The following is a 72,089-nucleotide window of genomic DNA, read 5'->3' as shown; positions in this document are numbered from 1 at the left end:
TCAGGATCGTATAGCTCAATTGATAGAGCGTCAGACTTTGGAACTGAAGAGAGCATGGTCCGGGCACCGGTTCCGTTTTTTCATTCTCGTTTAATTTTAACTTTTTGTCTTTTTTTTTTTTTTTTTTTTTTAATTTTCTTTTTTTTTTAATTTTAGGTGTTTTTTTGGGTTTTTTTTTTTTTTTTTTTAGTTTTTTTTATAGTTTTTTTTAGTAATTTTGTGGTTTTATAGAAACTAGTAAAAGCATTTATTCTAAATAATAGCGAAACCCACGGTTAGACAGATGTGTTGTAACTACTTGTCTGTCCTCGTCTTTGCAATAAAAACCTATGTTGCACCTTTGTGCCATCCCAATTCTTGAGGAATGGTAGGTAGGGTGCGTTTTTGGCTTAAGCACGATTTTGTTTCTACTTATGTGTATAAGTGTGTCATCAAAAGACCGGCCACCACCGTGGCCGCGTCTCTTTTAGACTAGCTTTCTTGCGGCCAGAACGGTCGACAATGGCAACTGCGTTCTCATCGTGGGGTTGTCCCTATCCCTGCAAAGGTAGTAACCTTCCCCTACGACTAGCCCGACCGCAAGAAGCCCGCACAAGAACACTTTCATCGTGCTGGAAAATATATGAAGCAAATCTAATCTAAGCATTTTAATGTTGTATACAAGAACCTGTTCCAACTTACTGCAGGGGTGTTCAATTTAGTTAATACTCTTGGTCCTTTTTACGAACTTAAAGGCCCATTCAGTGATTTGCTCATCCGGACGATCGTAAAAATCATCAAAATTCAGATTTTGGTACCTTTGTAATTGGCATAGATGTGCTAACATAGCCTGCTAGTGGTTCGGTCGAAAGCCGTGTATTTTAAACAAAATAAAGCATTTACATGAATCTGGACTTTTGATACTGACAGTACAAAAAGTCCGACTCGAGATCGAAAGAAGCTCACTCTCCACCATACCAACACGCGTCGCGTATTGTTTCTACTACTTATTACATCAGTAGCTACTATTTTAAACAAAATACACAATTTTAACTGTTTTTCATATTTGAATTGACCGTTAGTTTGCCTCGGTGACGTTTAATTGCTTATTTTGTTTTCTACTACAAAAATTAAGCGTCTGTTACTCTGTTTTAAATCAATTTAGACTCTACTTTCCCCGTGTTAGAAACACTGGACTAGGAAGTTTTTCCAGTCGATTGGTGGCGCACTGTACGAAAATCTCGAGTCGATCTGAGTTGAAGTAGAAAACCTTTCTAAAACTTCTGTTTTTGACTAATTTGTCGATGTATTCAGGGAAAAGTGGTTTAATGAAATTCTGTAGACTTATTCTTTATTTCTAAGCAACTCTGACAAATTTCCATTTTTTTAATGTTCCTGTGAAATCACTGAAAGGGCCTTTAATATATGCATCTTCTACCCCTCGCCAGAATGAAAGACTTGTGATGAAATCAAAATAAATATTGTTCTGTTGCCACAATTGCAGTTTTTTCAATAAAAAAAAATAGATGAGGAATAATAATTATTCCATATTTGAATCTATTGTCCCATCAAGAATAGAGTGTCTTCAAAAACTTCAATCAATTCATCTGACAAAGGAAACTATTCTGGTCATTCAATTTTGTTTCGCTTGCACCTGTTATATCACAGGCGTTGGTAGAGAAGGCACACTTCTCTTGTCTTCACCGAAGTAGTGATGTAAACACTAACATGATTAATTACCATAGCAATGGACATACACTATTTTTGTTCCACTTGAACCCATACTCATAGGCTATTCGCTGTCGATGTGACGTAATTAATCGGATTAACTACCATAGCAATTGATGAATACAATTTCGAATATATAGCCCTGCACTTCATCGGTCACGTGGCACCTATGCATTGAACCATAGTTGTCAAAGAAATGCTACTCGCCATGTAAGATTAGTATTTATGAAAAGAGTGGTATTCAATCTATGTTTGGTGACATTCGCGAGTGATTAGTGCAATCTGCTTGATGGTAGTTATTGCGATTATTACGTCACTTCGACAGCGAATTGTAGTATAGACGAATCCAACAAGCCAAGTGATGGTCAGAATTTATTCGGCCATTATACGCTGGCGAAGTTACGTAATTAATCGGATTAATTACCATAGCAATAGGTGAAAACAATTTTGAACATATCGCGCTGCGCTACAAGCAGGTTACACTCATCACCTATGTATGTCTGCAATCATAGATTGAATACAATACTGGTCTTTTCAAAGATACTAATCTTACAGGTGCAGCATGATATGGTTCAATGAAGAGGTACCGCCTGAAAGTATCAGTGTAGCGCGGTATTATTCAAAAATAGTTTTCACCCATTGCTATGGTAGTTAATCCGATTATTACGTAACTTCGCCAGCGTATTGGAATAAAACAGGAGGATGTGAGTTCATAAGGGCAATGTCGGGGATTATAGGTCACAGTGAGAGAAGAGATGTCCGACCAACAGTGTTGAATGAATAATATGACCAAGTATCCCATTAATGTCCCATTCAGTGATCCTAGCGAAAGTGTTTAAAAAAATTAAATTGTTTATAAGTTGCTTAAAAGTGAAGGAGAAGTCATTCAAATTGTCATTTGGTATTTTTTAAATGAAAAAGTTGGCAAAAAACCAAGAAAAGAGCAGTATTGACGAAGTTGAAGCCCCATTCAAATACATGTAACTAATTTATATACTGTCAGTATATATATTACAGATTCACGTAAATGCATTATTTTTGTCTTAAATACACGGTTTTCTGCTGAACCACTAGCAGGCTATGTTACCACATCTATGACAATGACAAAGGTGAATTTTGATGATTTTTACGATCGTTCGGATGAGCAAATCACTGAATGGTTCTTTAGTTCCCTCCTCTCCTTATGCTGCCAATATTATATGAATCAAAGAAAAATAAAGAAAAAATAAAATTAAACAAGAAAAAAAGACAAAGAAAACAAAGAAAAGAAACAATAAAAGAAAAACAATAGAATAAATTAAACTAAATATGAAAAAAAAATGATCACGAAAGGAGTCTTTAGAAAATGCAAGAAAATATAAATGAAAAGTTTGAACAATATTTTGTTTATAAAAGTTTGTGTGACCGTGATGAGGCTCGAACTCACCATCTTCCGATCTAAAGAACCAAAGTCTTATGCCTTGCCAAGTGAGCTATTCTCGTGAGATGCGAAATAAAGATAAAATAATACATTGTATACCTGCTTGTGTCGGTAAATGATTTGCTCAAATTCCATAATGATATAATTTTGTGGAGGGCGCTAGTGTGAAATTTTCTATCATCACAGTCGCTACTATTCCTTGTAGACGGGTTTTTACGGTATTGTATGTAACATATCTACGTTATTTAATCTATTGCCATTCTATTTCCAGTAATGTTTAAGTTCTAACGAATGTTTGATGACGTAAAATCGATAATATGTCACGTATAATATCTGGATATTCAGGTTTGTGTACATCACATATAATTAGGAACATAGAGGATTAGTGAGAAAGTAGATGAGGTTTTTAAAAAATATTGTTTTCCAGAGTCAAGACGCAGGTATCATTATTAAGCTTCATATCACTTATTTATTGTCGAATAAGTGCAGAGTAGGTTAGATATGAATATTGAATGTTAGACCAAAGTAGCTCAAAGTACATGTACTATAATACACCTGATCTGTGAACTTGTCTTTTTTAAAGACAAATTCTTGTTAACATTTATTTTCCTTGGTTATGTACCAGAGGATGATTTAAGGAAGCCCCATCATGCACTGCAAAAGTGTTATCACTAGAGTTTCAACTGCCACTTTACTTTTCAAATCCCATTGAATTCTGTGCAAAAGATGTTGTTTAAGAATTGTGTGTGTGTCATTATTACTTGGTCGATTTCAGAACAAAAGTGATGTATGCATAAAGGATAATTCACACCTTCTGTAGATAACATAAAATGTGAAATCGACCAGCATTTTGAATGTGTTTTTATTGTAAACATATCAGTCCAAATTCAAATTTAACCATGCACGTCTATGCAGTGTGCGAGCAGTGTTGTCATGTTCACTCACACAGCTGTGCTAACCGCAAGTCAACACAGTGGCGTGATGGGTGATGCTTAAATCATCCTCTGGTTATGTACACTACTTGAATCTTTTTAAGATCCATTCAAAGTTTCCCTGCTGGTCAGTTGGTACTGTTTTAGTTTGCTTTTTTGCTCTACTACTTGAAAGAATGATGGATCCAATCAATAGGCCTACACATTATCATTTTGAGTACCTCTGCTCTCACCAGTGCATTGTTAGCTATTCTTAAGGGGTTTTTAAGAACAGTTTTGTATTGATTATTTGATTGAACTGCTTCAACTTCAAAACCATAATTAAGTGAGGCTCTTGAACAGATGAATATTTATATGCCTATGACAGAAGTTGTTTAAGATGGGGTAAACAATATTGTTACCTAGTTCATCGATGTTTTAGCGCATCTGAGAGACTCTCAAATCAATGATTTGGCCTATTTGTGCAGGCGCGTAGCAAGCGGGGGACAGGGTGGACGAAGTCCATGGGCCCCGAGGGCTCAGGGGCCCTTAGCACAAAAGCGAAAATTAAATAAGGGCTGATAATGGAGAGCAGGGCCGGATTTTTATACCATTGGGACAGATGGGTCCGGGTCCAAGGCAATTTTGGGGGCCCCAAAATTGCCTCATGCATGTTTCTTTTAACCCCAATAACAGCATGTTTTATGGTCAAAATAGGGCAAAATTGTACAATTTTCGGCGCTTCGCGCGCATTCAAAAAAAATTTAACAAAAATGTTAGCCCCCCCCCCTTTAGTTAAACCAAAACTTGGCCACTGACTTAAATGCACATGAGTTCGGGGCCTCAAAATGTTCTCCAAAAGTTAGGCTAAATCCCGCCCTGGTTAAAAGGGCCCGTACTGCTCCTTGTCCATGGGCCCCTGATGATCTTGCTACGCCCCTGTATTTGTGTGCTCTGCTTTTCACTCTCAGATCGTGGAATTCTACCTCGTTAGCTACCTGCTAGTTCTGTACATATCTATATCAATGTTTTATAGAAAAATATATAGATTCTTGTGATTTATTCCAACTTTTACTCATCCCATAATTGTAGGCCTATACACACATTTATAATGAGCAAGAAATCTCCCAAACCAATACCAAAGTAGGGACCCAGCAAACACAAAAATGTTTTAAAAACATTTTAAACAGGTTATATTTTGGGTTTTGGTTAAGATTAAAACGTTTTAATAACATTAAATGTCGGGTTATATAAAGGTCAAGAAAACGTTTTAAAATGTTTTAGAAATGTTATTGTAAAATATTTTTTTGCAAACATTTTTGCCAAATATTTTGTGTATAATGTTTTGTGTTTGCTGGGGACGTACTTCTTCACAGAGCTGCAAACACACCCATTTTTTTAAAAAAATCCTGGAGGTATAAATTTCCAAACATTACTGCAGAAAGGACAAACAAGCATAAAACAAACACATACACATGATATGAAAGTAAAAGTATTAGACGTACAATATTGTATGTAACATATCTACGTTATTTAATCTATTGCCATTCTATTTCCAGTAATGTTTAACTTCTAACGAATGTTTGATGACTTAAAATCGATAATATGTCACGTATAATATCTGGATATTCAGGTTTGTGTACATCACATATAATTAGGAACATAGAGGATTACTGTCTGTTCAATTAGCTTAGATTCTTGAATTTTTAAGATATTTGAAAAAATAACAAATTGTGGCCATAGTCATCAAAGAAAAGTGTTAGCACAGCCTTAGACCTAACGTGATTTATACTTTTCAAATTCCAAAGTTCAATTTAAAACCCCATTTCTTTTTAATTTTGCCTCATTTTAGGCAGTTACTTGGGTCCACCGAAAGGGTTCGTGACCTTTTTACAAATCGAGTGGGACGGTCCACTCTCAACTTAGGGCTTAGACCCTATCCAATTTAGCAAAACAATCTGTCCACCAATCTGTCCTGCCATTTCAATTGTTATACCGTTCCGGTTATTGGATAGGTTCTATAGGTGATGATGGTCCACCGGTTTTTGTTACACGAAATTATATGGCGCGATTACGTTTTATGCATAACATTATTCTCAGCATTATTTTCTTCCTAAACAATGACATTAAAATTATGGATTTCGTTTTTATTTCAACAGGTTTACAATGTAAATTGAGTTTTGTTTAATACCACCATTCCTTCCCAAGAATATCAGCATTCGCTTGACATTTTCAGATACAGTGACATTTCAAGAATTGTTTTCTGTAACCTGATTATTTTTAATATTTTCTTGTACAAAGGTTCTTTTGTTTCACAATTTTGTCAGTTTGTATTCAACAAACAAAACGAAATAACAAATTGAAAATAAATGTGTAGTTTTATAATAGGCCTATCAGACCCATTCTCAGACCCATTCGCACAATAAATAAATAAATAAATAAATAAATAAATAAATAAATAAATAAATAAAAAAAAAATATAAAAAAAAAAATAAATAAATAAATAAATAAATAAATAAATAAATAAATAAATAAATAAATAAATAAATAAATAAATAAATAAATAAATAATTAAATAAATAAATATGCAAGGAATATATTTATATAAGATGGGCCTATTTTAGAAAACCTTAGTTCATAAATAATAACGTAATGTTTCAACAGGCGGGTTTCAACACAAATTAGGCATACTGGCAAGTATTTTGCTGGACAATACTTCCTGATGCGGATGGTCGAATAAATACTATCTCTGCGCATTGTCACATTCGTCCCCATTGCTCTAAATGGATTGATTCAAAAAAGTTTATGGTACCCGACGTTCTACGGCTTTTTATAAAAATATCGCGGGAAAATACCAAAATTGAAAAGAAATGGGGTTTTAAATTGAACTTTAGAACTTGAAAAGTATAAATCACGTTAGGTCTAAGGCTGTGCTAACACTTTTCTTTGATGACTTTGACCACAATGTTTTATTTTTTCAAATATCTTAAAAATTCAAGAATCTAAGCTAATTGAACAGACAGTAGTGAGAAAGTAGATAGCAGATGCCCTATAACTATTCCAATTTTGACCCGTTTACTTCAGTATCTAAATGGGTGTTGTAGTTCAGGTTATGAAGTTTCCCTGTTTAAAGCAGTCTTCTTATCAGCGTTTTTTTGGCTTTTTGAGAGCAGGTGAATATACGGCAAAGTCAAAATTAGGGGAATGCTCTCATATTTTGGCATTAGGGGATGTAAAATTTGATAAAAATCAATCTTTTATGGTTCTTCAAATTAGATTTTCTAAAACTGATATCCAACATTCAAATTCATAGAGGGTCTAAACCAATGTCCAGTCATGGCTATGAAAGAATATCTAGCCAAGAGACCTTTAGGGGAAGGCCCTTTGTTTATTCATTTTGCAGGGGATCCTTTAACTTATTTCCAAGTTTCATCAATGCTAAAGAAGGGAATCAGAGCATTGGGCCTGTCAGAAGCAAGTTTTAGCCCACATAGCATTGGTGCTGCAACATGTGCAGCAATGCACGGTGTACCAATAGAGTCAATCATGTGTATGGGCCGTTGGCAATCATCAGCAGTAAATTCATTATAGACCTGAACGTGTGGTACACCCTGAAATGTTAGATATTTAAAACATTAAGTATTATTGCATCACACACAAATTTTGTGTTTATGTTCAATTAAGGTTAAATATCGTATGTGGTTTGCAGATATTTATTCATAGACTATGTACTTTATGTATCATGTATTTTGTATGTAGAATATTTTGTTTTGGCCATATACTGTTTTCTTTCTTTGTGTTTATATTGTAGATAACAGAAGAGTATTAATTATGGGGGACAGCATTATATCGTCATGAATTCGGCAGAGTGACGAATCGAGCATTTTGAGCAAATTGAGTTACTGTATGCTTGTGATTATGTTTCACGGCGATCTTTCATTTCCACCAAAAATTAATGATAAATCTTACTTCCCGACGTAGATATTGAAATTGTGATTTGGACGAATCGCGCCTAAGTGCGATTAATGAATTTGACCAAAAGACGAATCGTATACTTAGCTGTACAAATCAAGTTGATAAATTGTATAGTATAGCAGAAAACTCCGAATTTTCGATATTACAGGTCATATACTGTTAATTTTGATACCAATGGGTAGATATAGGTATCTTCTATCCAGTGATGCCAAAATAAGTACAAACATTCCCCACACGATATCGCTATGGCGTAATTATGTCAGGGCGCCGTCGCAAAATTGGGAAATTTATAGCTATTTATACACAAAATATAGGCCAATATTGTTATATCTCAGTACTCTAAAATCCTTGATTTCAACCGGAGTTTTCACTCAATATTACGGGGATGACTAATTATAACTTATATGCCATGTTTAGAATCTATAGCCTTAGTTAGGACAACCAGCAATTTTTACATAAAATCCCCAAATCAAAGATGGGTGCTATAGTTTACATGTAGTAGAATGCGGATTCGTCCCCATATGTAACTCTTTGCGCAGCGGTTGACACTTTTTGGATTTGCAAGTTTCTCCATTGAGAAACTTTTATGGCATTAATTCTTCTTTTGGAGATGCCTTATTATTTAATTAATTAAATTTATTGCATTTAATAAAATGTGGTTTTCCAATCCAATCTTCTCAGGTTTATCCAAATATCTGTACTATTAGGCTTAACATAAAATTATTTTGGTTAAATGTGATACAGAAGTCAACTTTTGTGTGTCCAGCCTATATGGTTGGTTGACTTGTACACATTTTTCCAATAATTCTTGTATTTCAATAATTTGTTGAAAGATAAATAATTTGGAAAATGCTTGCTGTCATTAAATATCTCAATTATGCTGATGTCTTAATTTAGGCCTATATGAAATTGTATCATTATTTATCTTAATCATATTTATGTCTATAAAAATGTTAAATGGATAATAAGCTATTATTAAATGGTCCTCATGATCGTGGGGGCAATGCTGAGTCTAAATCATTGTTTTGTGTGTTTTCCTGATGTCTCGAGACAATTCCGTTTTTAGAAGTGCAAATCTTTTAAAAACTAGATTGTCTTAGCATCAGGGGATCTTGGGCAATCATGTGCATCTGAGTGCAGAGGTTTAAGCGCGCTTCAGACTCCGTATTGTACGTACAATATTGTATGTACAATATGTAATACAGAAGTCAACTTTTGTGTGTCCAGCCTATATGGTTGGTTGACTTGTACACATTTTTCCAATAATTCTTGTATTTCAATAATTTGTTGAAAGATAAATAATTTGGAAAATGCTTGCTGTCATTAAATATCTCAATTATGCTGATGTCTTAATTTAGGCCTATATGAAATTGTATCATTATTTATCTTAATCATATTTATGTCTATAAAAATGTTAAATGGATAATAAGCTATTATTAAGGTTATTAATTATTTTAAACTGTTGTGACTTGGTAGTTCACAGCATCTTACGAATGGTAGTGAGCTTTGGCAAAAACTGCATTGCTCAATTCATAGCGAGCGTGTAGAAGAATTAAAATATCACAGATATACTTTTATAGGTGCTGCGGTTCTTGAGTTACGTTGTAAAGAGGGCTGAAACAACAACACTTTTGTAAAACGTACATAACTCATTAACAACAATAAATTAAACAAGTTTGCAAAGTATACGATTTGTAGAATGAACTTTTGCAAAACATCAAGGTGTTAATTTTCAATAATATATTGATCTAGATAATGAAAATCGATTTTAGGTTGCTTCGACCAACAATACCTCGTCTACCCTTAAATGGTCCTCATGATCGTGGGGGCAATGCTGAGTCTAAATCATTGTTTTGTGTGTTTTCCTGATGTCTCGAGACAATTCCGTTTTTAGAAGTGCAAATCTTTTAAAAACTAGATTGTCTTAGCATCAGGGGATCTTGGGCAATCATGTGCATCTGAGTGCAGAGGTTTAAGCGCGCTTCAGACTCCGTATTGTACGTACAATATTGTATGTACAATACTTTTCGTGACGTCAAAAAGTATTAAGGCTGGTTCAAAGTGAATATTCGAAGGCGAATATTCGGCTTCGAATACGTTTTGGGCGTCAAAATATATGCGGCTTCGAATATAAAACTATGAACCGGAGAAAGATATATTTCTACAGTTCATAGCGTTGCCTGACTGTTAACAAGTATTGCCCGTTGACCAAGGTAAGCAAAATTTAGAGAATTTCTTTAACGAAGTTAATAAAATCATAATAGGTAAACTCCATTGAACTATTGTCATGATTTAATGTCTGTATAAACATGATAAATGGGTTTAAATAGGAGCAGTGGCGTAACCAGTGGGGGCCGGGTGCAAGCTGCCCCCCGGACACACAAAAACCTGGAAGAAGAGTCAAAAATTGGGAAGGGGGAAAGAGAGAAAAAGAGGGAAGAAAAAAGAGGGAAGAGAAAGGGGAAAGAAGAGAAAAAAGGGGAAGGGAGAAAGAGAAAAATGGAAAAAAAGAGGGAAGAGAAAGGGAAAGAAGAAAAAAAAAAGAGGGAAGAAAAGGGGAAAGAGAGAAGAGAAAAGGGGAAGGGACTCAAGGGAGAAGAGAAAAGGGAAAGAAAGAGAGAAGAAGATCTATAGGCCTACTACTTTCATTGTGAAATTTGTACTCTGAAACACTGATATTTTCTAATATGCCAAAAACCAGGAGCTTCATGGCGCTCAGCCCCCTTGACCCCCGCCTGGGCTTTGCCCCTGGACCCCACCGACTCCACCCGTTTAACGCTTCGTGGCAAGCGAGCGTTCTCTCGAATATAAATACTAAAACTTTCAAGTGATCAGAAATTGGGAAATTTTTCAATCTTGCCCCCCGGAAGGTCAGGTCTGGTTACGCCCCTGACCTGAATAGGAGTCAAAAGATTGGCTTTTCAGGGCATTTACGACCTGCCTGTAACAGGCGCGGAGGTTGACCCATACCTTCTTGTAGGTTTCAACTGCAAAGCAAATCAAGAAATGAATGAGTAATAGATAAATAAATAAATAAAATAAATAAATAAATAAATAAAAAATAAATAAATAAGTCAATAAATAAGTCAATAAATAAATAAATAAATAAATAAATAAATAAATAAATAAATAAATAAATAAATAAATAAATAAATTAATTAATTAATTAATTAATAATTAATTAATTAATTAATTAATTAATTAATAAATAAATAAATAAATAAATAAATAAATAAATAAATAAATATAAATAAATAAATAAATAAATAAATAAATAAATAAATAAATAAATAAATAAATAAATAAATAAATAAATAAATAAATAAATAAATAAATAAATAAATAAATATATAATAAATAATTAAATTAATTAATTAATAAATTAATAAATTAATAAATTAATAAATAAATAAATAAATAAATAAATATAAATAAATAAATAAATAAATAAATAAATAAATAAATAAATATATAAATATCATAAGATATGATTGAAGCGACGACAAATATGACAGCCCTCACAAGTTTTATATATGAGACCACCCACGGTGACCCACCAAATATATATCTGTCGAGTTCAACATAATTCAACTCCAACAAATATATTTCCGGTGAATACTTTTTTCATTGGCTGATATCCACTTGAGATCGGTATCATCAAAGTAGTATTGCTCTCATTTCATGATTCATTGAGCAATCAATTTTGGCATTTGACCGAAATACGCGTCAAAAGATAAAAAGTCTCGTTCCGAACTTGTGTAGGCCTACATTGCTAGGGCCTAAGTGTATTTGAATGCCTGATTCACAAATTATAGAAATAAACAAGAATTTATTTTAAAAGAACACGCAATGATAGGGTACCAACGCGCGTGGTTTTGGTTGTTCTGCATAGTTTATGAAGAGATTCATTGCAAAGCGCTATATATCCATTCCTACATATTACTTATTTTGCCCTCTTAATTATTAATTATAATTATGAATTTGACTGATAACAACGCATTACATCTTTATTCGGTCCAAAATAACAAAAATGGTTGAACTTCCATGGCAAACGCATTTTTATATCAATAACCAATGATTTACCACCCGGACCCTCACACGTCCTCTGCCAGGGGCAGATGCATATGGGGACCTAGAACTGGGGCCAAACATTATTTATGTAAAACCGGGGTGGAGGCATAAATCTGAATTTGGAGTTAGACTTTTTTTCTGCATCAGTCGATTTAAATAGAGCTACGTTAATATGGAAACATTCACTTGTACATTTAGGTTATGTTTGTAAGCCTAAATATCATATTATTTGCATAAAACATTACTAATCATAAAAAAAAATGGGTACTCTTGTACCGCACTAATAAGGGGCACACCACTAAATCAATGCGCCATTTGTGTAACCCTAATGAGTTCCGGTAAAATACAGAAACTATTTGAGGTATTTTGGGCTGGTCTTTAGACTTATTAATCAAAAAGAGTGGCAAATTATAGCTTAAATAAAAGTGGAAAGCCTATACATAAATTTGAGTCAAAAAAAAAAGTAGCATTTTTATAATTATTGAGAAAATAGGTCCGCGAATTAAAAATGGCAGAATCGGGTTTGCAGTCTTGAGACTGAGAGCATGTCAAAAACAGTGAGGGCGCTGTTCGCGGCCTCGTAGCGGGAAAACGAGGTGGAAGGACCCCTATACATTGAAACATATGTTAAACTTTCATCGATTTACAATCGACTGGTCATCATAAAAAATTTTAACGAGCCCAAAAGGCCTCAAAATGAGCAAAGAAAACCGGTGTTTTTACACGTATTTCAATGGGAAGATTATTTAGTGGTGTGCGCCCAAAGCATTTTCTTTCAGTTCGTTATCAGCCATGTTGGAACTATCCAGGCGTATTTGACAACTGGGCAGGTTAAGGGATGGGGTATGAACGTTTGGACAGTAGGTCTATTTATTGTGGGACATTGGAGCACATCAGACATATCGAATAGGATTCAGAATACGAAGATGTCCTTCTGATATCAAATAATTTTGATTTTTTGAAATTCGCAATGAAATACACATTTTATGGCAAATGATTAAAAATTGATATTTTTGATATTTAACAGTAACTTAATAAATCTGATGATTTATACTTATAGTGTATGTATAGGTGGGATGAAAAGCCGACAATCAATTGACAATTTTGACCTTTCGTATTGAAGATATGGATTTTTTCCCCCAAACACCAAAAAAAATTATGTCTTTTGGGGAAAAAATCCATATCTTCAATATGAAAGGGCAAAATTTTCAATTGATCGCCGGCTTTTCCTCCCAGCTACATACACTTTAAGAAAATATCATTAGATTTATAATATTTACTTCGAGGACTGTTATATATCAATATGTGAAAAATATCACATTCTAATAATTTGTCATAAAATTTGTCATGTATTATATCGTGAATTTCAAAAAATAAAAATTATTTGATATCAGAAAGACATTCTTCGTATTCATAATGTAATTCGATATGTCTGATGTGCTCTCATGTCCCACAAAAATACTGTCGAAACGCTCAAAACGCTCATTCCAGATCCTTTAATTTTCATTGGGGATTTTTGAAATCATCGTTCGTCGAACGATATTCAGGTGACCTCGAGCCTTTCATATAAATCAATAGTATCTCGCTATCAGTTGCGCGATATTTAATCCGGTTCAACTCATATTTTATTCGTTGCCGTATATATTTTGACGTCACAAAAAGTATTCGAAGCCGAATATTCGTCTTCGAATATGCACTATGAACCGACCCTTACACGTGCAATAAATATACGTGCCACGACGAGTTGAATCAGATTAAATAACGCGCTATAACCCTGACGGTTCATTGTTTGTTAAATCCAAGCGAGGTCACCAGAAAATCTATGCAAGAGAAATTTCTACTGCTGCTGATGAAAAATCCTAGAGTGTGTTTGGAGGTTTTTCTGCACTTTACCAGTAGCCCTAATAAATTCATAACAAGAAATGTCTTTAAAAAAGACGGCGCAGTGAATGAAGAAAAAATGTTGGATTTCACATTCACTGAGAGGACCTTTGGCTTAAAAATGAGCTTTTAGAAACGACACTGTAAAAAGGAGAATGATGTTTGTTTCCTTTATTTTATTTTGTCTTAAAACCCACAATGAGGGCACAAATTAATTTATATGCTGAGTACTTAGTTCATTTCTTGGTATACTTAATAGCATATGATGACATTTACTTAAAATGAAGAACATAATTATTCTCAAGTTTGTACTTAACATAAATGAGTTACAAAGTTGTATGCATTTGAGCCTTTAATAAGGCCTAGGAATGATTATAAACATAATACTGTGGTATGGGGTAATAGCAATTCCTCATTGATAGCATGGATAGTGTCTAAGTCTGATGACGAGTCTTCAGGTTCATATTGTGGTTTGGATATACCATTGACTGACATCGGGTATGGCCATTGTTTTCAATTTTGCGATGAATAGTTATATCATTTTATGAACCAATTACAGGTAGGCCTATTTCTGGAAAGCATTAAGAACAGAGATTAAACTGACCAAAATTCGAAATCAATATTCAGGGTGTACTAGACGATATACAGTGTGTAAAAATGAACTTTTAAGGAATATGTGGTATATTTTTCTTTTCAGGAATATTTTCTCAATCTGAGGACCACAAAATCAAACAGAGCTTGAATTGAAAAAGCCAACCAGAAATATACTTTATTTTGGGTGCGATGTTTGCTTCTATGTATACAGGGTGATCAAAATTTACTTCATTAACAGACCTAATTATTTATTCAAAAGGTTTAATTAGTGCTGCTTTCAGTCATAAATACTCATTCCAAACCAGAGAATACAATATCTCTTTGTCACTTTTAGACTACACTTGCAATTCTGATAATTGACTGTTTTACATAGACCCCTATGAGGGGTGTAAGTAGGCCCTATTCATTTTGAAAATATCATTATCATTTCATTTGTTCAAGAAAAATGTCACGCCGTCAGTCTTTTGGGAGTCTCAACTTATAACCGCATGGTCCTTTACACTGCGCCATTAGGCCTATCAATTTAATACCCAGACCGAATAGGCTATTTAGTAATAAATAAAGCAACTTGAAACAAAATGATGGAGAAATTATCACTTTCGTAAAAACAAAATAGTATGGTCCACAACAAAGAAGTCCTAAACAAACTGTAGGCCGAAACAACGGCCGAAAATTGCATAAAATAGCTGACATGTACCGCAATATCAAAAACTGCATTTGGTACATTTTACAGGTTCACTTTACCATGCTTACAGCACGGTGTGTCAATTGCGGGAAAATCCGTCAAGGTGTCCCGAAGAATAATCATTTACAGTTGAGTCACGGTCACCGGCCATCTCGTTTGCATATCCATATTAAACTACAGCGCCTCTAATGACGTGCATGCACTAACTGTTACTGTGCGACTGAACAACCTTTGTTTATTACTTTAGACAGATCAGCACGCTGTGATTGGAATTACTATGTAAATAAGTAAGTTGTTGTTGTAATGGTAACACACCATACTTTGGTAACACGAAACTTCACCCATCCCATCCACATGTAATGACACGTGATACAGTTTTTGAAAGCTAACTCCCCAGGCTAAATCCATATTCCTCCGCCGGCAAAAATATAGCCCATGATAAAATTAATCATAGTTATAATTATTTTCTTCAAATGTGGTTGTCGGGTTCAGTATACCACAATTAATACAACAATAAAACAATTCCCACCAGATAATTACTTGATATGTAGGCCTATACTTTCTCAATCTAAATCTGAGGTATAATATGGTTTCAGATCTAAACCAAAATCAGTACCACTGACGTCATCTCTGTCTACCAACCAAGTTATCAAAATTTGTCTATGGCATATGCAAGGTATTCTACCGGGGCAATACACTAGGATAAATTATTACTTGTGCTGTGATAGTTGCCATCTGCGACGTGATTGGAAATTATGCACATTTACAAAAACATAGGCCTACGTTTAAACTGCTAAAATACATCACGCATTTTGACTATAAACTCATCTATACCATTTTACTAGAAATGTACTATCTCCAAGGACGCTACGACCAACTCAACGAACTCATGCATATGCAAACGAGCCCAATCCCTATGCTAAATCAGGGGTGTGAGAGTAGAAATTGACAGGACGCATGCTCAGCTAATGCTTGTAGCTAATATTCCTCATGCAAGGAGCCCAGGTTGAGTGTGTTGTTGAAAATCATTGCATTAAACAACACTTCTTTCAATGAAATCATATATAAAATCAATGGATACACAACCAAAATTCTACAAAAGTCAATCTTTATATTAATAAAGCTATCGATGTGTACGAAAACTTCAGTGGTACAAAATGCCTTTCACATTCGAAAATTTCAGTATAGTAACACCCAGCCAATTCAGAATTAATGCAGCACTGCTGCAAAAAAATAAAAATCAAATAAAGATTTAGGGCGAATGTTTTTACTCACTGCTCATCTGATCCACTTTCCCAGGAAACTAAATACCGATACTCCTTAGTTTTTTCTCCCTGACTTTCCAGACATAATTATGAGTAAACATCAAATTTAATGTTTATAAAACAATCAAATATATATACATTCGTTTGCATTTTGTACATAAATATTAATATTAATAATGTAGGCCTTCAAACATTAAAAAGGGGGCCTAAGAGTATGTCTATTTTTAATCATATACTAATTCCGCCATGCCCAAACATATTTTATATAATATGAAATCGTATAATGGAACCCAAATTCCAATCAAAAATAAAAACAAATTTGTTATCAAATACACTAGGCCTATACATTGTATTACAGGCATTTAATAGATGGTGCATTTTAATAAATAAATAGATTAACACGGGTAATGGACGAGGAATATTTGGCAATACCGGATTTACCAGAGAGCCAGTGGATAAAGAAATTAATTAAAATTAAAACAAATTAAATGAGAAAATGAAAACAAGGACATTTGGTGAAGTATTGTTTTAGAATTCGAAGGAGTCCTAAATGTTATCCTGGCCCAGGACACTGATTAATGTAAATTCGACCCATAGTTATTTTATCTACTTTTGCCAGCATTCAACCTGTTCAATGTGATTTATGCCCATTTTTAATACAATTCCGAAATCTGACGTATCAACGTTGTATCGTGCACAAATTATGATTCGAGACTATTTCATTTGACACGGTTGTATGGATTTCAAAAGATCGGTCCTATAATAGATATCGATTAGAAAATTACAGCAAGAGGCTTTGAGGATGCCGCAATCCTCTTGACAATCAACCAATCAGAGAGACATATTTCAGAAGTATATTCGTAGAGTTGAAACTCTTTCAACTCTGAAATATATATTTCAAGTAATCTCGTTTCACATTTAGCAGCACTTTGGCTTGCAATAACCACGAAGGGCGGTAATGCTAATATACGATTTCAGTCAAATATTGGTGCAAATATACGATTTCGGTCAACTATTTGGCTATCCTTTGTCCAAAATTATGAAATGTTTATTAGTAACAACAACTCTTAGGAGGGTTTTCGAGTAATTTTAGCGAAATAATGAGGTAAAATAAAAGAAAACCCACTTACAATTGAATACCTGAGTGGAAGAAGGGCCCAACTCCATCAAAACTGTTTTTGAGATATTAAGAAAAAACTTAATATTTGGAAAAGTTTTATAGACAGAATGTTTTCATCTTCAGGGGACCTTTAATACATGAACATACAATATTACATACATTCGAAATTATATATGATGTTTCCATGGCAACGGTACAGGTCTTAATACGAGCTGGAGTTGGGCCCTTCTTCCACTAATATACTTGCAAGTGCCAGTTCCCTAAGCAGATGTGTTATAAATAGCTACAGAAATTAGGTAATTATCCATTAATTGCACAAGTAGAAGCATGTAATATGTTAACAAGAAAGTTTATTGTAGTGAAAAGCAGATTTCATGGATGAACAAAATTCCTCTTTAATCCAATATTTGTGGAAGAAGGGCCTAACTCCACGGAGTTAGGCCTAATTTCCATGAAAACCATGATTAAGTTTACGTGGAAGACTATTTAGAGAGTGAATTTTGGCTCATCTTTCACACACAAGGAAGAACAGTCTGCTGGCAATAAAATGCTGGGTCTAACTCATTTTTGTAACAAATTGGAGTTGGGCCCTTCTTCCACTCAGGTATTCAATTTTGGACGCTTAACTGTGGTGTTCTAGGGGAATTAAAATATCACAATTAACATGTTTAATTCAAAATCGTTGTCCTACAAGCACATGTTAAATGGCTCGATTCATATTAGGTATAGGTTGGGACATTGTCAGATTGTGTGAACATTACAAATACAAACAATAAGGTTGAAAAAAAGAGCCATTTAAAAATTATTTTAAAAGATCGTCTATTTTGTAGCTTTATGACACTGAATAGGCCAAATATCTGCCTCTGACGAAAAAAAAATGTTTTCCATGCTGATTTGTTTTTGTAACAAGTACCGTATGTCATTTCAAAAAGAAAAAAAAAGGCGGATATTACTTTTTAAAAACTCAACGCATTACTATTAATACGCCTATAATTAATGAAAAAGTATAGAAGGCGTTGCATCCGGTTCTGATGAGGGGGAGGGGCACAAGCCGTTTTCGGCAGTTTTCCTATGGGATTTTCTAAAATCATCAGTAGGCCTATAACATACACCATCATAACATGCCTCAACGATATCAATATGTAAAAAGGTGTTGCAAATTCATAACACGTGTTATACATTACGTTTGGGAATTGGAAAGAACCTTCTGTTAAATCATGCATGACTCAATTACAAATCTCTACATCCCTTTCTTCTTGTCTATTGATATTTTGAATAGTGTTTATCTTTCCCTAATAGATAGCGCCCTGATCGATTCTTCCTGCATATCAATATGTTTCATTAACATTACAATACAGAGATCGGACACTAATCCCTACCATAACAAACCGTGTATAGACTACAGGATATTACAGGATTAGATTAGTAAACTATGATCTATTTGCAAGTATTATATTGATTGAGCAGGAAAGATTTGATACTATTTTTTTGTATAGTAGTCTAGTTGCCGGCGTGCGTTATTTCTTTCTGCAACCATAATGGGCCACAATGCGATAACACATAGTACATACATGTAATTAATAGGCCTATGAGGCTAGATATAACACGAGTTTATTACCATTATTATTTCCTCTTACTTAAGGGATCTAAAATGAGCGTTTATTGCGTTTCGACAGTATTTTTGTGGGACATGAGAGCACCTCAGACCTATCGAATTGCATTCTGAATACGAAGCATGTCTTTCTGATATCAAATAATTTTCATTTTTGAAAATCACAATATAATACAAATTTTATGACAAATTATAAAAATTTGATATTTTTCAAATTTTGATATATAACAGTAGCCTACTCGAAGTAAATTATATAAATCTAATGACATATTCTTAAAGTGTATGTAGCAGGGAGGAAAAGCCGAAGGTCAATTGAAAATTTTGACCTTTCATATTGAAGATATGGATTTTTTCCCAAAAAGACCTAATTTTTTTTGGTGTTTCGGGAAAAAAAATCCATATCTTCAATACGAAAGGTCAAAATTTTCAATTGATCGTCGGCTTTTCATCCCACCTACTTACACTTTAAGTATAAATCATCAGATTTATAAAGTTTACTTCAAGTACTGTTAAATATCAAAAATATCAATTTTAATGATTTGCCATAAAATGTGTATTAAATTGCGAATTTCAAAAATCTAAATTATTTGATATCAGAATGACATTCTTCGTATTCAGAATGCAATTCGATATGTCTGATGTGCTCTAATGTCCCACAATAAATACTGTCCAAACGTTCATACCCCAGCCCTTAATAAAATAAAAAGAAATCGATAACGGTTTACCTGGGGTTCGAACCCACAACCTTTGTATCCATAGTCTAATGCCTACACGACTGTGCTATGATTCGTTGTGCCAGAAAGGTGTTTGTTTATGATACTTATTGATTACGGAATAAACTGCATACACACAATATACTATTACTAGTATAATAAATACGAATATAATCCTAACCCTAACCCTAATCCCTAACCCTAACCCTAACCCTAACCCTAACCCTAACCCTAACCCTAACCCTAACCCTAACCCTAACCCTAACCCTAACCCTAACCCTAACCCTAACCCTAACCCTAACCCTAACCCCTAACCCTAACCCCTAACCCTAACCCTAACCCCTAACCCTAACCATAAGACCCTAACCCTAAGACCCTAACCCTGACAATAATGAACCTTGCCTCGGACTATGCGGTTAGTGATATATTGCGGCCCATTATGGTTGCAGAAAGAAATTATTTATGTCCTCTTTTGCACAATTACTGTATTTTTGTGGGACCTGAATTTTAAATTTTTATGATGATGACATAGACTCGCTTGCCAGTCCTATATACGCCGTACCTATGTATATTGAGGACTGGCTTACGCCATTTTGGATGTCAATGGGAAATACACACTTAACGATTTGCGCCGGTTAGAAACTTCATCAATGTATATAAATGTGGTACCAACTGTATTGTGCTTGATAATTTAAGACTCGGTTGAAACAAAATTAAGGATCGAAAGCATTTAAGTGTCCAAAAATGCAAAATTATCGTCAAAGTTCTGCCGAAATCGGCACCCTTGCGAAGGGTTCAGTTAGACAGGGTCTAATTCTGCATAAAACCGGGCAAAGTTATTTCTATAGATCTGCTGCGCATTCAAATTGCATTGTATTGCATCGTAATTTCATTTGTGTCTATGCTAATTATGTTTACACAACATGAACTCACGTGTTTTCAAGCAAATTCGCCGATAATAGGTGATCAAAAGCGATCGGAATGTTACAAAAGTACAGATCGCATTCAGCTTACTTCATATGAGATGATCTTTGGAAAAATACGGCATAATTTGTCTTGGTGTTTGCGGAATGCCATGCAGTAAAATATTAATACGTTGCGGCAATTCATGATTGACAACTAACAATCGGCGTGTCCGGGAGTATATAAAACGGGGACCCCGAAAACGGGGACCCCAAAAACGGGGACCCCGAAAACGGGGACCCCCTAAAATCACCCCATAAAGCTACTGACAAATTTCTAGGGGTCCCCGTTTTTCAACTTTGGGGTCCCCGTTTTACAGATTGACCCAGGGTAATCTGTAAAACGGGGACCCCAAAAACGGGGGACCCCTATTTTTCACTCTATTTTAGGACTGATGAGTCTCCAAATCTCGACAAAATATTCACCATAGATATACTAATATTACAAATGTAATTTATGAAAGTAGTAAGCACTTCTTATATAATTGTCCAATATACACAATTTTGGGGTCCCCGTTTTAGGGTCCCCGTTTTACAGATTGACCTAGGGTAATCTGTAAAACGGGGACCCCAAAAACGGGGACCCCTAAAATCACCCCATAAAGCTTCTGACAAATTTTAGGGGTCCCCGTTTTTGGGGTCCCCGTTTTACAGATTGACCCAGGGTAATCTGTAAAACGGGGACCCCAAAAACGGGGACCCCTATTTTTTCCCTCTATTTTAGGACTGATGAGTCTCCAAATCTCGACAAAATATTCACCATGGATATACTAATATTACAAATGTAATTTATGAAAGTAGTAAGCACTTCTTATATAATTGTCCAATATACACAATTTTGGGGTCCCCGTTTTTAGGGTCCCCGTTTTACAGATTGACCTAGGGTAATCTGTAAAACGGGGACCCCAAAAACGGGGACCCCTTAAAATCACCCCATAAAGCTTCTGACAAATTTTAGGGGTCCCCGTTTTTGGGGTCCCCGTTTTACAGATTGACCCAGGGTAATCTGAAACGGGGACCCCGGAAAACGGGGACCCCTATTTTTCTCTCTATATTTTAGGACTGATGAGTCTCCAAATGTCGCCATTATATTCACCATGGATATACTAATATTACAAACGTGAGTTGGGGATCGGAAGACCCTGGCGCCCCACACATCCACGTGGCCACACCCACAATTAATTCACACAATGCCCGTGACCTCACCACGTACATATTGCACCACTTTGAATTAGATCTACGTCATGATTAGATCAATTTTGATTTATTAAAGTAGTAAGGACTTCATATATTTTTGTCCAACATACAAAACTTTGGGGTCCCCGTTTTAGGGTCCCCGTTTTACAGATCGACCTAGGGTAATCTGTAAAACGGGGACCCCAAAAACGGGGACCCCTTAAATCACCCCATAAAGCTTTTGACAAATTTCTAGGGGTCCCCGTTTTTGGGGTCCCCGTTTTACAGATTGACCTAGGGTAATCTGTAAAACAGGGACCCCAAAACGGGGACCCCTAAAATCACCCCATAAAGCTTCTGACAAATTTTAGGGGTCCCCGACTTTTGGGGTCCCCGTTTTACAGATTGACCCAGGGTAATCTGTAAAACGGGGACCCCAAAAAACGGGGACCCCTATTTTTCACTCTATTTTAGGACTGATGAGTCTCCAAATCTCGACAAAATATTCACCATGGATATACTAATATTACAAATGTAATTTATGAAAGTAGTAAGCACTTCTTATATAATTGTCCAATATACACAATTTTGGGGTCCCCGTTTTAGGGTCCCCGTTTTACAGATTGACCTAGGGTAATCTGTAAAACGGGGACCCCAAAAACGGGGACCCCTAAAATCACCCCATAAAGCTTCTGACAAATTTTAGGGGTCCCCGTTTTTGGGGTCCCCGTTTTACAGATTGACCCAGGGTAATCTGTAAAACGGGGACCTGAAAACAAGGACCCCTATTTTTCTCTCTATTTTAGGACTGATGAGTCTCCAAATGTCGCCATTATATTCACCATGGATATACTAATATTACAAACGTGAGTTGGGGATCGGAAGACCCTGGCGCCCCACACATCCACGTGGCCACACCCACAATTAATTCACACAATGCCCGTGACCTCACCACGTACATATTGCACCACTTTGAATTAGATCTACGTCATGATTAGATCAATTTTGATTTATTAAAGTAGTAAGGACTTCATATATTTTTGTCCAACATACAAAACTTTGGGGTCCCCGTTTTAGGGTCCCCGTTTTACAGATCGACCTAGGGTAATCTGTAAAACGGGGACCCCAAAACGGGGACCCCTTAAAATCACCCCATAAGGCTTCTGACAAATTTTTAGGGGTCCCCGTTTTTGGGGTCCCCGTTTTACAGATTGACCCAGGGTAATCTGTAAACGGGGACCCCTGAAAACGGGGACCCCTATTTTTTTTCTCTCTATTTTAGGACTGATGAGTCTCCAAATGTCGCCATTATATTCACCATGGATATACTAATATTACAAACGTGAGTTGGGGATCGGAAGACCCTGGCGCCCCACACATCCACGTGGCCACACCCACAATTAATTCACACAATGCCCGTGACCTCACCACGTACATATTGCACCACTTTGAATTAGATCTACGTCATGATTAGATCAATTTTGATTTATTAAAGTAGTAAGGACTTCATATATTTTTGTCCAACATACAAAACTTTGGGGTCCCCGTTTTTAGGGTCCCCGTTTTACAGATCGACCTAGGGTAATCTGTAAAACAGGGACCCCAAAAACGGGGACCCCTTAAAATCACCCCATAAAGCTTCTGACAAATTTTGGGGGTCCCCGTTTTTAGGGTCCCCGTTTTACAGATTGACCCAGGGTAATCTGTAAAACGGGGACCCCAAAAACGGGGACCCTATTTTTTCACTCTATTTTAGGACTGATGAGTCTCCAAATCTCGACAAAATATTCACCATGGATATACTAATATTACAAATGTAATTTATGAAAGTAGTAAGCACTTCTTATATAATTGTCCAATATACACAATTTTGGGGTCCCCGTGTTTTAGGGTCCCCGTTTTACAGATTGACCTAGGGTAATCTGTAAAACGGGGACCCCAAAACAAGGACCCCTTAAAATCACCCATAAAGCTTCTGACAAATTTTTGGGGGTCCCCGTTTTTGGGGTCCCCGTTTTACAGATTGACCCAGGGTAATCTGTAAAACGGGGACCCCTGAAAACGGGGACCCCTATTTTTTCTCTCTATTTTAGGACTGATGAGTCTCCAAATGTCGCCATTATATTCACCATGGATATACTAATATTACAAACGTGAGTTGGGGATCGGAAGACCCTGGCGCCCCACACATCCACGTGGCCACACCCACAATTAATTCACACAATGCCCGTGACCTCACCACGTACATATTGCACCACTTTGAATTAGATCTACGTCATGATTAGATCAATTTTGATTTATTAAAGTAGTAAGGACTTCATATATTTTGTCCAACATACAAAACTTTGGGGTCCCCGTTTTTAGGGTCCCCGTTTTACAGATCGACCTAGGGTAATCTGTAAAACGGGGACCCCAAAACGGGGACCTTAAATCACCCCATAAAGCTTCTGACAAATTTTAGGGGTCCCCGTTTTGGGGTCCCCGTTTTACAGATTGACCCAGGGTAATCTGTAAAACGGGGACCCCAAAAACAAGGACCCCTATTTTTCACTCTATTTTAGGACTGATGAGTCTCCAAATCTCGACAAAATATTCACCATGGATATACTAATATTACAAATGTAATTTATGAAAGTAGTAAGCACTTCTTATATAATTGTCCAATATACACAATTTTGGGGTCCCCGTTTTAGGGTCCCCGTTTTACAGATTGACCTAGGGTAATCTGTAAAACGGGGACCCCAAGCTGGGGACCCCTAAAAAATCACCCATAAAGCTTCTGACAAATTTTAGGGGTCCCCGTTTTTGGGGTCCCCGTTTTACAGATTGACCCAGGGTAATCTGTAAAACGGGGACCCCTGAAAACGGGGACCCCTATTTTTCTCTCTATTTTAGGACTGATGAGTCTCCAAATGTCGCCATTATATTCACCATGGATATACTAATATTACAAACGTGAGTTGGGGATCGGAAGACCCTGGCGCCCCACACATCCACGTGGCCACACCCACAATTAATTCACACAATACCCGTGACCTCACCACGTACATATTGCACCACTTTGAATTAGATCTACGTCATGATTAGATCAATTTTGATTTATTAAAGTAGTAAGGACTTCATATATTTTTGTCCAACATACAAAACTTTGGGGTCCCCGTTTTAGGGTCCCCGTTTTACAGATCGACCTAGGGTAATCTGTAAAACAGGGACCCCAAAAACGGGGACCCCTAAAATCACCCCATAAAGCTTTTGACAAATTTCTAGGGGTCCCCGTTTTTGGGGTCCCCGTTTTACAGATTGACCTAGGGTAATCTGTAAAACGGGGACCCCAAAATGGGGACTAAATCACCCATAAAGCTTCTGACAAATTTTAGGGGTCCCCGTTTTTGGGGTCCCCGTTTTACAGATTGACCCAGGGTAATCTGTAAAACGGGGACCCAAAAACGGGGACCCCTATTTTTTTCACTCTATTTTAGGACTGATGAGTCTCCAAATCTCGACAAAATATTCACCATGGATATACTAATATTACAAATGTAATTTATGATAGTTGTAAGCACTATTTAGATACCTGCGAGATATACAAAATTTGGGGGTCCGCGTTTTTAGCGACCTCGTGTTACTGATTAGCGGAGGGCAATCTGTAAAACGGGGACCCTAAAAACGGGGACCCCTAAAATTTGTCAGAAGCTTTATGGGGTGATTTTAAGGGTCCCCGTTTTGGGGTCCCCGTTTTACAGATTACCCTAGGTCGATCTGTAAAACGGGGACCCTAAAACGGGGACCCCTAAAGTTTTGTATGTTGGACAAAAATATATGAAGTCCTTACTACTTTAATAAATCAAAATTGATCTAATCATGACGTAGATCTAATTCAAAGTGGTGCAATATGTACGTGGTGAGGTCACGGGCATTGTGTGAATTAATTGTGGGTGTGGCCACGTGGATGTGTGGGGCGCCAGGGTCTTCCGATCCCCAACTCACGTTTGTAATATTAGTATATCCATGGTGAATATAATGGCGACATTTGGAGACTCATCAGTCCTAAAATAGAGAGAAAAAAATAGGGTCCCCGTTTTCAGGGGTCCCCGTTTTACAGATTACCCTGGGTCAATCTGTAAAACGGGGACCCAAAAACGGGGACCCCTAAAATTTGTCAGAAGCTTTATGGGTGATTTTAAGGGGTCCCCGTTTTGGGGTCCCCGTTTTACAGATTACCCTAGGTCAATCTGTAAAACGGGGACCCTAAAACGGGGACCCCAAAATTGTGTATATTGGACAATTATATAAGAAGTGCTTACTACTTTCATAAATTACATTTGTAATATTAGTATATCCATGGTGAATATTTTGTCGAGATTTGGAGACTCATCAGTCCTAAAATAGAGTGAAAAAATAGGGGTCCCCGTTTTTGGGGTCCCCGTTTTACAGATTACCCTGGGTCAATCTGTAAAACGGGGACCCCAAAAACGGGGACCCCTAAAATTTGTCAGAAGCTTTATGGGTGATTTTAAGGGGTCCCCTTGTTTTGGGGTCCCCGTTTACAGATTACCCTAGGTCAATCTGTAAAACGGGGACCCCAAAAACGGGGACCTCCTAGAAATTTGTCAGAAGCTTTATGGGGTGATTTTAAGGGGTCCCCGGTTTCGGGGTCCCCGTTTTACAGATTACCCTAGGTCGATCTGTAAAACGGGGACCCTAAAAAACGGGGACCCCAAAGTTTTGTATGTTGGACAAAAATATATGAAGTCCTTACTACTTTAATAAATCAAAATTGATCTAATCATGACGTAGATCTAATTCAAAGTGGTGCAATATGTACGTGGTGAGGTCACGGGCATTGTGTGAATTAATTGTGGGTGTGGCCACGTGGATGTGGGGCGCCAGGGTCTTCCGATCCCCAACTCACGTTTGTAATATTAGTATATCCATGGTGAATATAATGGCGACATTTGGAGACTCATCAGTCCTAAAATAGAGAGAAAAAATAGGGGTCCCCGTTTTGGGGTCCCTGTTTTACAGATTACCCTGGGTCATCTGTAAAACGGGGACCCCAAAAACGGGGACCCCTAAAAATTTGTCAGAAGCTTTATGGGTGATTTTAGGTCCCCGTTTTTGGGGTCCCCGTTTTACAGATTACCCTAGGTCAATCTGTAAAACGGGGACCCCTAAAACGGGGACCCCAAAATTGTGTATATTGGACAATTATATAAGAAGTGCTTACTACTTTCATAAATTACATTTGTAATATTAGTATATCCATGGTGAATATTTTGTCGAGATTTGGAGACTCATCAGTCCTAAAATAGAGTGAAAAAATAGGGGTCCCCGTTTTGGGGTCCCCGTTTTACAGATTACCCTGGGTCAATCTGTAAAACGGGGACCCCAAAAACGGGGACCCCTAAAAATTTGTCAGAAGCTTTATGGGGTGATTTTAAGGGGTCCCCGTTTTAGGGTCCCCGTTTTACAGATTACCCTAGGTCAATCTGTAAAACGGGGACCCTAAAACGGGGACCCCAAAATTGTGTATATTGGACAATTATATAAGAAGTGCTTACTACTTTCATAAATTACATTTGTAATATTAGTATATCTATGGTGAATATTTTGTCGAGATTTGGAGACTCATCAGTCCTAAAATAGAGTGAAAATAGGGGTCCCCGTTTTTGGGGTCCCCGTTTTACAGATTACCCTGGGTCAATCTGTAAAACGGGGACCCCAAAGTTGAAAAAACGGGGACCCCCTAGAAATTTGTCAGTAGCTTTATGGGGTGATTTTAGGGGGTCCCCGTTTTCGGGGTCCCCGTTTTTGGGGTCCCCGTTTTCGGGGTCCCCGTTTTATATACTCCCCGGCGTGTCCTTCGTATCCTCCACTGTCAATTTCTTATCCACTCACTAATCCTCACAAAAGCTTTGTGTTGATTACGTAATGTGTGGAGGCAAATTGCAATAAGTACAATGAAATAATGAGTAGGGCGGGCTCCGAGGCGGGTTTCTTCTTCATCTTACGTAACAGTATTGTTCTCCAAAAAACCCGGAAGCTTGTCGTTTGGAGCTCTAGCTGAAATACAGCAAGATAATGTAAGATAGTAAATGTAAACCTGTATTTTAGCTAGAGTATCTCGAGCTAGGTTCAGTATTCGAATCGGGAACGAAAATATCCGATCTTTGCGATCAAAAACACAAAATTACAACTTTAACCATCCTATTGGCAAAAGACATTATTACCAAACAATATAGAAAAGAAAATTTGACATCATTTTCTCAAAATAATGAAAAAATTTGCTCACTAGACATCGAAAAAGTACGCAATCCAATTCCCGTTCAAACGCGTGGGAAACTGAAAGTGCATAATCGTGACTAATGACAAAGGGGTGACACTAGATTCACGGTTGTTCTATTATCAACGCAAACCTATGACATATCCCGCTGGCTTGCTACTTAGAAAATGAGGCCAGTTATCGATCGGTTATGAATAATTAATTTCGATCCCTTGATCATGTTAATTAGGGTTGGCAAATAACGACGCCGTTAGTTTTGCGAACTCTGCCTGTTGAATGCGAGTAGCAAGCTTAAAGAGCGCCAGCTAGCAGAGCTGAGAGCAATCCGGTGATGGCGTACTAGTATTTCCCATCAGGCACCAATGATTTGTTTTTACAGAAAGTCTACTAATTTGATAATGGAATAACCTTTCGCAATAGTAATGTCGAAATTAGAAATTGGTGTCAATAATACGACGGTAGTGTATCACTTGAATTTGATACGATATCCAGCCAGCGATTTAGCGATAAAAAAACCTTTGACCACTGACCTGAACTACCGTCACGTGAAGCGCCATATTCGTTTGTTTTTATTTCCTCGTGCGATAATAAATATCATTCAAACTATAGTTGTCGGCCGTAAACGCAGTTTATTACTGGCCTAAGAAGTTTATTTTTAAAAACAAGTAAATAATCATTACTCACCGTTCTATTTGATCTTGTGGATTTCTAAACAAATAATAAATTGAAACGCCGCAACCGGATTGCTCTCAGGTAGTAAAGCGGGCGCACTTTCAAGCTTTGAAGCTTGCTGTTCACTACCGGTAGTAATATTAATTAAGTGATGTCACTGATGTGCAGAGTTTCTGGAATACCACTTGTATCGTGCATGTATAATTTGAATGCAGCTTGCTGTATTTAATATGTGTAGGCCTATTAAGAGTTTAGGCCCATCGAAAAAAGCAATTGAATAATTTTAGAGATTATCAGGGGCTGTGCAATAGTTTTGAGTTCTGGGCAGGGTAAAATGGGGGGGGGTGCGATTTAAAACGCTTTATAAAAAGGCTTAGGATAACCGGGGGTACTTGGATTATTTTTCGCCGGGGATGTGCGGTCCGAGCTTCCGAACCCATAACCATTTCTAAGGGTCACGATTTTACCGAAAATAGGTACCCATATCTAAGGATTGTCAGGAAAGTAAGGACCCATATCTAAGGATTTGAGCTTGAAAATAGTAAAAGCAACATGTTTTTCCCGCATGTTTTTCCTTTTCACACATAGCACGGAAAAAGGGAGACCCATGTCTAAGCATTTTTTCTTCAGTAGACCCATGTTTTAGGATTTTTCGTGGGAAACCTTGTACGTGAGTACCCCCGGGGAGGATAACAGTAAATGTCCGGAAACGCTTATGATATGGAAATTTTATTTTGAACAAAAATTCTTTAATCACTATTGATGATTTCGCCTACCATGGTCAATAATGAGTAAAATATCGGTTTAGTTTTTTTTTAAAGTTTTCTTATTGTAGGTCTACATCTACAAATCTGATGTATTTAATCATTATTTGGAATCCCAATAATTTGAATGTCCAACAGGGGGGTGGTCACAATATTTTTGGCAGGCTGAGAGGGGAAGCTATTTATTTATTTATTTATTTATTTATTTATTTATTTATTTATTTATTTATTTATTTATTTATTTATTTATTTATTTATTTATTTATTAATTATAATTATTAAGGCTTGTTCAAGTAACTCGCCTCTACGCACTCAATTGCACGGGCTCAACAAATCAATCAATCAGTTAATCAATCAATCAATCAATCAATCAATTCACAAACAATGAATATGAATAAATTATATGATATTCAATTTCGATCAACAGACGTATTACAACCATCAAACAATGAATAAATGAACTGATCGACCAAGAGCCCTCTTTGAGTGTGAGTGAGTGATTAAACAAAATAAATACATAATTATTTACATTAAAAAAAATAAACAAATAAACAAATAAATAAATAAATAAATAAATAAATAAAAAATTTGAACAAATGGTATCGTAGCATTGCATTCACAAAAATAAACATTGCTGACAGTAGGACTCGAACCAACAATCTTGGCATCATCAGTCTGATGCTCTACCACTGACCTACGACGGCGGGTAGTGGTGAGGATCTAGTTTTTAGCCTATACAGTGTTCGTCTGTGATAATGCCGCCTCGTGAAATAAATATAAAATAGACAAGTTATTTTGATATCAATCTTTTTTTTTTTCAATAGAGCCGTAACATTTTGTTTAAAGATCTCAACTTTTACTGTCTTTAGAGCAGGGAAAAACATTTCCCCTTTTCTACAATTTGAGCCCAAAATAAGAATCTACTTCTTTTATTACTGATTTAATGTTACACGTCTCACAACAGATATTTAGCTGGCTTAGTGGTATTGCACTGTGCTTTTTAACCGGGAGGTACCGAGATCGATTCCCACCTCCGCCTACAATTTTTTTTCAAGCCTGGGAAATAATAAGTTTATTTGGCTTCACAACGCTAAATTATTCATGACTTGCCCGATCTGGTGGTGTAAAGTGCTCTCCATAACATATGAAATTAAGCAATAACACAGTGGCTAATTTAAATAAGAATGCGGCACATGCAAATGAGGGATTGCCCTCTCCAGGAATTGCTTCATGCTAATGATGACATGTATGATGCAAACTCATAGGTGTTGTGCGTTTGGCAAGTTGGGAGGGGTGGGGTTCAAAATGACCCCATAGGATTATAAAATTGCTCAAATACCTCTTTCAAATATATCAAATTATTTACATAATTAAATAAATAAATAAATAAATAAATAAATAAATAAATAAATAAATAAATAAATAAATAAACGAAAAAAATTGAACACATTTTAGCGTAGCATTAAAATCATAAATATAACCATTGCTGGCAGGAGGACTCGAACCAACGATATTGATATCAGCAGTCTGATGCTCTACCATTGAGCTAAATGACAGCATCTAGTGATGAGAGTCGAGTTTTTAGCTTATACAGTGTTTGTCTGTGATAATGTCGCCTCGTGAAAGAAAGAAATATAAAATCTCAATTTGTAATTTAAATTTATTTGATAATTTTCTAACCTATATTTTCTTTCGAGCAGTGACAAATATTTCCCCTTTTATCTAATTTGACCGCTATATAAGAATCTATTTCTTTTATTACTGATTTAATTCCGCGATTTGTTCCATTAAGCAATATCAAAGATTAATGTCACACATCTCACAACAGATATTTAGTTGGTCTAGTGGTCTTGCACAGTGCTGTTTAACCGGGAGGTACCGAGATCGATTCCCACCTCTGCCTGCAATTTTTTTAAAGACTGGGAAATAATAACCTGACATTCGCCGCTGACATTCGTACTTCAGAAGCGGAGTTATAACTTGTTAAACTTTGCTCCTTCCGTAAAAGGGTACATTATTTTGGCACTACATTATTTCTTTCTTTTTTTCACATTGCTAGTATTAAATATCAAATGGTCATAATTGGCGGTCACTTCAAATCATCCCCAACTGAACTAGGTTCAGGAATTTCCTCTCATTGTTAACTGTTGGTTAACCCACCACTTGAGAATAAAGGACTATGATAGGTGCAACAGGATTACCTACGGGATTATCTCAAGGATATAATTCTGTTCTCCATCCTTTTCTTACATCTTCTCTGATATGTGCTAGTGTCAATGGTTATTGTTAAAAGGCAATAAGGTGTGTAATTGCAATATTTCCTCTGAATAGGAAAGACTCTCTACATCGAGTTATGTATGCTGGTGGTTCGCAATACTGTTATTTAAGAGAAGGTTTCTTCCAAATCCAAATTCAAATGAATGTAACGAATGCTATTCCAAAACTTTAAAAAATAACAAAAATATCAGTATCAATAAAATCAGATCCAGAATAAATACATAGGCCTACAAATAATACTTTTAAACTTTAAAACTTTAAACTCAATATATGACTAAATATCAGTATAAATGAATCTCTAAATCAATTAATCAATCAGTAATCGATCAATCAATAAATCAATAAATAAATAAATAAAATATAAATAAATAAATAAATAAATAAATAAATAGGCCTAAATAGATAAATCTATAAATAAATAAATAAATAAATAAATAAATAAATAAGATCTGAATGTGCCATTTATATTATTATGATAATTTTAATATTATTAATATTAGTATTAATATTATTAACTTTAAAAAGGTGCCCATTGATTATATAATAATTCAAGTACATTTGAATACAAGAAGCCATTAAAAGATGTTCATCATTCTATGCACTCACTAAATTTACCACTCTTAGAAAATTGGCAACTCCGTATCAATTAAGCAACCAATGATTGTAGCAAAATATATATTTCCCTGGTACATACTATTTATTGCACGTGTAATACTTTTTGACGTCACGAAAAGTATTGTACATACAATATTGTACGTACAATACGGAGTCTGAAGCGCGTTTTATCCTCTCAATTTCCACTTGAGTCCACTCAAGCCCACTTCAGAGTTTCTGGCCTACCTTCAAGCTATCAAGCTACTAATTCAGGTCATAGTTTATAGGGTTGTTATTGTTGTCTAGCAACAAGCCCAATTTCTTGGCCATTCAGCTGTCACTTTAGTGGTGGACAGCCAATCAGGTCTTCCGGTCTTTTTTCCATTCCTTTGTTGTGGCCATAGTTTACTTGTGATCCTCTTACGATCAGAGAGGACCAAAAAATCCCACCCTCCCTCCCATTATTGGGAAGGGTAGTTCAGTTAAAGTGAAAGCCCCACTTTTGGTTCAAGTTCCTCTGGGAATTAGTCAAGGTTAAAATTTATCCATGTAAATTCTGTTCTGTCTGTCATCAAAGTAACAGGTGTATCATCAGTTCTTCTGTGGAGAACTGGGCAAGCGGGGCTTCCTGTTTAAGTTAAAAATGTCACAGATACTTCAATAAAATTGTGTCAAATTACACCTGCTCTAAGCTTTAGGTATGTTACAATGTAGATAAATGTGTTGTATAGTTTCTCTGTATGAGGGTTAATGATGAATATGTACGATATGTTGGAGGTTCTTCAAATCCTGAAGAATCTCGTCTGTAGATTGTCTCCACTTTCTACTGCGCTTTGTAAGCTTTTGTATGGAGTCTCAATACCTGATGAGATTTGTCTGTAGATTGTCTCCACTTTCTACTACGCTTTTAAAGGGAAATTAATGCTTTGTATGGAGTTTCTTCAAATCCTGAAGAATCTCGTCTGTAGATTGTCTCCACTTTCTACTACGCTTTGTATGGAGTCTCGTCAATACCTGATGAAACTTGTCTGTAGATTGTCTCCACTTTCTACTACGCTTTTTAAGGGAAATGAATGCTTTGTATGGAATTTCTTCAAATCCTGAAGAATCTCGTCAGTAGATTGTCTCCACTTTCTACTACGCTTTAAGTTGGGTAATTAATGTTTCAGAGTTTGGAGTATCTATCGTGACTTGATGTATTTGTCAGCAGATTATTTTGTCTTGTTGATAGCTTAATTATACTAAATGTTCATTAATTGGGCTGGCATTAATTGTTCTTTTGGAGATGCCATATTATTTAAGTAATTAAATTTATTGCATTTAAAATGTGGTTTTCCAATCCAATCCTCTCGGGTTTATCCAAATATCTGTATTTGGCTTAACATAAAATTATTTTGGTTAAATGTGATACAGAAGTCAACTTTTGTGTGTCCAGCATATATGGTTGGTTGACTTGTACACATTTTTCCAATAATTCTTGTATTTCAATAATTTGTTGAAAGATAAATAATTTGGAAAATGCTTGCTGTCATTAAATATCTCGATATATGTTGATGTCTTAATTTATATGAAATTGTATCATTATTTATCTTAATCATATTTATGTCTGTAATAAAAATTCCTTTAAAAAGGAATAGGGCGAGCAAATGAGGAAGTGTCAAGATAAAGGTGTAGTTATTTTATTGTTTGAACTGTTTTTATAATTCGCATCGATCATAATGAGTATGTTTTTACGTGCCTCAAATGACAAGGATTATGATCTTGCAATGAGACTGTACAGTGTATGGACAGTGTAGCCTAATTGTCCGAATCATTTTGACTATTTGATTCTGACCATGTGATTAAAACAGGCTTTCAGATTGGTGAGCTATTGTGTACCAATTGATAAGGCCGGGCACGTAGTAAAAATACACTGGGCAGCCAATTTACTGGCAAAAGGTGGAGCCAAATAAATCTTAGTTGATTCTTGAACACGATTTAAGCAGGAACCTTCAGGCAGAATTTTAATACATATTATCCTGTAACGTTCACTTAGCCTAACAGTCAATGAACGTTCATTGTTAGCATAATAAGTAGCTTTGGGTATCCTACTCAGGGCTACGACACTCAGGTCATTTGCATGGCAAAATTACCCGTCTCCTCCGCAGCCAATATGGTTTCGCTCCATCGAAATCAAGCTGGCCACGGAGGAGACTACCCTCATTTGTGTTTGTTCATTTGTGTATGGAGAGCCATTATTGGAGTCTATAATGACTTAGGCTACGCTCTCAGCTAGAGTCCGACGCTGCATTGTACTAGAAATACCTTTTCTGTGAAATCGCTATAGAGCCAACCGGGAACACGTATTCGTTTTGAAAATATAGCATTAAAATTAGTATCACCCTTGTGGCCCCCGTGCAATGGAAAACCTTAATTCTTTCATTAAAAAGAAATGAACATTAAAAACAACACGGATCTACTTGTGCACCTATCAAATGGGCACAGCAATTTGTCTCAAATATGAGTGAATTTTGAGAAACATACGGGATATGATGAACATTGACCTGACGCCATGATAACAGGATCTATTAGTCGTTTTATATACAATGTATATACCGTATTGTCATAATACCAATATTTGTCATAATATATAATGAGTAATATTTAGCAACGTAAACGTGCAGTTCATATGCACAAACGAATACTGATCTTTATGATATTCAGGTTTTTGTACATCACATATAACATGTCACATAGGAGGTCATACGTGTTGACCTTCATCTATTGTATTTGTTCATCTGTGTATGGAGAGGATTAACGCCATTGACTCCACCAGTATTAGGGCGTAGTTCAGTGAACTCACCGGATTGCTATTCCAAGCACTTTGATAATACAGATGATATGTATTAATGGGTCGAGGCGATTGCATTGAAAAACCTAATAAATTATTCATAACAGTTACGTAATCAATCGATAGTGCGGACACTTTTCATTTGCAAACCACCAAAATTCGTGATATTTTAGCGTTGGAAAAGAAACCACGTGAATAGAGTGCCCTCTCAAGAATAGGTTCTCTGTGATCCTACTATTAGGGATGACCAATGAACCATCAACTTGATTAGAACACTCCCATAGACATGCAGGGAGCTCAACCAGGGCAGCGACACTACCTAATTTGCATATCCAAATGACCCTTCTCCTCCGCAGCCAATTTGGTTCCGCTCCATCGAAATCAAGCTGGTCACGGAGGAGACTACCTCCTTTGTGTTTGTTCATTTGTGTATGGAGAGCCCTTTTGGAGTCCGGAATGACTTAGGCTACGCTCTCAGCTAGAGTCCGACGCTGCATTGCACTAGAAATACCTTTTCTGTGAAATCGCTATAGAGCCAACCGGGAGCACGTATTCGTTTTGAAAATATAGCATTAAAATTAGTATCACCCTTGTGGCCCCGTGCAGTGGAAAACCTTAATTCTTTCATTAAAAGGAAATGAAAATTAAAAAAAACACGGATCTACTTGTGCACCAATAAAATTGGCACAGCAATTTGTCTCAAATATGAATGAATTTGAAGAAACATACGGGGTATGATGAACATTGACCTGACGCCATGATAGTAGGATCTATTAGTTGTTTTATATACAATGTATATACCGTATTGTCATAATACCAATATTTGTCATTATATATATAATGAGTAATATTTAGTAACGTAAATGTGCAGTTCATATGCACAAACGAATACTGATCTTTATGATATTCAGGTTTTTGTACATCACATATAACATGTCACATAGGAGGTCATACGTGTTGACCTTCATCTATTGTATTTGTTCATCTGTGTATGGAGAGGATTAGCGCCATTAAACGCCATTAAAACTCCATCAGTATTAGGGCGTAGGTCAGTGAACTCACCGGATTGCTATTCCAAGTACTTTGATAATACAGATAATATGTATTAATGGGTCGAGGCGATTGCATTGAAAAACCTAATAAATTATTCATAACAGTTACGTAATCAATCGATAGTGCGGACACTTTTCATTTGCAAACCACCAAAATTCGTGATCTTTTAGCGTTGGAAAAGAAACCACGTGAATAGAGTGCCCTCTCAAGAATATCAACTCTCTGGCTCAACTGTGCACTGCTTGCACAGACATTTCTAAATTGATCTCATTCTTTCATTTTTTCAATATTTTTCTGTAAAAATTGGTGAAGTTAATGCCAATTATATTTTGTAACTATCTTGCAAATTACAGCAACATAACTTATTTAATTGTCCTGTAAGTGCGAGTCAAAATTGGTCAATCGCCACAGTGCGCTTAATTGCCAGTGGCTGAGTTCAGCACTGCTCTAGAATGGCACAAAATATTCATGTCAACAATTTCAGGTAAAAAAACGTGGCCTACTGAGCTGTAATATAGTAGAGTTGCCAGTAATACCTCTATCATACCCTCTGTAAAAACTTTGGAATTTCCATACTCCTTTCGAATCATGCTAAGAAGACACCTTTCTGAACATAAATGTGAAGTTTCGTGCCCATTCGATGTATTTTTCACCTGATTTCAACCCTAAACGTTTTCTTATATTTAGGCCTATACATCTACAACTTGCTGCTGGCTATACCTTGTTTAGAACTTTCAAAAGAAGTACCTGAATGTGCAACCATAACTGTTTCAAAATAGCCCGCGAAAGTCATGCAGGTAACTCCGAGGTCATGTTTCTCGCCCAAAAATGTTGAATGGATAATAAACTATTATTAAATGGTTCTCATGATCGTGTTGACCTTCATCTATTGTATTTGTTCATCTGTGTATGGAGAGGAGACAGTATTAGGGCGTAGTTCAGTGAACTCACCGGATTGCTATTCAAAGTACTTTGATAATACAGATAATATGATTGATCGTCGGCTTTTCGTCCCAGTTGCCATACACTTTAATCAAATATTTAAAGTTTAGACCTTCCAGCAAAAGAGACTTTACTCTGAGTTTCACACCTAAAGCAATGGAGTGACACTAAATTCCCGGTTGTTCTATTAGCAAACATATGACAAATCCCGTTGGTTTGCTAGCTATAAAATGAGCTTTGAAGATTCTCCCCCTCAAAGCCACGGACCTGGAATATTTTGCATTAAAGAATAATAGCTTCCTCCTATCATTATTTGATACCTCAAAGTCTAAAATATGTTCTTCAAATAATTTGGCACATGGATGAGAAGGATGTAGAAGATCATTGATAAAACCAATACCTTTATCACACCAATCCTCATAATAAAATAAAAGGATTGTGTTTTCTGCAAGTAATTTCCGGAAACTATAATTCATTTCTTTTGTGAATGTGATTCTGTTAAACCTATTTGGAAGGACCTTTTAAGAACATTCTACGGTTGTTGGATGTTGAGAGTTTTCCAACCGTTACAAATAAAAATTATAAAAAGGTAGCCGAAAGCTTGAGGAAGCCTTAATAATTTACAGCAAAAATTCAGAAAATATCATTTTTATTACCAGTGGCGTAGATTTTTTTTTTTTTTTTTGGGGGGGATGGGGTTGGACACAATTTCTTGAAGTATAGTGAATCCAGCGCCTTTTTGCGACATAATAAGTTTCTGGTATGAAAGAGTTTGCCTTATTGAAGCTATAATGACGAAAATGTCTTTTATTTTGTTTAACAATAAACAAATTAAACGTTTCATATATTCTTCTTGAATCTTGCCAATGTTTCTAATATTATTACATGAAATGCGAATAGTATAAAACATTTTCTAGGCGCTAGATTATAGGTGAAAAACTGAACATGCGACTTAATTTGTCCATGCATTATGTCCGTTTTTCCTATACAGGGTGTCCCAGAAAAAATTACCGGGCTAATAAATTTGGACGTAAGTCGAGAAATAGACATCAGAATCCAAAAATCTAAAAACCAGCGTGTAGCCCATCTTATTTTGCAACTTATACAGTAATTGTACTGGAATCGGTTGACTGATTAGGAAGAAATGAGCCATTACATAACGCATGCGTCAATTCACTTCATTCCAAGTTTGAAAGAAAGATCATTCCACACAATGCGCACTAGTGAATGGGCTTCATATTTTGTTCGGTGAAATCCTTTTCGTTCTATTTAAACAATCTGTTTCTTGCAAAACATTAAATTAGGTTTTGTTCAAATTTGAAAACCTCCACGATATTGAAAATGAAAGCTTGCATGTAAGATGATGCTCGTTACTTGTAAATATCTTTTTTACGTTAATGTTAATATAAATGTTGCATAAAAATTATTGCATAAAGAATTCCAGCTGGCTGAAATTTCTCACACACATAAATGTTTTTGGAATAGTTCCAAGAAATTGTAAAGCAAAGTTTAAATCCTTTAAAACTTCAACATTAATGTTGCATGGTATCAAAAATCACACGTTAAGCTGTAAGCACTTGATCATTGTCATTCTTGGCTCAAATGTTCCTTGGAATGTTAAAATATAACATATTTGCATAACCTAAAGAATTAAAGTTGGAAAGCTTCCAATTGCAGGAATCAAAGTTTTCTCAGACAATCTGTTATCTATCTTCAGTGAAAGCATGAGTAACACCGTCGGATTGTAAAATAGATAATGTGGACTAAATCTAATGAGATACACAAACTTAAAGAAAAATGCGCCTGATGATCAAACTTGGAATGAACTGTATTGATGCGCACATTATGTAATCGTTATTTTCTTCATAACCAGTCAACCGAATCAAACACAACTTTTGTATGTGATGCACAATGAAATAGGCTATACGCTACATTTTTAATGTTTTGATTCTGATGTCTATTTCTCGATTTACGGTCAATTTTATTCACTCGGTAATTTTTTCTGGGACACCCTGTACAGTGCACACACAGCGCTCCAATTCTTTAATTCTAGAAATAAAAACAATGTAAATCCAGCTATATGTGTTTTACATACTATCGATACGTGCAGGTCATTCACATATAACTACAATGCCATTCAGGTGGATCACAAAAACCTATAAGCCGATTACGAGGATCCGGATGTGGGATTGCATGCACGGACGGCTAACGGAATGGATTGTGGTCACAAACAAATGCAAGCTGTTAAATTGTGAAAGACCTACACGCATCAGTTGATAGGTGAATACAAGCTATGATTAGCTGATGAATGAGCTCCCTCTCTTGGTACTGATCTCCCTTGGAATTTTGTGCTCTAATATTTTCTCCACCTAATTTATATAAAAGTACGTGTACCTGCTCTGACCTGGACAGTCTCCCACAGAAACAATCTCGTCACAGAACCAGCAACAGCAGACAGAGAGAGATCGAGAGATAGAGATTGAGATATTCGCCTTTAAGTTCCAGCAAGTGTGAGTTGAAAATACCTTTAATTATTTTGTTCTTCAGTTATTTATTAAGAAAAGTAGTTCAAGTGAAACAACATTGTTTTATTAATGGTAGGCGTAAAATTAGATTGTTTGACAAATGTTATCACTATTAATGTGTTTTGATCCAAACTTCGTACTGAGTTATGTTGAAATAAAGTCTTCACAAAAAGTAACGCAGCTGTTACAAATACGTCTAAAGCTTCAGAATATTTGAAGAGCTTGATGAGCATCCCACCAAAAACTGCTTTTGTTGCAAACCCCCATATACCAGTGATTTTTTTGATGATTTTTTGATGTGTTCTCAAAATTCGGCAAGTGGATGTAAGGGGTTTTGAAACTAAGCTCTTCATTTGAACATACAAGGAATGGTGGTTTATGAACGCGTATTTTGATACCATAGGGCATATTCGTCCAATTTCGTTCAATATTAGCCACACAGCAGTAACTCCAAGTTAAAAGTTTGCAGTTAGGGACGCACCATTTGATACTCAGGGGGGGGGGTGTAGGAAGTTAGGGTCGGGGAAAGGTTGTTTTTGCCGCCGAAGCATTTATACACAGTTAGGTGGGGAAATGTTTTTTTAGTGTTGGTGGGGAATTTTGTTTTTGCTTATGTAGTGGGTGAAGGTTTTTTTTTTCAAAACGTCCTACCCCCACCCTGAGAATCATGGTGCGTCCCCTACAGCGATCAATTAGAGGTTAATAACTGCGCATCGGTTGTATGTCGGGCATTGTGAAAAATCTAAACATTTTGCCTTTGAAACCGAGGAATATCCCGAGGATATTCCGAGGTCCAAAGCAAAATGTTTAGATTTTTCACAATGCCCGACATACAGTGTGGGCCAAAAACAACTTTACCCAATTTAAAAGGTTCATATCTCAAAATTGAAAAGTCTGCTTCAAATTACTTTTACATATTCGTAACAAACATCTTCTTAAGAGTATTTGGTGAACTAACTATTTAAAAATGTATTAAAATAAAAACGTGACGCTAGTTTTAAATCAAAGGGTCAAAATTAACGTTGTCCACGCGAAGGCCTACTAGATGTCGCGTCGCATCACTTGCAATAGCGAGTTCGATAGAGAATGAGAAAGACTCAGTATATGCACAAATTTGTTCAGGAATTTTTTATAACACAATCAAATAAATCAAACATAAACAATTTAAATGTCATGCTACGATATTTCCTCATGATATGCAGCTTTCATGCTGCAAAGATATAAAAACAATGCTCTTCAAATATGCGCAAAGCAATTGTAACCTCAGACCTCATTTTTTTGTCATTATGAAATGTTCTCTACAAGAAAGTTAGAAGTTATTGCACTTATTGCGTTCGTGGTCTTTTCGACAAATTGTTGCTTCGACAACTGACTCTGGGGTTAGCTGCAAGATCCCTTTGAACCGCTGCAATATTTGCAGCTGAACGGCCAGTTCTTGGAGGTGGGTTGTACGTCCGCTCCGTGCTTTGCATCTATTCATCACACTTTCGAGGTTGTGAAAGTTGTTCGTAGTAGAGTTGTGGTAGGTTTTGGCGGGACTCTTACGTTCGGGAAACGAATCCGAAATTGACGCTGCACTTCCAAAAAGCTTTCTGTTCCTCTGTACCTCTGCCATAAAAGTCCTCTGTTGTGTTGTGAATTGCCTTGCACGAAGGCCTATTTAAAATTCAAGAATTACGCCAAATGAAACCTTTGTAATTGTGTAATTTGTATGCTAATTATTGGTCAATGACAGGCATGACAGGAGTGAAGTTCGAGTACTTGACGAGTAAATGGGGATTAAAATCGATTGTATTTCTTTCATGCATGTAAAACGATCATCACCTTTTCAAAGACAAGCCAAACGTGTTTACCAAGTACATGTATTCCTAACGCATATATATGCCTTACTTTTAGCAATCGGACACATCCCATTGAATTACGTGTGGACAAAGTCATTTTGACCCTCGGACGTAAAACTAGCACCATTTTGTTAATTTAGCTTCTTTTGCTTTCTTTTCTTCATCACATACGTTTAGAAAGATATACATTTAGACAACACAAATATGTAACAATATCATGAATAGCTCTTCTACAATTCGAGCAACCACCCTCTGAAATTGGGTAAAGTTGTTTTTGGCCCACGCTCAGTGTATTACCGATGCAAAGTTATTAACCTCATTCATAACGGTCACTTTGATCTCTTCACTTTACAAAATTTTGCTTAAAGGGGGTCTCCGGCAATCGCAACATTATGCCTGATATTTTAGAAAAATCATTATCAAGCACGAATCACATGGTTTCATTTGAAACAAACTCATATTGACCATAAAAACGAATAAAAACAGTCGGTTCTCAACTTGAACACGCGATATTCAAAATTCCCGCGCCGAAATAGTCTAAGTGCAATGACGTAATGGTTGTTTGTGCTCAATTATTGTTGTCAGCCTTCATTGTATTACTGGGACGTCATTGCACTCGACAATTTCGGCGCCCGGGAATTTTGAATATCGCGTGTTGAGAGACGGATGTTTTATTCGTTTTTATGGTCACTATAAGTTTGTTTTAAATAAAACCACGGGATACGTGCTTGATAATTATTTTTCTTACATATAAAGCATAATGTTGTGATTGCCGGAGACTCCCTTTAAAAGTTTGTAAAAATAGATGAGTTTTACATCTTCCCTTTCCAAAATTCGACCAGGCTAAAACACGACGACCAATAACAAAAGTGCGTATCACAATCTGTGCAAATATGGTAGCGCGCAATCCAAATACGCCAGCCAGCGCGCGCGCAGTTTGTTCGACGTACAATAGGTTACTAATATTTACTTTCGAACAATTACGCATTTTCCGGTCAATTGTAAGATATTAATTACCTCGATTTGCGTTTGCGTTTTCACAAATATCTAAATGTGATTGGATCGCACGCATCGCGTTTATTAATGAGGTTGTGAATTAGAGGTTAATAACTGCGCATCGGTTATTTGGAGGCATTGTGAAAAATCTAAACATTTTGCCTTTGGAACCGAGGAATATCCCGAGGGCGTAGCCCCGAGGGATATTCCGAGGTCCAAAGCAAAATGTTTAGATTTTTCACAATGCCCGACATATTACCGATGCAAAGTTATTAACCTCATTCATAACCGTCACTTTAATCTCTTCACCTTACAAAATAACACCAAATTTTGCTCAAAAGTTTATAAAAATAGATGAGTTTTACATCTTCCCTTTCCAAAAATCGATCAGGCTAAAACAGAACGACCAATAACAAAAGTGCGTATCAGAATCTGTGCAAATATGGTAGCGCGCAATCCAAATACGGCAGCCAGCGCGCGCGCAGTTTGTTGGACGCACAATACGGCGAACGCGGAAGTCAATTGTGTGCGACATTGGAACAATTACGCATTTTGCGGTCAATTGTGAGATATTAATGACCTCGATTTGCGTTCGCGTTTTTGCAAATAATAAAATATGATTGGATTGCACGCATCGCGTTTATTAATGAGGTTATGAATGGTTATTAAACTGAGGGTAGACGTATTTGTAACGGCTGGGCTGCTTTACTCTTTGTGAGGTGTTTACATGTTGTTTAAGGTTATTAATTATTTTAAACTGTTGTGATTTGGTAGTTCACAGCATCTTACGAATGGTAGTGAGCTTTGGCAAAAACTGTATTGCTCAATTCACAGCGAGTGTGTAGAAGAATGAAGATATCACAGATATACTTTTATTGGTGCTGCGGTTCTTGAGTTACGTTGTAAAGAGGGCTGAAACAACAACACTTTTGTAAAACGTACATAACTCATTAACAACAATAAATTAAGCAAATTTGCAAAGTATACGATTTGTAGAATGAACTTTTGCAAAACATCAAGGTGTTATTTTTCAATAATATATTGATCTAGATAATGAAAATCGATTTTAGGTTGCTTCGACCAACAATACCTCGTCTACCCTTAAGGATTTGTGTTGAATGTGAGATGTGCGCAGTGTGTATGATAATAGATATGATTTGAGATAATTGTAAAAGTTCCGGACAAAAGTTATATCCAAATCAGCAATGCACTACTTGTGTTTGAAGTATATCGAATAATTTGTATGTTTGAACTGTGCATATTATGCGAAATTTGTTGATTTTTGTTCGAGTTAGTTCCCCCCCCCTCCTGCCCGGACCGGCCGGCGCGAACCCGAATGTGCAAATTCAATGTTCCATGGGTCAACAATTTGTTAAGAGCATGAGTTGCCACCTTTTTGCAGCCATCGACGAAGGGTTTGTCTGCTGAGGGGGGGGGGGGGTATGCCACCAATACCAATTATCAAAATCTTATAAAAAATATGTCCCCGGTGAAATCATACGAGGGTCATTCAAAAAATTCTACCTCCATCATCGTATCTCTGTTATCTTACGAGCCAGGATATTGAAATTATCCATGGTTATACTCTTAAATCTTGGTAGACCCTCCCTCGGGTCCGTGGAGAACGACTGGTAATGTAGATTACATAGCATTAAAAATCAACCCAATACACGGACCCTCCCAGTCTGTAGGCAATTTGACTTCCAGCTCCCACAAACTGCTGGAAGTTCACTTTTACGGATTTGGAGTCACGCAATCTTTCTATATACCACGTCCATGTTTTCACTACATTAACGTTTGTGTAAGCGACTAAACAACGATATTGTATCCGACCAATCAACGCAGCTTGGCAGCGCGGGGATATTTGAAAAGGCTTCCCTAGCTAAATAATGTGCAAACATTTGCAAACCGCACGCGATAATGTACGCAATATGGACAATAGGCCTAAGTCCGAGTCGAGTGGTTGCCTTTTATTATTGCGCGTACCATGGGTCTATCAGACGCGTGCCACTTGAGCTCAATACCTCTCAGTTGTTGAGAAGTGTCCCATCCGATCTTGCGTCACATCCCGCGGCATAGCTTTGTGCTACCATATTTGAATTGAAACTGGGGCGGGGCTTTCGTAATTGACATCGGAATCACCGTGCTTCGTTGAACGAATATTTGGAAGTGAGATCTCTAACAGATTGGACCAGTCTCGGAATCAGCGCTCAATGGACTTTCGCGTTCACTTATAATACGAGTATATTTCTATATTGCTGCATGGTTGACTGTGGTGGGTGTAATTAGTGGCGTCGATTTGTGGATGAAGAGGAATGGGTTTTGGCATTGAAGAAAATAAGGGGGGGAGTTGGCATTTTTTTTTCATAGGGCATTACGTAATTATTTATTGTTACATTATCCAGAGATGGAACCGAACCGAGACTGGGGGCCAGTCTAAAATCTTGGCTGCAAAACAAAAGTTATTTTATTAAAGTACGATTTTGAATTTTTAACATGTGTTGGTTAAAGTGGATACAGATTTGGTACATCGGAAATGGTCTGAAAGGAAATGTTAATTTTGATTTAAAAGGCGACCAACATCTATGTGGAAATCATTACAGATTTATTTCTAAAAATGATTAAATTGCTTTAATGTTTGTACAAATAATTTAATCAATATCTAATGCTGCAGATAGTACCGTTTTACTGGTATCGTGTCTTTTGCACAATAAAACCGATACATACATGTTCAAAATAGCCTTCGTATTGACCCTTTTCCATAGGGTTGTTGACTTCGATCGGGTGAGCACTTGTTGGTTCAAATCATATTAATTGGTTCATATTAACAAATTGTGCATCTTATTTCCACCTCAAGATGCATCCATTGCTTAAAATAGTACGTAATTACGAACTACTCTTAAATGTGATCTAGTCGAAACCTGGCAAATGTCATTAACATTTGTGTGTCTGTTGAACCCTTCGATGTTTTCTTCTCATATCAAACATGTTTCATTTTATTTTGAAGTCCCAAAGTATGTCAGGGAGCTTCAATAGGATCAAAATATTTGTCTTGAGCAAGCAGTTTCACAACCACATCTTGAGAAAATATTTTATGGCATTATCCAAAGCTCCAATATGATGCTTACTAAACTTTGGGCTTCAGTTTTTAAGAGTTTCCTGTGTACCAAATCTGTATTCGCTTTAACCCACACATCTTAACAACCCATAATCACATTTTCATCAAATAACTTTCGTTTTGTAGCCTAGATTTAAAAGTATAATCATGGGTAATTTCAATTCTCTGGCATGTAAGCTAGATAACCGAGATATTATGATGGAGGTAGAACTTTTTGAATGACCCTCATATTAATGCTTTCTAATAATTTCATTTTCAGGATACGATATTGAATCATGAAGATCTTGTCGACCATTTTAATGGGGATTCTTGCTTTTTCAATGGTTTTCGGTTATCAAGGTAAATATTCGACCAAAGACTAGAGCGAGGACTCAGAATACGCTGTGAAAAATCAATTTGATTGCCACGGACCAAACTATACTGGAAGGCAGAGATAGAAAGACTAGTTTGCGTCTGACATCATCTGTCAATCAAACTCGAGCTCAGTTTGTTTACAATTAATGTCGTGATGATATTGCTGAACGCGGCAGTAAAACCTGCGCCTTATTGTTAATTTTGCACCTTCAAACATACAAACCGTCTCAAAAGTTAGGTCTGTATCTAGTAGGAAACTTTCTGTCGCGAAGGCACCACGTCAACAATGCCTAGAAAAGTTGCTTTTTGCCTTGAAAAAGTACGTAATTTTTCGCCATGTTCTGCAATTCCTTTTCTCCGATCGGCACCAGAAAAATCGACCTTACTTTTACGCGCTATTAACCAATCAAGGAACGTAGGGAATTTGATTGACAGTTACGTCAGACGCAAACTAGTCTTTTTATCTCTGTCTTCAATTAAAATGGTACTGTTTATTTTGTAAAATCATATCAATTTGTAAGCGCTCTTAAAGCAAAGTCATAGTTCATTACATTTACAACCGTATGACAAAACAGGCCAAAATAGTAACTTTTTACACAAGATTTGCAATTTAAAGATAATTGGCCATTGCTCATTCTAATGACGCTAGTAGGCCCCTATATGGACAATATAAGTGTGATTTTGCATTTAATGACATGAACTTTGAAAAAATATTGAAAGAACAGTGCATTTTGGTCAAAAAATATGCTAGAATAGGTAGTTTTCAACATATTTACCACGTTCGCCTTGCTATTTAATTGCGTTTCTGTTAACCTAATGACGAAAAGTGTTTTTAGAGGGAAGTGTTAGCTTTCGTTTTGATATTTAAAAAAATCTTGATTGGATGAAGGGAACACTTGAGGTTTTGGTAAAAACCAATCACAGAGGCCCATTTTTCAGCTAGAAGCTCCACAGCTCTTACGATGCTATGCACTCAACCGTGTAGTGTAATCAAAGACTGTGTGGAGACAATTCACTGCTTTGATTGGAAGCTCTTGTACGAATATGTGTGCTCAGGTGTATCGAGGTAGAAACTGTGCATAGATGGTTTATAAGAGAATCGTTTTGTATAGAAGCCTTTCCATGTGATGTAAAGGGGTCGGTCACCCACCTTTGCACAGTATTTTGTGAGACCTGAGAAAATATCAGACACACCAAATTGCATTTTGAGTACGAAGAATGTCCTTCTGATATTTTTATTTGCGATATATATATATATATAATACATATTTTATGGCAAATCATTCAAAATTGACATTTATTTCAACCACCGTCCCAGCCCAAAAAATGTCATTTGTTAAAATAAAACATTCTTAAACTTTCATTTAACTGTTTAACGATTTACTGTTTAACGATATACAAAATCACATCCTTTCATTTCTCCCTAAACTTAGACCCGCTAACCAGAGAGACAAAAGAGGACGCGCCCGACGCACAAACGATTAATAAGAGGTAAGTAGCCACATTGTCATGTCTGGAAATTATACCGTGTGGTGTCATTTCCTCCTCATAAGAAAACCAATCTTTAAATTAAACTTACACAATCATTTTCATACAAAGTTGTTACTGTTTATTGTTTTAGATTAATATAAATGTCACTTAGCAATTTATTTAGCTAGTAGCCCAAAGGCAAATAAACAGAGGGGGCACTTTCATATTGATGCTACGCTCCAGGGGAAGTCGGATTATAGGCGGAACTTACGACACGCCGTATAATTATGTTGATATTAGCTAGACCTTGATGAAAACAGATTAAACACTCAACCAAGTTATGATCTTGACGGATCAGCGTGTGGCTTGGTGACAACCAGCTCTCACGTTTGAGCCCTGGCCCTGCTCACCGTGGACCGTTCACAAACACTTGTTAGGGGGGGGCACACCGACATCGCCTGGCTAATAATTACATTGTACTGCAGAGACACTAAAATGAATACACGGGATCGATACACGTGAATGTGCTATGCACGATTTGAAATTCAAACGATAAATCTTTGGATACCGGGGTAGAAAATTATGAATATCTCCCGTATTTTATGGCAAATCATTCAAAATTGACATTTTTGGCATTTAACAGTCCTCGAAATGAATTTTATAAATCTAAAGATATGATTTCTGCCATAAAGATATCGGGGCGATGACACTGTGGGGGGCTGATGCAAAAAAAATTTCTGGCCCCCCTTTTCACACCTCAAAATTTTCAGCCCCCCTTTTTGTAAACGGTTTACAAATTTTGGGATCCCACAAATTTGGCATGTGCGAAGTGAGGGGGGGGGGCAAAGATTTTTTGGCAGACCGACAGGGAAGAAGCGGTTTTGTTTTGGGCGGGTCGGGTGGGGGGCAACCGATTTTTGGTGAGCCGTTTGGAAATTCCGCCCGGGGCTCATAATTATTGCACAGCCCCAAGGAGTTTGATGCAAATACTAATATCAATAGGATATGTTATACCCTTCATTGGAAGTCATCCTGGCACTTCCCTTTTTAAAGGTTTTTTTTATTTGTTTAGCCTTATAATTAGCTTTTCATCAATTTCTACACAATGTTTCCTCTTTATTTCTATTTTACTATAGGGCGACGCGCATATGCGATGAGGACGATCAGAGACATAATTTATTCAAATATTGCGGGGGTCAAGTAAAACGAGAAGTAGATGTAAAAGGTAAAATATTCATCATTATGCGATAAACTAGTCACCAAATGTATTTTGGAGGGGACATTTTGGAGGGGGCAAAGTGAATCGACATTGAAAATCGACATTTTGCCCAAAACTGCTGCAAAAAGTGGAAATTTACGTAATTTGGGGTTTTTTGCCTCAAAAATGGGGGAGGGGCAAATTGGTGCCACCACTGCTTAGAAGGGGGGGGGGGGATCTTCTTCGGAAGTTGGGGTCCGATGGAGGGGGGGTCATACATTTTGGAAAGAAAAATAGGAGGGGTCATAAAATATTTGATGACCAAAATGTAGGGAGTCACAAGATGTGTTTATTTTATACAAATAGACTGATTTTAATACAATTTTAGCCTGTTTATGGGGTAAGGTGTATTGGTGGTGGTGGGACCCCTCCCCCTACCGAAGAAAATGATAGCCCAAACTTTGGACGGTTAAAATGATTCCAGATATCAAAATTAATATACTTCACCGTGATTTATATATCAAGTACTGAATAGTCCTTGAGGAGCACTTGTGGTCGAGTGGATAAGGCACTCGAATCATAATCCATAGGTTGCGAGATCGAACCCCACTCGCGTCAACGTGTTGTGTCCATGGGCAAGGCACTTTATCCTCATTGCCAACTGTTGGTTGGGGTATTGTTGGATGTTTGTATACAGTCTAAACGCAGGACAACCGATTGTTATTGTTCTGCAAGGCTCACTCAGTCATTTAATAAGGCAATACAAACGATCGAATTTGGTTTTCAAATGAACAAAATTTTGAGTTACACCTTTTCAGTGTAAAATTTTTTTCTCGGCCAAATGAAAAGCAATAATTTTCATTTTTTCAGTAAAAATCAGGAAAAACTGTAATGCTTGATACTGTATTTTTTTTTTTCAAATCTTAGTGTTAAACTTAGTCGTGAAATTCAGTCATTTAGTGTAAGATTTTCGATTTTGATAGGCTTCAACTCTGCCCGCGAGCCTTTTTTGGATCAACCTTTTAGCTTTTCAAAGTAATATAGTTCGCTAAAGAAGGATTTTTCCCAACTTTCTAACGCACATCACCGTGAGCGATATATCATAGTTTTGTCAGAATTTCCGTTTTGATTCCATAATTTTTGACTACCAGCTGAGAAAATTTCAAATCCACGCGTGAAATACTAGCATTGTGGATCGATATCTCTGGGTGCCCGGCCTGGATACAGTTTTGCCAGAACTTCAATATAGCAAAGAAATTACCTAGTGTTTCGGTATAGTGCCTTTTGTTTGTGTTTGTTTGAAATTGCTTAAACCCACCGAAAGTCATAATGAAGCAGCCAAAACAATACAAGGTTAAACACGGAAGTTTATAACAACCTATTATAATGACCTAAAGGAAAAATCATTTATGGTAACAATGAGCCTTGCATTGTAAGTCATGGTTAAAATGTGTTGAGTACCCACCCCACCCCCATAGGCCTACATAATATTACATACCGGTACCTTATAATATTTATATAGCACGGCTATAGCTATACATTTAGAAAGTAGGTCCTATAGCGCTAAATTATGACAAATAGGCCTACACAAACCCGAACGCAAGTCTGAAGGGTGTAATGAAAATGCCAACCCGCGATGGGGGGGGGGGGTCATTCAAAATTCACCTGGAGATAGGAGGGACAGAAAATTAAAATCCCCTCTAATAACACGCGAATTTTTCTAGGTTTGGACAGTGGATTTTCCCATGGACCTCATCCTAGGTAAATAAATAAACAAACAGACAAAATGGTTTTCATAATCATGGAATCCATAGCCCCTATAAATTGAAATTGCAGGCTATCACGGGAGCAAATTTCCAAAATCCACCTCATTTACCAGAATTGGGGATTTGGGCTACCAAATCGCTGGTCAGGCAATCCTGGTTTTCAATGGAAAAGGGACCTGGGTTGACAACAATTGAAATATCGATTATTTCTGCTGGTTGCTCTCGAGGTAAAGTACTAAGTTTGACATTTTCGTAGCATGAAAGGGAAAAGGGTAAAATAAAAACGGAAATTCTGACAAAACTATAATATATAGACCCACACGATGTGCTTTACAGAGGTGGGAAATATCTTTCTTTAGCAAACTATATTAGTTTGAGACGCTAAAAATGAATTCTGTAAAAAGCTCACGGGCGAACTAAAGGCCTATAAAAATCAAAATATCACACTAAAAGACACAATTTGATGCTTAATTTTAACACCAGGATTTTAAAAAAAATGTTCATCCAAGCACTATGTTTTTATTTGACATTACTGAAGAAAAAAAAATTTTGCTTTATATTTGACCGAGAAAATAAATTTCATAGCAAAAAGGTGTATCTCGGAATTGTGTTGATTTTAACATGTATCGATCGACTTTTAGCGCGACTAAGCAGAACAAAAGATCGGTTGTCCTGCGTTTAGACTGTATAGTTGCTTGTTTTAATGTTGTAATATTGGCGCTGATTAAGCTGCCTGCAAATTGCCCCGGCAAATTGCATTGTGTCTGTTTAGGTGTGTTTAATGTAAATTCTAGCAATTTGACCTGCGGGTCCCCAAAAGAGTTTGAAATAAATCTTACTAAATAGTCCTGTCTAACTAATATACTCATATTCAATTATTGTTTACAGCAATATTTCTTTTTTGTCCAGAAAGAGAAAACAATGCCGCAAAAAACTCGATAGTTAGTTTGCCCTCTCCACAGAGTTGTACATTAAGTCATTATACATGCGAAATCAAAAATGTGTACAACTCTATGGAGTAGGCAAACCTAACTGATGTGTTGAAGCTTTTTAGCGTTGAATGTACACTCTCATGAATATTGATTGGCAACATTTTCCAATATGTCAGCGCTCTAATCGGAAACAATAGAACAATAGACCCTGCAGAGCGTTGTGTATATCCAATAATTAACAATGAGAGGACATTCCAGAACCGCGTTGACTTGGGGATGATTTGAAATGACCGCCAATTATGACTGTTTGATATTTATTACCAGAAAGGTGAAAAAAAGAGACACACGTAGAACCGAAAAAAGGTACAATTTTGTTAAACGAGCAGAGTTCAGCAAACCATAACCCCGCTTCTGGATATCGTTTGAAGTCAAATGATATACCATTTTAAAGCTTATGATTTATATTTTATAAACACGAAATAAAACAAAATTGACCGGGGCCGAGTTTACGGCTGATTCGTGGTGTCCAATCACATATCCTAACTATTGAGTTTTTACGGTATGCACCCATCATTATTAATTCCTCTACAAAATTGCAATAGGGAAAATCTCATGACTAAATGTTAGCTCATGATGACCAGGGCAACTCAAGCTACTAAAAGAACGTAGACATGCACTGATGATATCTAAATATTGCTTGTACCGTATGCAATAGAGATGAGTGAGTTGAAATAATTAGCGATATATTAAAAAATTGTTTAAACCTATAATAATTTCTACATGGTAGTTAATCCAACTTTTCCCCCAAATTTGTGGTAAATTTTAAAAATTTTGGTTACATTGAGGCAAATGGGTCCGAGGCTTTTTAGTGACGCACCCATATGCCACAATTGGTTTAGAAATAGCGATCTTTGATATACCAAGAAGCCAAAAATGAGATCCATATTTGCGCCACGTCCCGTGTGCGGGTCATTTGTACTGAGTACCCTCCCCCTCTTCATGCTGGGTATAGTGTTGTACGCAATGCGTATGAAGATGCGACACGTCATCGTGCTTTAGATACAGTAAATTACCGGATGACGGTAACATTTTTTTAACATGTTTAAAGTCTGATATTTTTTTCGGAAGCCTGATAAAAAATATTAATCATTGATAATAATTATGTTTATATTTCACTAATTTTTCCTCTTTTTTGTACATTTTTCATTGTAGATGCTCTCGCCTTCCTGCAATTGAGAGATGAGTTTACCATGGTAAAGCGTAAAATTAAAAGTACCGCCTTGGAATACATGCAAGAAGAATGTTGTGAGGAAACGTGCCTAATGGAAGAAATTTCTGAAATTAAGTGCCCTTTTTTGTGGTAGCCTTGCCTCTTAAGGGATCTGGAATGAGCGTTTTGAGCGTTTCAACAGTATTTTTTGTGGGAGATGAGAGCACATCAGACATATCGAATTGCATTCTGAATACGAAGAATGTCTTTCTGATATCAAATAATTTTCATTTTTTGAAATTCACTGTATAATACAAATTTTATGACAAATTATTAAAATTTGATATTTTTCACATTTTTGATATATAACAGTCATTGAAGTAAATTTTATAAATCCAATGATATATTCTTAAAGTGTATGTAGCTGGGAGGAAAAGCCGACGATCAATTAAAAATTTTGACCTTTAATATTGAATATATGGATTTTTTCCCCAAAAAGACATATTTTTTTTGTGGGGGGAAAAAAATCCATATCTTCAATACGAAAGGTCAAAATTTTCAATTGATCGTCGGCTTTTCTTCCCACCTACTTACACTTTAAGTTTAAATCATCAGATTTATAAAGTTTACTTTGAGTACTGTTAAATATCAAAAATATCAATTTTTAATTATTTGCCATAAAATGTGCATTTTACATTGCGAATTTTAAAGAAATCAGGACATTTTTCGTATTCAGAGTGCAATTCGATATGTCTGGTGTGCTCTAATGTCTCAAAATAAATACTGTCCAAACGTTCATACGCCTTCCCTTAAAATATATAATTATTGTAACTTAAAGAAACATGCCTACTAATCATGTGGTATTATAAAATCTAGAACAAACTGTCTAAAGCAATAGCACAGACTAATACAGACAATGTATCAACAGTCAAAGTCCCCGTGCATTGTATGCTGTGAATTCTCGCATATTCATGAAGGCCGATTATACGATCGTGCCGTGTCTAACATTTAACAATCACGCCAGCCAGCGTTGCGTGCCTTCTTGTATTCAACCCGCTGATTCACCCTTATGATTAGATATAAAAAACATAAATCATCAAATCATTTAATAATTATTCAATTATCAGCCAATCAATCAATCAATCAATCAATCAATCAATCAATCAATCACTCCAGTGGCAGAGCCAAGGTTGCTTTTTTTTTTAAAGAGGCGGAGAGCAGGAGCGAAAGGCACCTTTTAATTTCAAGTGGGGTAAAATTTGACGAAAATGGTCAAATATGGGCTAAAAAGTACACAAAAAGGCATCAATATGATGATTGGTGAATTGATAGATTAATTAGGGCTAATTAATTAATTAATTAATTAATGATTACGTTTTTACTGATTGGATGATTTATGTATTAAATGCTTTTCATAAAATCATTTATTTAAAATATAGGCCTAATGTTACATTGCTAATTCCCGGGGGTGTTTACCATACCAAGTTAATAATAGTATTTACTAATAATAATAGTTATAATATTATTAAGTTATGTCACCTGATTAACTATTCATAGGTACTTTGAACGGTCGGAATACATGAATTACCTTGTTGTTGTTGTTACTAAATTCCCTCATTCAAAGGAGCACCGTGTATTACATGCTGACATATCATGTCTGTGTTTGGTCGGTAAACTTGGAGCTACTACGCGTAGCTTACTCTTCTCTTTGCGGAACTAAATTGACCAATGATGTTAGAGTTTCGCATTCATGAAATGTCAGTTCAGTTCATGAATAGTCGGCACATAAAATAACCTGGTGAAAAATAAATATACTGCAAGCTTAATTTTGTTTTGACATTTTTTCGTGTTTCTAGAATTGTTCCTAATTCCACGGGGGGGCACTTGACTTTGGAAGTGACGGGGATGTGCGGACAGCAGTTTGAGACTAGGAAAATCTTAGCAAAAACTTTTGGATCAAAATATAAAAGTTGATACAAAAAGAAAAATAATGAAAAAACGGGGTCATTCAGTGAAAGATTATCAGACATTTTCCAAAAATAATTGAAAAAGGGGGTCTTATGGTGACAGGAAAACAAAAAGGGGGGTCATTGGGCGAGAGGGAGTTCAGTAAAACAAAAAAATGGGGGTCATTTGGTGAGAGGGAGTTGGAAAATAGGGGTCAATGTGGCCGCAAATCCCCGTCACCCACTTTTAGTGAGTGCCCCCCCCCCCCTCGGGCCTAATTCATACTGGATGGTATTCCCGGGGATAGTAAACATCTCAAAAAAATTAATTACCCCCTTTAAATAATGACCATTATTCAAAAACGGGCTATTGTATTATAAATCTGTAAAATGATTTGGAAGCAGAATTTATTTCTAAATTGACTGAATATTAAAAAAAATTAAATCAATATAACCCAAGATTTGAAAATTGCAGTAAATTCTATTGATTTGTTGAGGGGACGGCAAAACACTCAACAGAGACGAGGGAAACTACTTTCCAGTGTTGTAGACCGAAACCAGGCAGTCCAAGACCGGCTGGTCCGAGACCAAGACCGAGATCGGCTGGTCCGAGACCAAGACCGAGACCGGGTTTGAAAGTAATATAATCAATGAACGGTGATGCCGGAGGCATATACCTATTTTAGTCGGTTTTATTGAAACTTTTTTGTGTGCGCGAAATAAGCAAAAAATTAAATAGGCCTATATGTAGGGGAGAGCGGGGAGTGTTCGCCCTATTTTTTTCTGACCAGCCTAGCGATGTCAATTTTAAGGTTAGGGATGACCTGATTAGCCCATGTGATAGCCCTAGGTCTTAGCTATATACGACCACAATCCCAGAACGATAGGCCTTACAATAGCAACAGGATAGAGCAAACAAAAAAGTTTTTCAAAGTGGCGAACTTGCCCCATATTGGGGCAGGTTCGCCCATATGGTGGGGTAAGTTCACCCTAATAACAAAAAAGGTTTAACCATTGCGTAACAATAACAAATTCAATGCAAACATTTAGCAAGAGTAGACAGGGCATTCATTCTCTTCTGGGGAATCACTAAATTTGTTGCAGGGGTCGGGTCAGGGTAAAATGTAGGGGTCCAAAGTGAGCTTAAACGTATCATGTTTACAACTTCAGGGGGATTATGGATTAGGACATAAACGGTGGTATAAGTAATACTGATACCACATAACTTTAAAAAACATGCTTTTCAGTAGTTTTACCTTGTTTAATGGTATAATAATCAATATTTTGCATTACACGCTGATGGGGCAGGTCCGCCCTGCAGTTTGGGGTAAGTCCGCCCGGGGAAGATATAGGGCGAACATGCCCCATCCTCAAAAGGGCGAACGTGCCCCTTGTGCACATTTTTGTATTTTCTTCAGGGTATGCAAAATACAAATCAAATAAGGAGTTTATAACTGCATTAAATCTTCAACAAATCCCATATGTTCCAAATACCGATTTCCATTAAAACCATCTGCATTTATGTATCAATGATAAAACAACATTATTAATGCAAGAAAAAATTACGTTTTGGTGTAATTTTTTTGTTTTGGCTGCAGTTCGATGAACACGGCCCTATATGTCGCATAGCTAATATGAGAAGTTTATAATGACCTATGTCACCTAATTTTGCCATCACCAAATTCCCCGATAGCCGTAGTGCTGAGAAACAAGGGGTGGGCGAACCTGCCCCTAGGGCGAACACTCCCCGCTCTCCCCTACCCAAAAGCTAAAAAAGTACACTTATAGAGTTTATGGTGCGCCTTTGATCATTATATTATCCATGTTGCAAGTTTTATTAATTGTTATCCGCTTTGAATGGAATTTGAAGAAAAAAAAGATCTTCGGTAAACATAAATGTTCCTTTTAAAAAAGATAATAAATTTACTTATAATAAATTCATTTAAAAATCATTCATATATAATTTTGAGGCCAAACGTGTTGCAGAGCACGGGAAGCACGAGAAGCTATGGAAATAAGGAGACGGGGCACCAAGACCCTAAACAGAGAGGAGGGCACATACCTCTTAAGTCACGTCTATGATCCACTAATGAAGTCTGCAAAAGAGACTAAGGAACACCGGAAACCACTCAAACTTGTTTGCCGGGAAAGTGGATCAGATGACCATATCAGTCATACCTGATGAAGTCCTCCGATGAGTAGGACATAATATTGTAGTGAGTATTCACTTGGTTTTGTCAAACTAAAATCCAAAATTTTTATTTGCTGAACAAACCTGATGAATCTATTCAACGAAGTTCATATGTGACGTGTCATGTCAAAAGGAGACACTTTTGGGCAGGTTATCAATTTTGAGGTTTTTACATAATCTTAAATATATATTTTGCTCCACAACGCCGTTTTTCCCAATGAAATCGGACATTCCTAAGCGAAGATATTGAGTTCGTAAGTTATGGTATTATAAAATTGGAAATTGAGATATCGGCCTTTAAAAATATTATTGACAATGTTGAGAGTAGGAATTGCCTTGAAAAGTGTCTCAAAAATACAAGATGCCAGTTATATTCCGGTCTAAAACTATCAGACAATATTTTTAAGTGGAATAATCTCTTCAGTGGCTAAAGAAGACCTGTAGATGCAGGTCGCAAGCTACCACAGCTCTGCAAATAGTAAGTCTTGTGACTGCTGTTTTAAATCAACTACTGTACAATATTTTTAACATTAATAACATCACAAATTCGCAACAAACCCAAATTGTGAAAAAATCGTCCCCGGGCAGATTTTTGGCTATTTCTCCATTTGCGATCCTGCCCAAAAGTGTCTCCTTTTGACATGACACGTCACATATGTATGTTCTGTGTTGGATCCAAAACATAATAATGATTAAGTTGGATGTTTTTGTAATACGCCCAATATTTATTTGTTGGTCTCGCTATGACATTAAAAAAAAAAAAAATATTGGGCTCTGTCTTGTCTAATATTTTAAAACTCACAGCTCGACCCATAAATATGGGCTCATTCGATCCAATTTTATATCAATATTAACAACACAGTGGTGTTTTTTAACACGAACTTAATTATGGGACTGTGCAAGAATTATGAGCCGGGGGCAACCGATTTTTGACACACATTCATGAGGCGCTTATACATGCAAATCCCGATGCAAATTGTCCTGCTGGCAACATTTATCTAGACCATTAAGCCAAGGTTTACAAATTGGGATCCCAAAAATTTCATATAGGGTATAATCTTCTTCCACGGTAAACCAAACAGCTTCCGTGGTAAACCTTATAGCGCCATCACTTGATGAAAGTACGTTATTAGTAGGCGTGAGTTAAAAGCTATCTGGGCTAGAACTATTGCGACTGTAGGGGTGAGCTTGCCTACAGGTAAAAAAAATACTATATTATATTACACGTCTAGTTTAGGGCAACGGGGCCGGGGGTGGAAAGGAGGGTAGGCCTACTGCGGGGATGTGCGACAGATACGTGCATTTTGGTTTATTGATGGCCCTCAATTTCATGAAAATTTGGTTTAAGAAAGATTGTTTTTATTTATTTTTTTTAAATTAATTTGTTTCCCAAATTTTTATCGGAAAGTGTGCCATTTTTTTTATTGTTACCATGGCGTGCGATAATAAATAGGCCTATTAATATAATGTTTAAATGCTATTTTTTTTAAATTATTTTGTTATTAATTGAAAATCTAAAATAGTATAAAATCGTATAATTATGATGCCTTAAATTAAAGTTTAAAACGTTCTTCCAATATTAATAACTACTAGCGGGACACCCGCGCTACGCGCGGGTCCCCGCTAGGTGAGTAAATGGGAGAGCGTTCACTAAAAGAGGAGGAATTACTGAACAGGTAGAATCATTGATACGGTAAATTTTATTTATCTGAACCTGACCCTCCTTAATATAAGCCTACATTTCCATTTGAACTTCTTTCTTTCTTTTTAGTTTCTTCTACATGGGCCAATTTTGTTCCATTTAAAAAAAAGTCTGCTGCTAAGCTTGCGATTTTCCATTGACCATGTGTTTTATTTATTGAATCCTGTTCCCGTTATTTTCTATATCTGTCCTTTCTTACATTTCCTTTTAGCTTCTTTTTTTTTATTTGCTGCATAGCTTGTGATTTCCGTTTTCATGTTATTTATTTTATTCTGTCCTCAGTTTAATAGCCTTTTTATTTAAATTTCCTGATCTTATTATAGCTTTTTTTTCTTACATTTCCTGAAGAGTTTCTTTCTTTCCTTCTTTAGCCTATTTTATTCCCGTTTTCATTTTATGACTAACTATAACCCACATACTCGTACAGCCTGTTTATCCTCATTTTGTTTTCTTTTTTATTTATAGTAGGCCTACCTCTTCATGTTGTTTGTACTTTTTAACACACATCTTTTTCCTGTATTTATTACGCTCTACGGTCGTTAATATCATTCATCACGTGTCTCTGCGTCGTTTACGCGTGCCATGGCGTAGTGCTGCGTTACCCGCGCGGTATCGCTGAGCTACGCGAGCGGCTTGAGCATTAGATACGCCCGTGCGACGCGCAGGGCTAGCTTAAACTGACTCCTTTTTTTGTTTACCTAGTATAGCAACGGACCACATTTTTACTGATTTTGAGGCCAATTCTTGACCGTTTTCAACCAAATTTTCGCATTACCGTCTCGGTATATTCCTCGATCTCCCGTATGAATTTGGTGACATTTGGATCGAAACTGACGGAGCCTTTGATTAACCCATATAGATACATACAACATTCCCCTATTTATAGTAAGATTATTAAATAATTCCTAACATCTCGGACAACACGCCCCCTCCCCCAACACACACACCCCTACACCAACAACCACATGCCAAGTCTATTGGCGAAAGTCTACCATGCACATCGTGCACGCGGCTATTACGAGCAATGGAATAGCCCGTCAACCATGCACAGTGGTTGCTCCTGGAAGGAAGATTATACCCGATGTGACGCGGTTGCTCATGGAAAACAAGAAGGATTATACCCCTTTTCAAAAATTTGGCATGTGTAAGAGGGGGGTGCAAAGATTTTTGGCGGGCCGAGAGGGGTGGCAAGCGATTTTAGGCAGGCCGAGAGGAGGGACAAGCGATTTTTGGCCGTCCGTTTGAATTTTACCCCCCTTCCCGGGGGACTCATAAATAGTACCCAGCTAACTTGGGTTAATTACACACTTACTTCTTGATTAAACTCCCTTAAAATTGCATTTAGAATTTTGATTTTGGATCCTTGGTCCTCAAGTGCCACGAATCCACGATAAGGTGTTTCGGGAGGATCAAAGGGTGTCATGGTCGGTCAGCCGGTGCGATGCACAGTTGGGACAAGACATGCAAGAGGAGTGCGTCAAGGGAAATACGGATGGGTAAAGGGGTGTCACTGTAGGTTATGGGATGTCAGGATGGGCCAATGGGTATCATGGTAAATTAATGCGTGTCATAGTGGGATAAGAGACGTCGGGATAGGTCAAGGGGTGTCATCATTGTCATATGGTGGGTCATGGGATTATCATGGTGAGTCAAGGGGTGCCATGGCGGGTCAAGGGGTATGATGGATCATCAAGGAGTGTCATGGTGGGTCATATGGTTGGACAAGGTGTGTCATGGTAGGTAAAAGGGTTTTATGGGTCAATATACTGCCATGAGAGGTTCTGGATAAAACTATGGGCCCGAGGTGGGATCAATAGTACTATTTTCCTGAGGGGTGTAGCCCCGAAGGAAAATAGTATTAATTGATCTCAACGAGGGACCATAGTTTTAACCAGAACTTCGAATAAAGGCAGTATATAATTGTTTTATATACTTCATTAATATGTTCTTTGTTCATTGATCGGTTAAAAGAAAATTATTTGACGTTTTGACTCTCCAGCTTCTATCCTGAGTGAACAGCACGACCAATTTAAGCACAAGCTATATTTTGCCCTTCAAAAAAATCGAATAGGCTAAAATTGGGCTAACCAATTACAGCAGCGCGACATCACGCTATGGCAGTTTCGCGTGCGTGAACTGTTCCGTCGCATCGAATGCTCGCACGCGGAAGGCATGGTCAAAAGTACTATTTACGGCTTGGAAGTACTATTTACGGCTCATCCGGGACATTGAAAATACTATTTACGGCTTAGAGGTACTATTTAGAGGTTAATAACTGCGCATCAGTTATTTGGAGGGCATTGTGAAAAATCTAAACATTTTGCCTTTGGAACCGAGGAATATCCAGAGGGCGCAGCCCCGAGGATATTCCGAGGTCCAAAGCAAAATGTTTAGATTTTTCACAATGCCCGACATATAACCGATGCAAAGTTATTAACCTCATTCATAACCGTCACTTTGATCTTTTAACTTTACAAAATAACACAAAATTTTCCTCAAAAGTTTGTAAAATAAACAATTTTACATCTTCCCTTTCCCAAAATCGATCAGGCTAAAACAAAACGACCAATAACAAAAGTGCGTATCAGAATCTGTGCAAATATGGTAGCGCGCAATCCAAATACGGCAGCCAGCGCTCGCGCAGTTCGTTGGACGCACAATACGGCGCACGCAGAAGTCAATTGTGTGCGACATTGGAACAATTACGCATTTTGCGGTCAATTGTGAGATATTAATGACCTCGATTTGCGTTCGCGTTTTCGCAAATAATAAAATATGATTGGATCGCACGCATCGCGTTTATTAATGAGGTTATGAATTACGGATAGGAGTACTGATGGTAAAACTATTTTTGGTCATGTGATCCACTTTTAACCAATCAATGAACAAGAATATATTAATGAAGTATATAATAACCTCTAAATAGTTTCTATTCATAACCTCATTAATAAACGCGATGCGTGCGATCCAATTAAATTTTGTTATTTGTGAAAACGCGAACGCAAATCGAGGTCATTAATATCTCACAATTGACCGCAAAATGCGTAATTGTTCCAATGTCGCACACAATTGACCGGCGTTTGCGTGTTGTTGTGCGTCGAACAAAGTACGCGCGCGCTGGCTGCCGTATTTGGATTGCGCGCTACCATATTTGCACAGATTGTGATACGCACTTTTGTTATTGGTCGTCATGTTTTAGCCTGATCGATTTTTGTTTTTTTTTTATGTAAAAATAATCTATTTTTATAAACTTTTGAGCAAAATTTTGTGTTATTTTGTAAGGTGAAGTGATTCAAGTGACGGTTATGAATGAGGTTAATAACTTTGCATCGGTAATATGTCGGGCATTGTGAAAAATCTAAACATTTTGCTTTGGACCTCGGAATATCCCTCGGTTCCAAAGGCAAAATGTTTAGATTTTTCACAAGCCCTCCAAATAACCGATGCGCAGTTATTAACCTCTAAGTATTACCACGGGGTGGTGTCAAATGAATGAGAAACAAATAAGGAATACAAGAAAAAAATCTAAGGGTCGTACATCTAATAGTTTTATATTTATAAGAAAAAACATAAAATTTGGGTCCTATTTTCAGGGTTACCCATTTCTCCCATGCTATAGCAATCACTTATACGTCAATTTGAAAAAAATAACTTATTGATCAAATTCCCTTAAAAAGAAAATTGTCATTTTGATTTAGGACCATAGGTACCATCAAGTGTCACAAATCCAAGATAAGGGGTTTCGGGAAGGTCAAAGGGTGTCATGGTCGGTCAAGGGTGCCATTTTGGGGCAAAGGGAGTGCGTCAAAGAAAGACGGATAGGTCAAGGGTGTCATCGTGGCTCGGGTCGTGGGATGTATGTTACGATGGGCAAGTGGGAATCATGGTAGAAGAATGGGTGTCATGGTGGGATAGGGGCGTCACTCAAGGAAGGTCAGTGGTGTCATGGTGACTCATGGGGCGTCTAAGGTGAGTCAAGAAATTCACGGTATAATACAAATTTTATGACAAATTATTAAAATTTGATATTTTTCACATTTTTGATATATAACAGTCATTGAAGTAAATTTTATAAATCTAATGATATATTCTTAAAGTGTATGTAGCTGGGAGGAAAAGCCAAAAAATTTTGACCTTTAATATTGAAGATATGGTTTTTTTTTCCAAAAAGACATATTTTTTGTGGGTGTTTTGGGAAAAAATCCATATCTTCAATACGAAAGGTCAAAATTTTCAATTGATCGTCGGCTTTTCTTCCCACCTACTTACACTTTACGTTTAAATCATCAGATTTATAAAGTTTACTTTGAGTACTGTTAAATATCAAAAATATCAATTTTTAATTATTTGCCATAAAATGTGTATTACAGTGCGCGAATTTCAAAAAAAAAAAAAAAAAAAGACATTCTTCGTATTCAGAGTGCAATTCGATATGTCTGGTGTGCTCTAATGTCTCAAAATAAATACTAAGATATTTTGCTGAAGTGTAATTTTACATGTATCAACATTTTTGATGCAATCGCCTGTCGTGATCGGCTGTGTTTACTTCAGAACTTCCATTGCTTTGTAACACGGTGTCATGCACCAACGAATCTGACTAGATTTTGAATGCAATGGTCTCTAGCCTAGAATGTGAACTTGAAGCTATACATACATCGAATGTATGGAGCCGGTATATATAAACAAAGTAAGGATTGTGAAAAGCCGTAACTCACACATACGATGGGTGTAATGAAGCTATCAGTGAGAAAATTCTTGGCTAGACTTCTTGAGCAAGCGTGTCCAGGATCTTTTCCTGCGGGGGGCTCCAAGTCATGGGGGCTTAGAGACTCCAGAGTTATGCGGGGGGCTTCATGGGTAAAAATCGCCAAAAAAACCGGCTGATTTTACATGATTTGGAACAAAGTGCAGGGCCAGGGGGCTTCAGCCTCCCCCTCCCCCCGACATGCCACTGATACAACTTAGTGGGGATTATGCATTTTCAGTTTCACATGCGTTTGAATGGGAATTATTTTGCCTAGTCGCCACAAGTTTAGGAAGCAAATTTCTTCCAATATTTATTATAAGTTGACATAAAATGTTCTATTCAACATTGTTTGTATTTTGCCAATAGTACGTCCAAAGTTGTAATTTTGTGTTTTTGATCGCAAAGATCAGATATTTTTATTCCCGATTCCAATTCTGCACTCTTCGCAAGGGTGGAGAATTCGGCAGAACTTTGACGATAATTTTACCTTTTTGGACACTAAAATGCATTTGATCCTTAATTTTGTTTCAACCGAGTCTTGATTTAGCAAGCACAATAAGGCCGAATTGGTCAAGATGGGAGATGCCGCGCTTGTTGATAGAAAGACAGCCTAGCTAATAGAAATTGGCAGTTTCGTGGTGGATAATAATAAAGTATAAAACATGCAGGCATATGTCCGGCACTTAGGCAGGGTGATTCTTTGTTGGATTATTTTATTTGATCCTATTTGTGACCTCTTCTCATAATTTATTACTTTCTTTTTCTCACAAGTCTGAAACATCGAGTCGCAGACTCGCAGTACCGTCCATGCGAACTTCGATGTAGGCTTAAGCTTAGGCCTATATCATGACGGTGTTGACGCAACTTAAAAAACTTGGAAGTATGATATATCTCCTTAAATTTGCCTCTGTGGGCCTACTTTAATAAATACGAATATACAGTGTGGGCCAAAAACAACTTTACCCAATTTAAAAGGTTCATATCTCAAAATTGAAAAGTCTGCTTCAAATTATTTTTACATATTCGTAAAGAACATCTTCTTAAGAGTATTTGGTGAAAAAACTATTCAAAAATGTACTAAATTAAAAACGTGACGCTAGCTTTAAATCAAAGGGTCAAAATTAACTTTGTCCACGCAAAGGCCTAACTGGCTGTCACGTCGCATCACTTGCAATAGCGAATTCGATAGAGAATGAGAACCACTCAGTATACGCACACACCTGTTCAGCAATTTTATATAACACAATCAAATAAATCAAACATAAACAATTTAAATGTCAAGCTACGATATTTCGTCATGACATGAAACTTTCATGCTGCAAAGATATAAAAACAATTCTCTTCAAATATGCGCAAAGCAATCGTTATCTAAAACATGTAAAAGAAAGTTAGAAGTTATTACACTTATTGCGTTCGTGTATGTTGCATCGAGAACTGACTCTGGGGTTAGCTGCAAGTTCCCTTTGAACCGCTCTAATATTTGCAGCTGAACGGCCAGTTCTTGTGCTTTACATCTATTCACCACACTTCCGAAGTTGTGAAAGTTGTTCGTATTATAATGTAGAGTTATGGTAGGTTTTAGCCGGACTCAATACGTTCGGGAAACAAATCCGAAATTGACGCTGCAATTCCAAAAAGCTTTCTGTTCTTAAGTATACCTCTGCCCCGGACCTCTGCCATAAAAGTCCTCTCTTGTGTTGTGATTTGCCTTATCTTGACACCTTGCAAACCTATTTAGAAATAAGCCTTGCGGTCACAAAATGCATGAAGGCCTATTTAAAATTCAAAAATTGCGCCAGGTGAAAACTTTGTAATTGTGTAATTTGTATGCAAAGTGTTGGTCAATGACAGGAGTGAAGTTCGAGTACATGACAAGTAAATGCGGATTAAAATCGATTGTATTTCGTTCATGCATGTATAACAATTATCACTTTTCAAAGACAAGCCAACCGCGTTTACCATTTACATATATGCCTAACGCATATGTATGCCTTACTCTTTGCAATCGGACACATCCCATTGAATTACGTGTGGACAAAGTGATTTTTGACCCTCGGACGTAAAACTACCGACATTTTGTTAATTTAGCTTCTTTTGCTTTCATTTCTTCACCACATACTTTTAGAAAGATATATATTTAGAATATGTAACAATAGCATGAATAGCTCTTCTACAATTCGAGCAACCACCCTCTGAAATTGGGTAAAGTTGTTTTTGGCCCACACTGTAGAGTAGGCCTAGGCCTATGACTGTGAATTAATTTAGATGCCAAGACAAACAGATATCGTAAAAGTCACCGGCGCTTGCAAAAGTTAGGACTGAACGCTGCACAGTGTCAACACCCTGTATTATAAATATTTTTGTGTCAGTTCCTGGAGAACTGACACCTTCTAGTACAGGTTTGACGATCACGTGACAAATCGAATCTGTGACGTCAATATTAATATCGATATCAATTTAAGGCTGTCCTAGTTAAATTACATACATGTACCCATTGGCATTTTGGCGTTTCCATTTAATTTACATACGCCCTCTGAAATAATGGCCCCAAAATAGCTGTTCCATTTAATTTACATACTCCCTCTGAAAAATATGGCTGTTCCATCCGTTGAGAAATCAACATTTCCCTGTGCACTTAGTCCATGGATTGATCCTGATTTGCATTGTCGTATAGAGTTATTTTTTGTACACAACCTGGATGTTACTATTGTTTAACTAAATGAAGCATACTTTTGCTTTTATCTTTCTTTGTCCTTTATTAATTATAAATTAGGTGATTTAATTAATATAATTCTTTGTTTCAGCGACCCTGGGGTAAACAGACAAACAAAAACAAATTTCTGTGAAAATTTAACAAAAAGTACTCAAATCCCTACATTTTATATCTCCCTGTGTTATAGACAAATTTTATACGTCACATTTAAAATCATTTAAAATGACTTATAAATTGCCTTATGCTACAATGGGGTCTTATACATTTGTATTGTGTGAACTTTTGGGAGGGTGGTGGTAAGTGGCTACCCTAAGACTTGATGCAATTTTTGGCGCAAAATATGCAAATTAGGTAGCTAATTTGCATATTTAACTTATTTATTTATTTATTTATTTTTTGCCATTTCGAAGAACTGGTGAGGCGTATAGGGATGTAACTTGATGAGGTTGTGGTAAGCTGCAGTTTCTCGGAGCTGGTGAGGTATATTGGGGTGTAACTTGGTAGGGTGGTGGTAAGTGGCTGCCCTTAGACTTGATGCGATTTTTGGCGCAAATTAGGTAGCTAATTTGCATATTTAACTTAAAAATTGTTTTTGGGTGTTTTTTTGCCATTTCGAAGAACTGGTGAGGCGTATAGGGATGTAACTTGATGAGGTTGTGGTAAGCGGCACTCGTAAGATCCGATGCGATTTTTGTTGCAAGATATGCAAATTAGTCACCACTTTTGCCTATTTTTTATTTGTCGAAATGCTTTTGGCCATTTAACGGAACTGGTGAGGCATATAGAAATGTAATTTGGTGGGGTGATGGTTAAGAGCAGTCTTAAGATCAGATGCTATTTTTGTCACAAAATATGCAAATCAGCCACCTCATTTCCTTTTTTTCTATTTTTAAAAACGCTTTTGCCATTTTTCGGAACTGGTAGGGGGTATATCTAGATGTAACTTGGTAGGGTGGTGGTGGTAAAGGGGCAATCTTAAGATCCCACGTGATTTTTGTCGCAAAATATTCAAATTAGCCACCTCATTTGCATATTTGTTTATTTTTTAAAAGGCTTTTTGCCATTTTTTTGGAACTGGTGACGTGGGTGAGGCGTATAGAGATTTTAAAACTTGGAGTTAAAACTTGGTGGGATGGTGGTAAGGGGCAGTCTTAAGATCCCGTGTGATTTTTGTCGCAAAATATGCAAATTAGCTACCTCATTTGCATATTTTTTTATTTTTAAAAACGTTTTTAGCTAGAATAGAAGACTGACGCTGCGCCAAAACACGTATGTAAGTGTATACTTATTTAATAATACATGAACTACCACTAAAGGCACATTCTCCGATAAAGTGTCCAAAAAGCCAAATTTGTGTCGCCCATAGTTTCAAGTCGTATTCAGACTTGTTTCGTCAGAAAGAAATGACTTTTATTAATATAACTAATACTTAGGAGTTGCTTTCTAAAATGTGTGAGGTTAGAGGTTGTAACATGCCTAGAAAGTATAAAACAATAAAGCTGATTATGCATATCCATTGTTTTCCTCCATGTCGCCAGCAAAGGTGCGATCCGTATAATGTGTCCCTGTTCGCTATTCATGCGCGCATAATAATGGATTATAGGTACTTTTCATTAGCTGGTATGCCCTAATTATAAAGTATAAAACATCACAACGCAGGTTATTAAATTATTCCAACAGGTCATTGAGACTATGTCGCCAATATTGTTCACAGATACGTTACCATATTTCTAATGGATAGCAATCTGTCAAAATAACTAGCTATATGAATGTTCTCATATGTGATGGATCAAGCAGGCTCCATAGTTATATTATATATGTGGTACATAACACAATGGTTTCAAGTAAAAAAAATCAGGTCTATTAATGGCAAAAAATCCTGACGTTACGTTCATGTCGTCACAGATACGTTACCTAAAGTCTACTCCCCTCGGAAAAAACGCTGTAATAAATGAAGCCAAATACCATACCAGACTTTAGTACATTGGGTGATGACTGATCAAGTATAAGTATTAAGTCGGTAAGTTTTTACACTTGCACGATTAAGACAAAAGTGTGAAAGGGCTTCGCAGATACGTTACCACTGATACGTTACCACCAATGCGTACAAGTAATATTGCTCAAAAATGAAGTATTGTTGGTTTTGTGCTCTGAAACTATTAAAGTTTACGATTCTGAATGATTTTCATGAATTTTTCGTGGTTGGAATTTTGCAATTACCGAGACCAAACATGAACGCTTTATCGGAGAATGAGCCTAAATGTTCCTGTCAGTGCTGCAATGTAAAACTTCTCATGCAATTCCATCTTTAACATTACATTCGAATAATAATTACATTGTAAATTGGAACTGACACCAATTTTTTTCAGGAATATCTTGTTTCCATACAGCTCAATACTCCGTTGAAATCAATATTCTATTATTGACACAGATAAAGAAAGTTTATGCATTGTGTTATAGGGCTTGCACCTACATGTAGATCTTAACTGACTGGGCTAAACGTGTTCCTTTAAATACCTATAAAGTAGAATTGTAATTCTCAAAATTAATATATCAAAATGTTTACATTGGATTTCAAAATCTTTACATAAAAAATGCAGTAAAAGATATCCACAGCAAGCTGCAAGGCCCCGCTAATTAGTGTACTTAGGTGGTCTATCGTGTGCGATACTATATTTTAGGTCGACCTGGGATTTTTTTCTCCCAGCTTGACCCAAAACGCCACAATAAGGTGGGTACCAATTTTATATACCTTTGATCATTGATGAAAATTTGATGAAATTTTTCGAATATCTGACCTGAGAGGCTGCGCAAACCGTTAATAAGTGTGTATTTTCCATAGACAGACAAAATGGCGTGAGCCAGTCCTTAGCTTAGGTATTATCGTAGGACTGGCGAGCGAGTCTAATACAACTGTACAAAGTTCGTTTACGTTTACGTTAAATACTTAGCAGGATCCATCAGATTGGACGTGAAGCCAAGGGTGACTAATGATGATCAGGTGCAGTGCAGACATATAGGTGAAACTTGTAAACAAAACCTGAAGAACCAAGGGTGCTGGTGATGAAGACTCTCATCTGGTGCGCTGAACTAGAAGGTGCAAGTAAAAACTGGATTCCTGCTTATAGGCTTGATGACACACCATCCCTGAAAGCCTCCAAGGTTGGTGCAGATTGGACGGCGACCGGGAGGGAGTTCCAAATTGGACCGTTCTGGGAAAGAATGAACTTCCGTAGAGCTGGGTGCGACTGGTGATAGTGCAAAGTTTGGATGGGTTGTAGGATCTGGTGACAGTTGGAGTCATTGGAGACAGATAGATGGCAGGGTTGATAGCGACTATGTTGTGTTGGATCTTGTAGATCATAACCAGGCTTGCAGCGTCTCTTCTCCACTCCAGGGATTTCCAGCTCAGATCTTGCAGCATGGATGGAGGTGACACTGTCTCTACGTTGGTAGCGTTGAAGAACAAACCTGGCTGCGCGACGTTGGATGGATTCAACCTTTGCGATGTCTTTCTTGTGGTGGGGGCTCCAGACTGTGCTGCAATACTCTATTTTGTCTAGTTCGATTTTGTCTACCCATAAAATCCTGTCGAATGTATATGTAGACTGTATGCTAGGTGAATTCAAATTTGCCATCAAACTGCATCATTTTATATATCAAATTAAAGCCCTTGAGTAAACAAAGCCAAAACTGAAAACCTTTTTTTCATAGCACTTTCCGTAGCAAAGTTACATCTTGTCAAAGATTGACTTTCATCAAACAATGTCAAAAAGATTCAGCTAGCAAAATTCCCCAAAACGGCATTTCGGGGGTGTTTCTAGATCTTAGTCTCATGATGATAGCAGCTTTTTTTAATGGAACTGCTATCAAAATCCCTCTAAAATTCCATGTGCGAGTGACTTATCACTATAAAAAATCATATATTTGGGTCAAGTGAAGTATAGAAAACATATTTATGTAGGTTTCTTTCTTCGGCCAGTTGTTTTAAATCTCTATGTAAAAATGCATTGACATTGTCGGCGAATTTGGCTGACTAGCAAATGTGTTTGCCTGGCATACCTATATAGTATATGTATATTGTCAAGCTTTAGCTTACCTTAGGGGGCTGGCATTTTCTTCGGAAGGGGGGTCCCAAAAATACTGGGGGGGGGTCATAGAATTTTCAGACCAAAAATAGGGGGGGTTATAATTTTTTAACACCCAAAATAGGGGGGGTTATAGAATTATTTAGGGCTGGTGACTTAAAATTTTCGCACGCTGCGCGCGCATTCTTTAACTTCGCAGTCGAAATGTGCGTACAATCTATGCAAAATTTTTACACGCTCCGCGCGCCTTCTTTACACTTACAATAAAAATTTTACCGCGCTCCACACACTTTCTTCACTTTTAAGTTTTGACGCGCTCCGCGCCTTGGTTCCGGCAATGAATAATTTTTCTTGAGTCTGTGTAGTTGGAAGGGGGGGTCATAAAATTTTTCAACCCGCGATAGGGGGGGTCGTAAACAAATTTTTATTGCCCGCGATAGGGGGGTTCATAAAAAATGACTCAGGTCACTGACATATTTGGGACCCCCCCTTCCGAAGAAAATGCCAGCCCCCTTACAAAATATTACCTTAACTTAAGCTTATATAGTAACCCTACTCTTCTACTTCTACTTCTACGTTGATACTCAGCATGCCAAGGAAATAACTTAGAATGCTCTAGTGCGGTGCCAAAGGTGCATATTATACAGGGCGCAAGTAAAAAAGTCTGGTCCTTTAAATGTGTGCTGCAACTGCTCCCTTGAAGGCCTCAGCTGTTGGCAGGGCGAGGACATCTCCAGGGAGGTTGTTCCACCAGTTGACGGTGCGTGGGAAAAAATGAGTATCTGTACAGTTGGATGCGAGATTGAATGGCTTGGTACTTGAGAGGGTGATAGGACCTGGTACTGCTCTGGACCATAGGAGTGAGGTAATGGTCTGGATTTATGGCAATCTGATGGTGATGGATACGGTACATCAAGATGAGGCTGGCGGCTTGTCGTCGGCTCTCAAGGGAGGTCCACTGGAGATCACGTAGCATAGCTGTGACACTATCCCTCCGACGGTAATTATTGGTGACAAAGCGGGCAGCTTGACGCTGGATGTTTTCAACTTTGGATATACTCTTCTTGGTGTACGGATTCCAGACAACAGAGCAGTACTCCAAGTGTGGACGGACTAGAGAGATGTAAGCCTGTTCACGTAGCTTGCGGGCGCTTCCTCTCAAGTTGCGTCTGACGAGCCTTAACATTCTATTGGCTTTGGCAGTGATGGTGTTTATGTGGTTCTGCCAGGATAAGTTGTTGGATAAGGATAGTCCAAAGTAAGGGTAGTCAGGCACCATGGTCAGCAAACTTTCTCCCATATGGTAGTATGTATTAATTAAGTTACGCCGGAGAGTGAACCTGATGGTATGGCACTTGTCGGTGTTAAACTTCATATTCCACGTGGTGGACCAACGATGGAGAGAGTCCAAGTCTCGTTGCAAGGTTGCAGAGTCGTTGCTGTTATTTATGGTCCGGTACATCAAGCAGTCATCTGCGAAAAGCCTAGTCTTCGATGTTGTTCCAGATGGCAAATCATTGATGAAGCTAAGAAATAGTAGCGGACCCAACACTGTGCCTTGGGGGACGCCTGATGTTACTGGTACCCAGCTGGATGCCTCTCCATCAACCACTACACGTTGGGACCGTTTGGTGAGAAAATTGCTGATCCACAGCAGGAGGGAGTCCCTGACTCCATAATGGCGCAGTTTACTGATCAGCCGCTGGTGAGGCACACGGTCAAACGCCTTGGAGAAGTCCAGGACTACGGCGTCAACCTGCTCTCCCTTATCAAGTGAGCTTGCCA

General features: G+C 37.0%; 1 protein-coding gene across 1 annotated transcript; it reads left to right on the top strand.

The window, feature by feature from the left end:
- Positions 1-39,782: 39,782 nt before the first annotated feature.
- Positions 39,783-53,424, top strand: LOC140161393 (uncharacterized). Its single transcript, XM_072184907.1, has 5 exons — positions 39,783-40,017; positions 46,247-46,326; positions 47,775-47,832; positions 48,948-49,036; positions 52,920-53,424. Exons 2-5 carry the CDS (start codon positions 46,263-46,265, stop codon positions 53,069-53,071), a joined length of 363 nt encoding a protein of 120 aa, XP_072041008.1. The 5' UTR covers positions 39,783-40,017; positions 46,247-46,262; the 3' UTR covers positions 53,072-53,424.
- The last annotated feature ends 18,665 nt before the right edge of the window (positions 53,425-72,089 follow it).

The sequence above is a fragment of the Amphiura filiformis genome, chromosome 9 (assembly GCF_039555335.1).
Source record: "Amphiura filiformis chromosome 9, Afil_fr2py, whole genome shotgun sequence".
NCBI classification, from domain to species: domain Eukaryota; kingdom Metazoa; phylum Echinodermata; class Ophiuroidea; order Amphilepidida; family Amphiuridae; genus Amphiura; species Amphiura filiformis.
This window is presented reverse-complemented; position numbering and strand designations above follow the sequence as displayed.

Bases quoted from the DNA above. Each gene is read 5' to 3' on its own strand.
- LOC140161393 (XM_072184907.1), top strand. From the start codon at position 46,263: ATGAAGATCTTGTCGACCATTTTAATGGGGATTCTTGCTTTTTCAATG. The intron at 47,833-48,947 runs GTAAGTAGCCAC...ATTTTACTATAG, and splicing joins GCACAAACGATTAATAAGAG to GGCGACGCGCATATGCGATG. The intron at 49,037-52,919 runs GTAAAATATTCA...TTTTCATTGTAG, and splicing joins ACGAGAAGTAGATGTAAAAG to ATGCTCTCGCCTTCCTGCAA.